Source organism: Cheilinus undulatus, linkage group 21 (genome assembly GCF_018320785.1).
Source record: "Cheilinus undulatus linkage group 21, ASM1832078v1, whole genome shotgun sequence".
NCBI lineage: Eukaryota > Metazoa > Chordata > Actinopteri > Labriformes > Labridae > Cheilinus > Cheilinus undulatus.
In genome coordinates this window covers 11,966,366-12,035,306 of record NC_054885.1, presented here as the reverse complement: position 1 = coordinate 12,035,306, position 68,941 = coordinate 11,966,366, and the positions used below count along the sequence as shown (strand labels likewise).

The following is a 68,941-nucleotide window of genomic DNA, read 5'->3' as shown; positions in this document are numbered from 1 at the left end:
CACTGCTGTTCTTTGTTCTTCTTTTAACAAAGAAATGTTGTCAAGCTCTGATAAAAACTACGCTTTAGCAGCATCCACGCTAAGCTCTTCTGCCATAATTGCACATGCCTCTTGCTGCTGCTTGTTTATGTCATGACTCTGCTGTGCCTGAAAGTACAGCCTCTCGTTGCTGATTGGTCCTGCCACTTTCTAACCGGGCATATGCATCTGCTTTGCAAGATTATGAATAAACAGGATTTTTTCATCTCCATTCTCTGGTTTGGAGATCTGAGAGAGAGATACATTGCCCTCAAGAAAGTTTTACATGCTCATGACAAAAACGTCCTGCACTCTGAAGAAATGTTATCTGCTTGCAAAATAGTTTGAAATTCTCACGCAAAGGTTTAAAATGCTTAGACCAAGTTTTACACGCGTATGCGAAAGTTTTACATGCTTTGGAGAAAGTTTCACGTGCTTGAACCTCACCTGTGCCGCCATCTGCTCACGAAGTGTGCCACAAATAACTCCCTTTAAAGGCAGTCTTTGCAATTCAACAGCACAAGCTAACATTTGTCTTCCCAGAAGCGCCATTCCATTTGGCACTGCTTGAGATACGTGCCAGGCTTTTCGTTTTTTCCAGCACCGGGTCACAGAGCAACTTCAGCACCATTTTCAAAAAGTTAACTTTGAGAACAGGAATTTTATCTAAAACTGCACATCCTTTGTAGCAAACCTAAACTTTTTAACTTTCTAATTTACTCATCTGCAGTAGAACCCAAAAAAATAGCAGACTACTGTTGAAATGACCACAGGAACACATAAAAACTTTATTTAATACCTTTTTGTTTGTTGGTTTTGACCAAATCTATAAGAAAATGATGAGGATTTAAAACGGAGTAACTTTGAGGATTACAAGAAATGAGACCATCATCTTCATGCAAAAATAAGTTATAATACACACAAAGCTGTACAGTATATTTAGCCACTTAAGACACAAACTTTTTTATCAATAAGTAACATTTATCAATAAGTACATTTTTTTGTGCAAGTACGTTACATTTTGTGTCAGTTTTCAGTGAAATTCTCAGATCCTCAGCTGTTGTCATCAAAATCTATGAGCCTTTGTTGCTAAACATTTTAATTGTGAAATGGCAATGGAGAAGTGTCTGAAACCGTTTTGTGTATTGTTAATGACTGATTTCTAACTAAACCACAATTTAAACTAAACAAGAAATTTCTGTTTATCAAGTGAAAATGTACACGTTTTTAAGGTCCCTGTAAATTGAAATCCAACATTTGTGTTGTAACACACTTGATATGTTGGAATAAAGTTCCTGTAAACATGTGAAAACAAGCCACAGTGGCCTATGGGTAATTAAAAAAAAGGGTTTGTGCCAGAAAACAGTAAATTAAATCCCCAACTCCTGCCTCTGCTCTGGCACAGAGCCAGGCATCTGCACTCTAATTAGAAGCATTTTTAAAAGTTAAGAGGAACGTATTTCTCATGAGTGGGCGTGGCTTCAGCTCATTTAACTGACACGCCCACAACATCCTGGAGCACTACCTCATTTTTCATGATTTTGAAGCTTAATTTCATAAACTTGGAGATATTTTTCATGGGTGAAATTTGGCCTGGCAGTTCATAACAGGGTGGCCTGTCACACAGCAAACCTAAAATACAGATTTTTTTAATCACTTAACAGGGACTTTAATTTGAAATCATGACATTTGTTGCTGATACCTGTTTCTATGTGATGCCACCACAAACATCAAATCAATATATTGAGAATGATATTAAGTCTTATGCATTTTAAAATATGTTTGGACTTTTAATATGAAATCCTGATTGAAAAATTATGTTTTTTTTAATAATTTTATATCAAGTATCAGTACATTGAATAAAAGTGAATCAGCCCATGTCTCCATACCATTTACACTGTTATCTAGTATGATTTTTTCCCACACAACAGGCTATTATAACTTTATAACCTCAAAAGTTCTCTGATTTGGTTCTTGTAAATGTACAACTTTATAAACTCAAAAATTCTTAATTAGGTGCATTATAAAAGAACTAAAATCCTGAAAAACTGACAGAATCTCTTTATTTCAATCCTTTTTTTTAGGTGACCCTTACATGTACTTACATAGCGAATTAATAAATACAGTTATAGTCTGGGTTTTTTTCTGGCATCATGTGACAGTCAAAAGTTTTTAAAAGGCTGGCATTTTCAACTTTGTGTAACGTTATTTTGTTTTATTCAGGATTTTGTAAAGTTGGGTCGTAATAGTGAGCTCTAATGTGTTTATTATCAGACCAAACGTTGCTGCACATGGTCATTTCTGCTGCTCCTGCACTCGCTCAACAGCTTTTACAATCAGGGACACACATAACTAAAGGGGGGGGGGGGGGGGGGGCAAAATTCCCACATATACAGGACAGATCAAAACACATGAAAGGGTTAGCAACAGCGCTAATGCAAGCCTCACAAACACAAACACATGAGGTCTCCAGCACTTTCATCTCTCGACCCTCCGCGTGATCCGAGAGTCCCTCTGCTGCTTGCCCTCTGTGTAGTTTGCCACAACTAATCTTGAATTCACTTTGTCTTATTACTCTGAGTTTGCACAATAGAGTCGCCGTGCACACGCCTGCTGGATAAAGCATAAACGCGCTCCAATTAGGTGCCAAATTCTGGGTTGTTTCCAAGCAACCTACATTAGGCTGTGACTGCTGCGAGGGAAACTGGGCTTCAAAGCTTCAAAGAAAGCTGTTTTGGATGTTTGAATGTGAGTGTGTTTTATAGTGTGTGTGGAGGGAATAAAGATAAGAGAGAGGATATAAGGAAACTTAAAGCAACGTACATTTTTATTTGATTTGATTTCATGACATCCTGTAGCATTTGAAAATTGATCAAAGCACCTTTGAACACAGCATGGCCTTTTCTTCTTCTAGTTGTTAGGAAGCTGACCATGAAGTGACCTCAGGTCTCGCTCTGAAAAATGTAAAAAGATGCTGATATATAAGGTGTCGCATTTCATAAAGCTGCACTGCAGTCAATTATTCCTTTTACTTTTCATTTGAGCCATGTTCATGTCAGCTCACATTATTCCTGTGCCCTTTGTTACGACTTGTCTTCCACTTATAATTAGAATCAGCTTCTTCATTTACTACACAATTCTTAAAGCACATTCAGCTGAGGCTTTTAAATGGTCTTTGTCAACACATCTCTATCCCAAGGTCTCAGATCAATGGATTAAAACTTGCCTGTGTGCTCTGTCCTCGACAAATGTTATCTTTAAAGCAGGTTTTCATTCAGTGGCGTTTCAGACAAGATTTTTCTTACCATCTACAAATCTAATTAAAGACAAAAACACAAAATGCACCATGTTTTTTTTTTACTGAGCAGCTTCACGGTGGGTCAAACAGCCCACTCAAGGCCTGCTGTATCGTTCCCAGACAAAAGTATTTAGGTTTGTGAAACATCAGATGTTCTGGCAAGTTGACGCAGTGTTTCTAAAACAAACACAAAGCCATTTCATAGGGCACATTCATGGGGGCTTTCAATCAAATCAACTCAACCAAGGCCATTTAAAAAGCACTATTTCTGTCTCCCACGACTCTGGTGTGTTTTTTGTTTGCATGTTTGAGCAAAAAGACCAAAATATAGCAACGGTTAGAGGCAGATTTGTGGTTTTAGCTTTTCTTTTTAGAAACGTAGCATCTGAGTAACACATTTGTTGACTGAAAAATCAGCATACATGTTAGCATTTTCCCAAAGCATCTTTGGTAATTTATATTTATCAGGACTTCCTGAAAAATTTCATTGATAAAGAAACAGCTTTAAAACACAGCTTTACCTCTTCATACATTCTCAGAAACTCTTTACATCTGACTATTTGAAAATGAATTGCTTAATGATACCAGTTTTCCATGTCAGACTATGAATTTAAATCAAAATGACAGTCATTAATTACAGCTCCAGTGGCATAATTCAAATCTAAATTGCAAGGACATCCTTTTCATAATTCATAATAAGGATAAATTGGATTTTTCACGCATTCTGATTTTTCGTAATTTATTCAGCATGGCTTCATCACTGTGTTTGTTTATTGTTTTCACACTTGTGACATTTAACAGTTGTTTACATGTAATGAAATAGTCTCAGAAGCCACACACACTACCAGGAGATTGCCGTAGGTTGGAAAAACATCAGAGTATTCTGCTGGGACCTGCTGCAACATACATAATACATTCTCTCTCAGAGCTAAGTCAGCTAATTAATAGAAACATCGTTGGCTAATTAGCAGTGTGTGAGAGAACCATTATACAACCCTCAGAGGGAAGAAGACACTCCACATCAGACAGGAGGGTTTAAAGCTAGCAGGAGATGGAATAGATGACGTGTTATGAGTTTGAAAAAAAGGAGGCGACAGGTTCAGTGAAAATAAAAAAAGACTAAGAGATGAATATTTCATTTAATCTGGGCTCCTTTTAGAAAGTGAATTCATTTCTCTACATGTTTATGTGTATGCACATCTGCCAACATTTAGAATTCAAAATAAGGGAGGTTTGGGACAGGGGTGTTTGATGGGCTAGGCCCATATGCTTGTTTGGGCCAGGAGAATCTTCCCCTGTCTGATTTTTGTTGTCCATGTGTTTCATACATCCACTAAAAGGCTGCATCCAAACAGCCACTAGGAAAGTAGTATTTAAACAACCAATGGGAGCACAGCTCTAAGACAGCCCACTGAAATGCCACATTTATACAGGCAATAGAAGAGCAGCAATCTTACAACCAACAGGAGTAGAGCTTACAGTCAAGTGGAGCTTTCATACAGCCAATAGAAAGACTGCCTTCATACAGCCAATAGGAGTGGAGGAGTGCATAGCTTGAGTTAAGTGACTTTAGTGGAATCAACTTTGACTATCACAAAGATACGCTGTTCCTAAGATTTTTCCTGTTAACTTCACTTGTATCAGCAGGCAGTCCAAGTTCAAGTGTCATGGCGGTTTCCCCCGATTAGAGACATCACTTTTACAGAGTAAAAGAGTGGTTTTCCTAAAAATCACCACGTCTTAAAAATGACCTTATATCATCATTTTTCCCAGTAAAACTTTTTTTGTTGAAAAAGAAATTCACTAGTAGTGGCAGAACACATAAGTTTTAGGGTAAAGATGGGCTCAAGCAATCAGGGACGAAGCTTTGACACTCTAGAATTGTGGGTAATGTAGTGCTAGTGCCCAAGATTGTGAATAAACCACATTTTTTTTTAAAAATGACATGGATAATATACAAATGTATGTCTTCTACACATTTATATATTTCCTTCTTCCCATTTTAAACTTCTTTTTTTGAAAATAAAACTGTTAAATTTGCTAGTAGTGGCAAAACGTGAAAGTTTTGTGGGTAAAGGGGGGATCAGCCAATCAGAACGTTGCTCCTGGATTGTACATAATGTAGTGCTGCTGCCAGAGGTCACAAGTAAACCATGTTTTTATCTAAATAATTTGGATAAGATATAGGGCTAGGCCCCCCAGAACCCAAGAAAGAAGAAAGAGTGACACACTGCCACCAAAACTCAACATAGATTTGAATGGTTTAACTGATAAACCCCTATAAAGGCAAATGCATGCTTTTCTTATCAAAAGACCTTTGTATAAACTACCTAATAACTGTTTTATTGTGGTTTTAGTTAAGATTTGCAAATCTAATTTTGGCAGCCTCAGAGCAGACAAAGCCTCATGCCCCCCTAAGATCTTTGGTGCCCCCCCAGGGGGTCCTGGACCCCAGGTTGGGAACCACTAGGCTGGGCAATTAACCGTAGATTAAATCGTCAATATGGCCTGCTGCAATTTTCAAATCGCAGAAGGTGCAATATCCTTTAACCTGAAATTTGTGACAAAATACCAGTTTTAAACTTTTTTGCAGCAGCAGCAGAGACATCATGCATTGCATATCATGCAATGCAATCTTTCTAGTGGCATATTTTTAGAATAGAGTACAAAAAAATCATATTTCTTTCATTTGTTTATGTTCTTGTTAAATATGAGAATTATATTAAAATCATCATTCCCTTTGAAACAACAGTCCATATCCAATTTGCTAAATGAGTCGAAACCATCAATATTAAATACTTTTTTCCAGAAGTTCAATCTAACATTTTGTTGGTTATAGAATGAATTTTTTGCTTGTTTTTGTTGGAAAATACACAAGATGAGTAACTTAAGAAATAATCTCATATTAAATTGCAAAATTGTGTAAAAAAATTGCAATTACATTATTTTCCCAAATTGTTCAGCCCTGATAAGATACAAGCATAAACCTTTTACATTACCATATAACATATATTTTAAATTCCAGGGTAGAAGCTAAAACTCTGAGGGTTTAGTAAGTTAGCTTTTCTTGATTGGTTAGCCCTAATACTAAATGCATTAATGCATTATTTCTGGATTGGTTACCTCTTACACTGACTGCATCACATCAGATAAATATCCTAGACTTGTCACTTTGTTGGGCAACATATTTGCATCAACCTTTGTAAAACTATCTGCAATAATTTTAATGTAAAACATCCGTTTAGTGGTAGTGATGAGGTTTTTCTTTCAGCTGGCTGGCCTTTACCACTGCCCCCCTTTCTGCTGTGTATCACTCCCAGTATCACCACCTTCATCGATCCAGGCAGGGTTAGATCATTTGGCAGCTACCTTTCTCTTGACTGTGGGTCACAAAGACACAGGTCACCTCGGCCACAACATCACGGTCCTCTTGGTTCTGTTTGCATTGCAGTAATCACATGATAACAAACACACACTCACAATCTCCCTGGGAAAGAAGAGAGTAGAAACTGTGAGTATCTGCCTCATTAACAGAAGAAGAAGAGACGGACAGACAAGGGGAAGGAGAAAGGTCTTTAGGGGAAAGAGATGTAAGTGATTCTTCCGGCCTGTTGGTCCACACAGGGAATTTGGGAGCGGCAAGTTGTTCAATAATGTATTGATTTTCTTCACGAGCTTTCTTTCTCTGAAGATTTCATGTTAATGATTATCAGACAGTTTTCTTCTTGACTTTCTCTCTGCCAGTCCATCTCAATTAGTCACTACAGTGTTAACTTTTGCATCCTGCTATTTACTCAAGATATTTACCCACAACGGCTCTAGAATAAATACAGAACCATTTATCACTTTGTTGGGCTATGCTAACAGTTGCTTTGTATCATTTTAGCTTCATTACACTGATGCTACCCCTAGCAGAAAGGTAGCAAGCTAGGCTATAGTGGCAACACAACAAACTAGCTTACTAGATCAGGGCTCATTTTTCTTCCCCTACAGAGACAATACTGTATCTTCTGAAAGTAGTGGTTGGTTAAATTGTTAGCATGCTAAATGAGACATACTTGCTAATTATGATGGAAGCATTGATTTAAACATGTTAGCATTTAGCTAAAGAAGCGGCTGTGACTACGTTTAGCCAAATGGAGCTGCTAGCATCACTGTAGGCCCTTCACCCAGTTGATACCATGCTGTCAGACTTTAGATCTTAATTAGAATGACTGTACTTACTTTGCAAAACTGCTCAAACTCTGCCAGGTAGCATGGGGATTGGGTGTGAACAGCCCTTTTCAAGTCCAGCCACAAATTCTCTAACGGATAGAGGTCCGGGCTTTGACTCGACCACTCCAGAGCATTGGCCTTGTTGTCTTTAATCAATTTCTGTGTAGCTATTGCTGTACGCTTTGGGTCATTGTCTCATTAGAAAAAAATCTCCCAAACCATGGTTTTCTTGCAGACTGAATTGTCCAGCGTGTCCTCCAGGATTTTCTGACATCTTGCCGCATTCATTTTACCCTCTACCGTTACAAGCCTTTCGGGGCTGGCTGCTGAGAAGCACCCCCACAGCATGATGCTGCCGCCACCCTGCTTCACAGTGGGGATGGTGTGTTTGTGGTAGTGTGCAGTGTTTGGTGTCCACCTATTTTGGTCTCATCAGACCAAAGAACTTTCTTCCACTTGACCAAGGAGTCTCCCACATGCCTTTTGGCAAACTCTAGTGGAGATAAATCTGAGTTTTCTTCAACAGTGGCTTTCTCGTTGACATTCTCCCATTAAGCTTTCACTGGGGAAGAACCCAGGCAACAGCTGTTGGATGCAGAGTCTCTCCCATATCAGCTGCTGAAGCTTGTAACTCCTTCAGAGTAGTCATGGGTGTCTTGGTGGCCTTTCTCACTAGTCTCCTTCTTTTATGGTCACTAAGTTTGTGAGGACGGCCTGATGTAGGCAGATTTGCACATGTGCCATATTCCTTCCATTTCCTGATGATGGATTAATTGAGTGAGAGTTTATTGAGAGTGTTCCTTTGTCTTCATGGTGTAATGGTAGCCAGGATTAATGATTAACTAGTGACTGGACTTCCAGTCACAGTTGTCTTTATACTACAATCACAGCGCTTAGATAATTGGTTCTTGACTGCTCAGTTTCTCCGCCTCAGTTGTCATTCTTCTTTATCCTAGTCTCTTTGTGGCTTAGCAGGTTTAAAACCAAAGCCTGTGCTGCATCATATGCATATGAGTATGTTTTTCTTTATTCTCAGGCTAACATTTAGATCCATATTGATTTGTTAAACATGCTGTACATCTTCAGATACTGTTTCATGTACATCAGAGCATTTCTTTATATTTCCTTCAGTTTGTGAGGCCTTTTTCACTAATTGGTCTACCTTTAAACAGCTGCCTCAGTGAGCAACCCAGTTTGGCTACTTCAAAGGCAACATTCGTATTCAGCTGGTGTTTTCATATTTTGTTCAGCCCTTCATGTGTGTTTAAGTGGAATGCAATGATAAGTAAGCATTTCATCATGATCACATCTGAAGGGCTGGCAGGCCTTCACGGTCTGTTTGGATTGAAACGTCTCTTTCTATCTCTTTGTTGTCTCCTCTAGCATGATAAGACTGAACCGGGGCCGATCCACTCGCTCCCTCTATCTGGTTCTGGCGTGCCTGTCCCTCGCTCTCCATCTCCTTCTGGCGTTTTTTTGTCTCTCTGTCCTTCAGACAGCCTGCGTCCTTCCCACCTCCTCCACATCCTCCATTACACAAACAGACACTCGGCCTATCTCCCACACCTCCTCTTCATCAGGTGCCTCTTCCTCTCACAAACTACCCACAGTACCCCAGAAAGAAGGGCATCACGAGGCTCCACACCCGAAAGACTCGTTCAATGACGTCAACGAGAAGAAGCTCATCTGGGCAGAAAAGCTGATCCGAAAGGGCAAAGGTCATTCTAAACTAGAGGCACTGTTCAAGCACCCGCTGTACAACCTGCCCCGCCCAGAGCTGCAAGAAGATGATTGGCTGCTAAGGGTGAAGACAAATGAACATGGAAAAGAGGAGGAGGAGGACATCATCAATAATGAAAGCGAGTGGTGAGTGAAACAGACAGAGAAAATACATTAATCATTTAAATGTCCAGTGGAAATACGTTAATGACGGTTTCTAGACTCATGTTCTTAATGGTACTGTGAAGTTTGAGAGGCAGTGGCCTGGTTTTTACACAATTTAATCTTTATCAACATTTTAAATGTGCAGGAATGAGCTTACTTTACAAATAAGATGTGTGGCCTCCAGTTTAACCATGCTAATGACAACCAACACTAAGATAAATTGGTCCCATTTGGTCCAGGCCAGGACAAGTGTAGCCTGGGGGCCAACTGCAGCTTGTCATTTATTTTTAATTGGCCTGTAGAAAAGTCTAAAAATAGAATGAGATATGGCCTGCATTAGAGCATGAAGCTTGTGCTTTTTCTTAGTTACTACTACTACTCCCACTTCTTAGTTTTGCCACTTGGCAGTGCTGCTGTGTTTATTCTGTAAACAAACATTTTGACAAGAAGAAGTTTTTGACGTGTTGTTTCATGACTAAACTGAGACAAACCATAGAAATGATAAACATACTCACAACCAAAATTATGACAGTATTTTAAATCATAATGTTCTGATGAATCAAAACAAAAAGGTTAATAGCACTATCTGCTCAGTCTCAACGTACAAATCATCAAGAACCAATACGGCAACAAAATTTGGCAGCCTTGTGCAGCTAGGACTTGTTTTGGGTCTGAATGTCCTACGACCAAGCATCCTCATATGAGGACATTATAATTTTTTGCAAAAGATTAGGTTCTTTTTTTTTTTTTTTGACTTTAACTCTGCTGCCACAACTGAAACAGTACTCTACTTCTGCGATGATACATTCATATTTTGCTGTACTTTCATAGAACTAACATTTGTCCCCCTTTGAACCCTTTGATTGCCAGTTTTTTTGCTATGATGTTTTTGATTTAAAAAAAAAACAGGAAAATGAATTATATTCAATACTTGCAAAGTATTTTTTACAATTTTTACAGCCTGGGATATTTCAATAATTAGCAGCAACATTGATTTTTTATCATTTGTTGTGCAATGTCACATACTCTTTCTCACTTCTGAGCACAAAAATGCACTTTTCATATGGTAGCTGTAAAATAATAATATACATCAATATGTTTTTCACTTTCATTGAGCTAATTTTTTCACCTCCAACTGGCCTAACTATTGATTTTAAATATGTTTTAATATAACCATTTGAATTCCAGTTTTTGTCATGATGCCATTATGTTTTTCAATGAAAAAAAAAAGAAAAATTCATTTTTTTTCCACATTTCAATGCAAGCATGTTTTGTGTTGAACTATTCTAGCCTTAACCTTGCAAAGCAGACAGATTTACCCATTGTTTCCTTGTTTCTCACTGACAAATCCATCTTGCAAAGCTCCCATCTGAACAGTTTGGGCCTGGTTAGAGAGTAACAGGACTAATCAGTGATGAGGGTCAGCAGAGCCGTGACGTAAGCGAGCAGCGACAAGAGGCCGGTGCAGTTATGGCAGAAGAGCTTAGCGTGGATGCTGCTAAAGCGCCAGTTTTATCAGAACTTGATGACATTTCTTTGTTAAAAGAAGAACAAAGAACAGTAGTGAGTTATTTTCTTTTCAAAAAACGACAAAAGTCGTGTACTGACATGTCTACAATCGCCATGGTTTGCCTTATGCAGTTATATATGGCGTTTACACTTCAGTAGCGGCTACGATGTCCTGTGTTTTGTTGCTCTGATTGGCAGACAGAACGTTCATCAAATCACCCTCCAAGTTTTTTTTTTTCAGAGGCTCTGCCCTTTCCCAAACACTGTATATGACGGGTTTTCCAGATGGACATTTGAAACACATCCATCTGGCGTGTCAGGTTATTACAGCCTGGGACATGTCGATGATTATGAACAACATTGATTTTATGCTTTCTTATTTTTTGAAAAAAATTACCAATTCCAAGGCAAAAATCTAGATTGACACCCAGATATTAATAATGGAATTATTAATTATTAAATGCATGGAGCTGGAAATAACAAGATCAAATAAAAGTACACAATATTGCCAAAATTCATGCCATATACATGAACACAGACAAAATTTAAAAAATATGAAGAATGAAAAGCACGTAAAAATGTGCAAAACTCCCCCAAAGGGTTAAAACTAATGAACCCTTAACTTAAAATCATGTCAAATAAATTTCTGCTCTTTACAACAAAAAACATGATTTCACACTAAGAAACACAAACAAAAAAAAAAAAAAAAAAAAAAAAAAAACTATAAACCTATAAAACATAAAACTATGGTGTTCTCCAGTAGGGATGCTGCTTTTAATCCCACTTTATTCTCAAGCAAAGGTTCTACGTTTTTTGATCCTGAGTGAGCTCTGGTTCCTGGGCATGGGTCTCTGGTCTGAAACAGCACCCTCCAAGTATCTCTTTGCCTTCTATTTTTAACCTACACCATCTCTCCTGCAGGGAGAGCGCCAGTCAGGAGGAAGGCTATGAGAAAGTCAATTGGACGAGCGACGTGGAAACCCACCCTCCTTGGCTCAGGTTCCACCTGGGCATCTCTCGCTGGGAGCTATACGACAGGAAGAATCCCAACCTGGCCCAGCTGACACACTACCTGGCAACACAGCGTATCCTCGGTGCTGGTAGGCCAATGAGGGGGGACCGAAGGCAGGACCAAAAGCTGAATGAAAAGGCCTCGGGAGGAACAAGGGAGTCAGAGAGGAGAAATGCTCCCAATGAATCTCTATTAGTTTTAATCTATTTTAGTGAAATGAGATGGATTTCCCTTCATGTTTGGCACCCCTCTCCCTGTATTTACTGTTGTGCTCTGTGCTATGTTGTCTCATTGGGTTCAAGGCCACACAGATAATCCCAGATCATAACACTGCTCAATAAATTCTAATAAGACTTAAAACTAATATCAAATATATAACACACCCAAATATCTAATCTGAATTGTCCTTGTAGTGCTAAGGCTTAAATCTTGTATGATCATCTGTCTTCAACACATTTAAGAAGCCACAAACTTGCTGCTTTTCATTCAAGCTCTAATCTCTTTATACAAACAAGCTGCTCTGTGAGAGAGCCAGAGGCAACACGCAGTGTTCACTCAAGTTTTCACTCAGTGAGTACAGTAAACTGTGCCACAGTTCAGAGTGAGAACAGGCAAGATTACAGTTCAGACTGGCATCTATGGATATCAGGATTAAATCTATCTTAAAGGTAATAGCTACATGGGAATTCAACTTTTTATGCATTGTTGTGTCTAAAATCCCACATTCATTCCCTAGGTTCTATTCCCTGTTTAGTTATGAACAATAAAGTGCACTCATTGGCACAAAACAAGCTTATTTGGCTACAATTATGTTATCAACAGTGTACAATTAAAACATACAGAGTTAAAAGCTGGGGATCAAAAATATTGGTACAATTTTACTGATTGTAAAAACTTTAATCAAAGTATTTACACCCAAAATCAAAATCAATCAATACAAGTTCTGTCAGATTTTAGCAAAGTATTGATGTATCATAAAATCCAGAACATAATTTGCAGTTTGTTTTTGAAATCTCCGAAAAGGGGAAAAAGTTTTTAACTGGACCTAAATTGAATTTAAATTTTGCTTGCCAATTTTATTTTTCTTATTTTATTCAACTTTATGCATAAATACGTCTGGCAGTTTTATCCATGAAATAACCACACTGGAAACATAACAGACTTAGAAAAACATCATAAATGAAACAGAGGACAAGGCCAGTGGTCTAATCTGGGATTAAGTTATGTGTAAACGTGTTTTAGCTGAAGTTACATGAACAGTGGTTTGCTTGAGCTTCGTTACCGTTAGCTAATGCAAAACATAACCATGCTAGCGATGTAATTAAGGTTACTTTACTCCCCCTCCCTCTTTCCCTAACCCTAATCTTTAGGGCTCGTGTGCCTAACCCTAACTACTTTGGGGTGTCCTTAGTTTGAGGTGTGTTAAATTAAAATTCATCCCTCTCAGTAAATTATTGATTTTAATTTGACATTCTGGTCTTGGCTTGGGTTACGTACGTCACTTCCTGTTTGTCCATCCACCCAGTGGATATATGAAACAGTCTGGCCAGTCAGGTAAACCAGTTAAAGGATGGCTTTCATTGTGACACTTTCAAAGTGCTTGCTTACTTGTGGATTTATTTTAGATGTCTAAAGTACTACAACAAAGATGATGGCCTAGTTCTGCTCTTTTGGTAGAGTATCCCTGGGCTTTAAACTTAGAACTATTGATTGACTGACTGATTGATATAGCATCTAATCCTTTGAAGCTTCTGTCATTTGTTAAGACTGCAGATTAAACTGAGTTTATGAGGCTGTAGACAATGGATTATGTTGGATTTGTAGCCAACTTGAATAAACAACAGCCAAGCATGAAAAGTATAATGTAATATGAGATCATAGCAGCGACAGATGTGTTATATAAAGGATAACAGATAATCTTATGTCTTAAATCTGACGCTCACATTATTTTTGTGGCCGTGTCCTCTCACACAAACTTTTAAAATCCTTTCAGTCCCACACCACAAGTAAACACACTGGCATGAGCACACTGTCACAGCATCAACACATGCTCGTTTTATGTTTGCTCATCTCAGACACAGACATTGTGTTCAGCACATCACCAGATGAATAATACATTCAGATTTGTGTTGCAGATTAAACACTTTTCCTAGCGACAGGCTGATTTGCTTTTGATGGTTTCATCCTTTGTTCACATTTAACAGTGCAGTGTAAATACCTTTGGAACATTTTATTTCCTGATTGCTTTCTAATCACTGTTACAAACAGGTGTTATAAATAAATATGAGGATTTATATCTTCTGAATTATTTACCGGACAGCCAGAGCAGTCTGTTCCTCTGAATGTCTGGGAACTGAACGTTTATGGAGGAACAAATGCTTTGATTCCCAGTTGTCTGGAGTGTGGGTGAGTTGGCTGGTGCTATTATGGACAAAATAATGTGTCTCAGTGTCCAAGTAACAGATTTCAGGGGTGTGAAAAAGCATTAAAATTGCAAACATGCTCATGATACACTGAGTTCTTTTTGCATGGAGTGCTTCAGGAGCAAAAAGGCTGCCAAATATTCAAAATAAATATATTCAGGGGTGCAAAACTGATTCTTAGGTTTTTAAATAAGCAATGCATATATAGGGGTTGACTGCGTGGGAGGAGTGGGGGGATAAAACTGCTTTTAATAATGTTTCTATAATCCAATTTTAATAAATATTTTATCTATGCTTCGTTGCAGTGCTGTTCCAAATGGAAGATCCATTTGCAGGGCTTTAAAATTATCCAGTGGGCCACCAAATGGTGAAACACTTGTACTACAGACTGTTATTATACTGCACTGGAATGACAACTGCAGATACATCTGTGGCTGATGACTTTCACATGATGGCTCGTGCTAATAATACTGATATGAACTAACGCTTTATTTCATGTGTGTTTCAGTTCAGAAGACAGGAGGCACACAGCTCAAACTGCTCATATCATTCCCAAACTATGGACAAGCTCTGCTCAAACCCATGAAGTAAGACCCCTCTGTCTGGCAGACACCGAACACTGCACATCACCACAAACACACCATTCCCACTGTGAAGCACCAGGGTGGCAGCATCATGCAGTGGGGATGCTTCTCGGCAGCTGACCCTGGAAGGCTTCAAAGGCTAGATTGTAAAAGACTGCTGCAAATTAACGATAAATTGTGGACAACAATCTGACTTGCAGAGGTTATATATTTATGCAGTCATTTATTTTACATTATTTTTTATTTAACTCACATTACTTTAAAAAATGTGTTTTCATATAGACATCAAAATGTGTTTTTGTGATTTTTCTTGGTCAAATGAAAGCCCAACTATATGGACCATGATTGATTTATGCAATCAGTTAATCAGTTTAGTTAATACAGAATGCTTTAATTTGTAATGATTTTATATCCTGAAAAGGTATCCTGTGATATCATATAGTTTGGTCTCTTTATGTAACCTTACACAATGTGGTTTTCTCATTTTATATAGACAAGCCAGAGATGCAGAGACCAATGTCAACCTTTTCTACTTCTCAGACTTTGAAAGACACAATGCAGAGATTGCTGCCTTTCACCTTGACAGGTAGGCTAAAGTGCAAGATGTCCTCTTGGGTAGACAGATTACTGACCGTATTTACACAGCAGCCTTCAAGGTGGGAAGCTCAAATCCTATCATAATCATACTGCTGTGTTCCAGGCTGAAGGCAGTATTAAGGAAATCTGACTTTTTCCTACACTTTATTGCCTATTGATTGCTCAAAAGTGAAAAAAAAGGTGTGATGACCACTCTCTAGTTAGCATTAGCCAGTCAGTCGTCACCATCATAACAAAAAAGGCATCCACTCAAAGCTACGGTATTGTTAGCTCATAAAATATTTAAATGTACACCCTTTGTAATATCATTATATTGAATGGTAACATTAGCTATTTGCTAAAAGTAGCCAAGGGATATCAAATGTCATTTTAGCACAAGAAAGGTCCCATAGACTGATGAAAATTTGACATGTACCATGACTTATGAGGTATAGAATATACGATGTCAAAACAGTAGGCTATGTAAACTCATCACCTGTAGTTAAAGGAAGATGGTCGCCATATGAATGAGGTGAACTCTGTCATAGAAAATCATGGATAAATTGTTGAGACAGTGAGTATAAACTCCACGATGTGAATGAAATAGCTGTAACTTGAAATAGTTAGCTCAAAGTCAAATCTAAAATGTAGCAGCAGTTAGCTTAATGTGGGTTACTTGGTTTGAGGTCATAGTTTAACATTTGAAATAGTCAGCTAAAAGTCCTTGAGTGTAGCAGGAGTTAGCTTCGTGTGGGTTATTTGATTTGAAGTAATAGATAAATAGTTGAAATAGTTAGCTAGAAGTTATTAAGTGTAGCAGCAGTTAGCCTAATGTGGATACCTTGGTTTGAAGTCATAGTTTAACATTTGAAATGGTTAGCTAAAAGTCATTTATAAAGTGTAGCAGCAGTTAGCTTCATGTGCTTATTTGGTTTGAAGTAAGTGATAAATAGTTGAACTTGTTAGGTAAAAGTCATTTATAAAGTGTAACAGTAGTTATCTTAAAGTCATGGGTTACTTAAAAGTCAAAGATAAATGGTTAAAAATAGCTTTCTAAAGCAGGAGTTGAAGTAATGAATTGCCATTTAACTGAAGGTGATTAAAAGAATAAAAGCAAAGTGTTGATTGATAAGATAAGAGGGCTGGTGTTTGATCTTTCTACTTGTTTCTTTGATGCTCTGACTGTTTGTTTTCACCTTTAAAGTCCCTTCTTTCTTCTCTGCACCTGAACCAGAGTGCTCGGCTTTAACAGGATCCCTCCAGTGGTTGGTCGACTCATTAACGTCACCTCAGAGATCAGAGAGATCACCACTGACCACAAGCTGTCCAGAACATTCTTCACTTCCCCTGGTATACTCAAAGAAAGCTGATTTCACCAAAACGCTTTCAGAAAATGTAGTGTAGTGATACACTATATTGCCAAAAGTATTCACTCACCCCTCCAAATAATTGAAATCAGGTGTTCCAATCACTTCCATGGCCACAGGTGTATAAAAACAAGCACATAGGCATGCAGACTGTTTCTACATATATTTTTGAAAGAATGGGTCACTCTCAGGAGCTTTGTAAATTCCAGCGTGGTACTGTGATAGGATGCCACCTGTGCAACAAGTCCAGTCGTGAAATTTCCTTGCTCCTAAATATTCCACAGTCAACTGTCAGTTGTATTATAACAAAGTGGAAGCGATTGGGAATGACAGCAACTCAGCCACGAAGTGGTAGGCCACGTAAAATGATGGAGCGAAGTCAGCGGATGCTGAGGCGCATAGTGCGCAGAGCTCACTAACTTTCTACAGAGTCAATCACTACAGACCTCCAAACTTCATGTGGCCTTCAGATTAGCTCAAGAACACCTTTGGTATGAATTAGAGCAGAGACTGAGAGCCAGGCCCTCTCGTCCAACATCAGTGTGTGACCTGACAAATGCGTTTCTGGATGAATGGTCAAAAATTCCCATAAACACACTCCTATGCCTTGTGGAAAGCCTTCACAGAAGAGTTGAAGCTGTTCTATCTGCAAAAGGTGAAACGACGTCGTATTAAACCCTATGGATTAAGAATGGGATGTCACTTAAGTTCATCAAGGCAGGTGAGCGAATACTTTTGGCAATATAGTGTATCTTCTGATTGAAGAATCAGTCTCTTGATTATAGCGCTTCTTTTGGACAGAGGTTATAATACCAAGTTGGCATTAAATTAACTGCATTATTCTATTTTAAACCCTATTTAGCAGTTTGACATTTATTGTGTAGATATTAATGATAATTTCTTATGAAAGTTAGTCATGGAGTTCCACATGGTTCAGTTCCTGGACCAATGTTTTTTACTTTTATATGCTTCCTTTGGGTCATATCATTAATAGTAGCTTAATTTTCAATGCTATTCAGATGATACTCTCTTATACAAATAAACCCTGACTAAACCAATCAGTTATCCAGATTCGTAGTATATCTTAAGGGCATGCTACAGTTATTATTAAAATAATACTCATATAATCATGATTCTAGTGGTTCTTGCTTTTCCCTTTCTGGATGGCTGTCCACAGATAACGTGGGTATTACTTTAGAATCCTCTCTGATTAAAGGATATCTTTTTGCAGCTTTTGCCAAGTACTTGTTTTTCAGAGGGTTATTAATGTGTTTCTGTAAATAATATCACTGATTTTAGAGTGTAGGTCCATCCCATATGTAAAATGTAGTGATATAATTTTAGTCCAGGGCTGGTTTTCTATAAATTTAAACTAACAGCAGTGTACAGACTTACTTAACGTGTTTCTCTGACTTCCTCCAGCTGGAAACATTTGCTTCTACGGCCAGTGTGAGTACTACTGTTCAACGGAGCACCCCATCTGTGGTCAGCCACATGCACTGGAGGTTTCCCTCGCTGCCATGCTACCTGATCTCGCCTTAGCACCTCGCAGGTCCTGGAGGTCACCTTGGAGACGCTCCTACAGCCGCACCAAGTTAGCAAAGTAGGCAAAATATCCCTCACTCCTTGATATTTTTCTCTAACATTAATATTTGCATTAAAAGTCACATCAGTGCTCATTTTTATAGTGTAAGTATCAGTAATGAACCAGTGGACTTGTAGACAAGTTAGTTTATATGTTTACTTTTGCACAAAAAATGGATCCATCTTTGTTGGCTTTAAAAGTATTATTTTTAGCATTTTCATTTTTTCCTTGGTAGTATTAAACTGAAGTGTGTTTATCTTGGTGTGTTATTTTGAGTCTTTACTGGCCCCTAGTGGTATGGATGAAGAACTGCAGTACAAATTACATTTAAAGCTGATCCCACACTTTACAACGTCACTGCAGTATTTCTTTTAAGCACAGGTTTTTGCAGTTTAGTTAAATTGGAGTCTCTATGGATGCCTTTCTATCACAACTCAGACATAGGACTCTGGAGACTGAGATGAAACAAGAGGATCACCAGTAAGTTTCACCACCAGCTACAAAAGGTGACTGGTAAAATTTTACACTGCAAAGTAGTAGCAAAACATCCTGGGATTGTTGTGTTGACCACGAATAGCACTTTTCCACAGCTTTTCACCCCCATTATGTGAATTTTATCCATAAAATGAAACAGTAATTTTCTGTTCACCTTTGAGAGTGCAGTTTTTTGGGAATGGTTGGGCAACAGGATGAACAGGCAGTGACCGGAAAATTGTGGTCCATCAAGAGTAAGCAGCACAAAACATGAATGAGATACAGCAACAGAACAGCAGCTTCCAATAGCACTTCCTGATTCCTTATGAAGCAGCCTTTCACAATAATATCCATCCTTCAGCGACAATGAAAAACATGTTTTTGGCAGTGGGTTGTTGTCAGGTTTTGTTTAGGCTGAGCACTTGAGTATCACTCTCTCAGCATCAGTAGGAGAGGCCATCTGACTTGGGCCCACACCCTCTTTTGATTGCTCCAGTGACATGGAGAGGGATTTTCTCTGAAAAAACATACAAGTTTGAACACATAAGTTTTATTCTCTCGGTATCAAGAGACAGCTGATGCGTGTTACGCCCTCCATTGCTCTGGTTCAATCAGAGAGGGGTAGGTTCAGCCATGCGTAAAAAACCAAGTGGGGTAAAACTGTGGCATTTCCGAGTACTGTTTTTTCTAGCATAAAAATCACACAAAACTTCATAAAAGAACTTCATACCAACAGTCAAATATGGTGGTGGTATAGTGTGATGGTCTGGGATGAATTCTACTCTCTAACAGAAAACTCTGAAGGAGAATATCCGGCCATCAGTCTGTGACCTCAACCTGAAGCCAGATGGGTTTTGCAGCAGGGCGATGACCTGAAACACACCAGGAAGTCCATCCCTGGATAGCTTAAAATAAGTCAAAGTTCAGACTTAAATCTGATGAATATAGCAGCAAAGAAAAGTGGGCCAAAATTCCTCCAGTGTTGTGAAAGTCATCGACAGTTATTGCAAACTCTTGCTTGCACTTGTTGCAACCAGTTATTAGGTTTAGGAGGCAATTACTTTTTCACATAGGGCCAGGAAGGTTTGGATGGCTTTTTACCCTCTTAATAAATAAAATCGCCATTCAAAACCAATAACACAGTTGTTATAATGAACACTAGTTGTAATGAATCGTATCTGACACTCTTCTTTTGTTGTTTCCAGGTGGGAGAAAGACCCGGACTACTGTGACACAGTAAAACAGACACCTCCTTACAGCCATGGCACCAGACTGGTGGATCTCATAGACATGGCCATACTGGACTTCCTCATGAGTCAGTCTTTCTTTGGTTCATTTAAATGCAGATTAAGCTGCCTTAAAGGCCTTGTTTCCTGTATAGGAATGAGTCACAGATGATAGATTTTCACCAACCTATTGCATTATGTTTGTGTGCTTCATATTTAATTGTCTCTTATTCAAAGGCAACATGGACAGACATCACTATGAGACATTTGAGAAATTTGGCAATGAGACTTTTCTGCTACACTTGGATAATGGACGAGCGTGAGTACTATGACTAATGTTGTCATCATTTTGTTATTGAAGTGACAGCTTACTTGTACCATTATGCAGCAGCCTTACCAGCCTCACATCTAGTAAGTTTTGGCTATTATAGTAACTTCTATGCTTGCTTTGTGACATAAAACTGTCATGGTATTGTTTTCCAGGTTTGGGCGTCACTCTCAGGATGAGCCGTCTATTCTGGCTCCTTTGAAACAGTGTTGCAGGTAAAAACAAAAGCCTTGACCCCAAATCAATTCAAGATGTGTTGAATGTTTTTTTTTTTCAGATTGGGTCAGATGTTATTCGGAAAGTTCTTAGTGCATGTAATTCACTGACTCTCTGCACCTGCACTTGTAGGATCCGTCACTCCACCCTCCTCCGCTTGCGTCTGTTGTCCTTCCAAGGCTTCCGTCTGAGTGAAATCATGCGCGAGTCTCTGCTCCAGGATCCTCTAGCTGGCGTGGCCCCGCTCCTCTCTGAAGAACACCTCTCTGCTCTGGATCGCCGCCTTGCTGCCATCCTGCAGGTGGTGCAGACGTGTCAGAAGCAGCACACAGATGTTATTTACCACGACTTGGAAGGAAATGAACATGAATACAATCCCGGCCTGACTGAGGAAGGAAAATAAATTATGTATGTCCCATAAATGTGTGTTGAAATCATTTTGTTTCATGAAAGATAATAATAAATGAATTATTAAAGCTGTTTTGACTTTCTAGGGAGTGCATGGCTAGAATCCTCAGATACATTTATGACAATGTGTAATAAATACACTAACATTTAAAAGCAATTAATCTATAGTAGCATCAGTCTGAATATAAGGGTGCAACAAGCTTTATGATATAAAGGAGGAGGCTGGGGTGGAGGAGGTTAAGCTTGGCTAGCAGCAGCAGTGTGTTGCATCAGCATTAATGCAAGCAGGGATTAGTGAGAAATACGTCACATTTAAACACACTGTGTTGAGAGAAAGAGTTGTGATTGGCCGTGGGAGCTGGGAGGTGATGACTGGGATCAGCTGGCTGTCAGATGATCATGGCTGGGCGTATGACTATCATGTCCTGCATGAACTAAGTTTCATTAAAAAATCATACTATGCAATTCAAGCTAGAGTCAAGCTCAATACATGTCAACATATGTGTGTTGCTATGCAGCCAACGTCTAGCATCTCTTTTCTCCGGGCTTTTTCACCCCTAAAAAGCTAGAGACAGCTTTTTGGCCCTTAGGGCATCTACAGGATGGTCAAGGGCCAACTCTGCTACCTACCCCAACAATAACCTAGGCCAGTGGTTCCCAAAGAGGGGGTCCTGGACCCCCAGGGGGCGTGAGACTGTGAAAAGGGGTCATGGGATGCTTTCCATAAAACAAAGAGAAACTTTATTGGATTTAAAATCATAAATTTTATCTATTATTTTAAAAAAGAATGTTATATTGAGTTCAAATCAAAATAAAAACATAGTTATTAAGTGATACTTGGGCTTAAATACAAGTAAAAGTTATAAAAAATACTGAAAATGCTTTGTGTACATGATGCTTTGTGCAATATTGCTCACTTTATCCCCTCAAGGGAGGACGGGGTTCCCCGATCTCTGATGCAAATTTGTGGGGATCATGAGCTAAAAAGTTTGCCCTAGGACATGCTTGCTCACCACATCCACCCCTCCCTCCGCCTTAAAGGTGTAGACTTTATTTTCAACAGATTATTTTCCCATTCCCCTGGTAAAATGCAAGGACATCCAGCCTACAACCAGGATTGCTTCAATCCTCCTTCCTACCACATCTTACCTACCACATCTACACCTTACTTCTGCTTCAGTTTAACTCAAACATGCATAAAAGTTCTTGACATTACAGAATATATTTGTTAAGATCTTTGCTTTTTGTAAGGCTGCTGCTCTAAGTGCCTTGACTTCTGGGGACAAATTAATTGAACTGAACCTGATATTATGTCATTGTCTGTTGGTGTATAGAACAAAATGGCTGTTAGCTTTATTCGTGTATTTTCTAATAAACTGTTGATTCTTGTGTGATACCTAATTGACTAAAACTGTCAGATAAGATTTCTCCTACATAGTGGCATTTGCATAAACAGTTGCCATGATTAATTTTACCCTAGTAGACATGAAAGAACTCAAAAAGTGAAGTCTACACATCAAAGGGATAAAATATAAAGTCTTTACATCAAAGAGGTCTAAAAAAATCAGTGTTCACATCAAAGAAGTTACAACATGAAGAGGAAAGAAAGCTGAAAGTGTTTCGCCTATTTCTTCGTGGTATTTGGCGCCATCTGTCGCCACTAAACAGCGCTGCACCCAGAAGACATTTAGAAGTAAAATTAGTTTCACTTTCCAAACGTCACAGGGAGTGGAAAGGAAGGAGGAATGAGGAAACATTTGTGGACAGGCCTCATCCTGGTTGCGTTAGATGTCGAGATTTCTGAATCTGCTACCTTCTCTTTGATTTGGTTTCTGACGCAGTACCGTAAAACTTTTAAGTCACACTTTTTTCGCGTTAAAATAGCTGAGAAAGTTTGTTTTATTACTCAGAGTGAAAAACTATAGCGGTGGTGGAAGCCTAGAAGCACATGATGTAATGCTTTAGTTAAATTCTAACCAAAAGTGAGTATTTATGCAGTTTTGAACCACCAGGACCCGCTATTTTTGGTGCAGGAGAAGGATTCACAGCTACACTGGCGGACATAATAATGGACCCCCTGGACTTCCTGGAGCCAAAGGATCTGCTGCCGTTTTTTCACTGTAAGAAGACAGAAATGTCCTGTGTTGAGAACCCACATACCTTCATAAACCAGCTCAGGGACCATAACTTGATCCCAGAGGACAGATATAAGGTAAGGCCCTGAAGCTGAAGCAGTGTGCAGTGCTGTTCCAGCTTCCTAATTAATGAATCGCGCGCTTGAGTAAGCGCGGGAAGTGCGTGAGCGACCAGTGGTATTCAGGACAGGTCAGATTTCATAACAGGCCAATATGTTTTGTTTACCATCGTAACTTAGCTATTATAAGCAGTTCAGCAATAATTTAAACCAGAAATCAGTCAGGTCTCCAGGATTTACCTCATTCTACAAGGAGACTTGTTAAATTGGAGCCAGGTTTGCACAAACCCCTAACAAGGCTCCAGGGAAAACGCCCCCCGACCCGAAATTTGTGGTAAACTTAAAGATTGAAAAAAATCAGCGTTTGAAATGAGTTTATTAAGTGTCTCAAAATGACTTCAACAACTAATTTTCCTTACTAATATTTACAATAAAATCCAGTGGTTTTGGCACCCTTGAACACTCTTTCTCTGTCCACCATTATAAAAACAGACTGCTCTAACAGACTTGTTGAATTTACTTGAAAATAAGGATGCACAGTATTGAATTTTTGTCTGTATCTGATATGCCAGAATTTATTAATTAATGTTAAAATGTAGTTTAAAGTTTTAAGATGAACAAATTAACACATTTCGAAAGAGACTTCTTTCAATACATATTTAAAGCAGATATAGGCAGATATCTGTTGGAAATATTGGCTCATAAATTTCATATTTGCTGATATAGATAACTCACATCCCGAAGCTAATATCTGATGATACCGATGTTATTATATCATGCAAAACCTAATTGAAAATTAACCATTCAATAGATAGGCTACGGTCTCATTTTTGCAAAAGAATAGCTTGCAACAAGTCATGCAAGTAACTAAAAATATTTATTATAAGCTTTATGATAAATTTATCCCTTTATTCATTTCATCAATTTTATGTGGAGAAAATAATCACAGATAAACGTCATAATCCTGTTTCTAGTTGTTTTGTTTAGCTTCTATTGTTACTTTTCGACAAAACTAAGATACATTTTTAACAGAAATGGTATACAGTAAGCTCAGAAGAGTTAGAGTTAAACTGTTCAGAGAGTGAAGATTTCATCTATTCAAATTGCTCGTCTATTTTATATTGCTAAACAATTCTCATACTCACAACTGTCGGCCTTATTTCAACCAAGTAACATATTTTTTTTCATCATCATGCAATGATAAGTTAACAAAGTCAAACCATTTACTTTAAACTTTTTTTTAAATTTTTTTTATTGGGGTTATCTCATTGTGACAAACAAGGTATTACGAAAATAATGAACAGTCTGACAAATGCATTAATTCCTTACAGGTGCAAAATTTACTTTAATTAATTTACTTTAAACTTGATCAGTCAGTTTTAATGTTTTGACAATCACTATAAGTTCTCCAAATCAAAATAAACTTGTGTCATCAGCAAACAATGCTTATTCTAATACAGCAGCTCTAAATTTGATGTCTTTGCAGATATTTTCAAAGGGCAAAATGCATTGTTTCTGACATACAGTATTGTTCAGCTTACTACAGACATTAATAAGTAAATATTTGATAGTAATTCCTGGTCAATCTTCCCATCTCTGTGTGTTTGCAGAAGTTGATTCGCATGAAGAGCAAAGACAAAATGAAGACAAACATCTATGAACTTCTGGACTGGTTGGAGAGAGAGCGATCGAAACACATTACTGTTTTCTGGAAGTGTGTTTTTAAGGAGACCATCATGAACCAGTATCCCATTTTCAGACTGTTGCGCAACAGCCTCATAGATGGTAAGAATCCTTTTGTTTCCTCTTATAAGGGGCCTTAAAAGTTACCAAGTTTGCCTTGTTTTTATTCTTTGTTTGCTTTAAAGTTGCAGCTAAAGTTGCTGCAATTCGTTGCACACACCTACATACGCCATAAATATACAACAGGAGTAACACTGATGATAAATGATATTAAGATTGAAAAAAATGTCAGAAGTTAAATCATGATTTTTAACAGTTAAACTACCAATTAAAATTCAAAATCATGAGTTTCAAAGGTCAAATAAATGCATTTTGGATCGAAAAGGTCAATATTTGGGATTAAAAGTTATATTTAGGAGTTGAAAAAGTCGAGGTATGAGAAAAAAAATCTAAATTAAGAGTTTAGAAGGTGAAAATATGAGATAAAACCCCAAATCAACAGTTTTGAAATTCAAAATCATGAGTTTTTAATGTCAAAATATGAGGTAAAATTAATATTACTGAGTTCTAAAGGTCCAAAGATGAGATAAAAATTTAAGATTTTTAAATCAAAAAGGTTAATATTCGGAAATAATATTCAAAGTTAGGAGTTGAAATTGTCAAAATGTAAGACAAAATTCAAATTCATGAGTTTGAAACACCAAAATATGACTTGAAAATTAACATTCTAAATCTAAACGGTCAAAATATGGGATAGAATTCAAAATCATGATTTGATAAGGTCAAAATATGGTATAAAAAGTCAAAGCCAAAAACTTTAAGTTATAATTGTGAAATGCAAATTAGAAAATATGAAATGAAAACACAAATTTCTTATCTCACATTCCTGACTTTTTATCAAATTATTTGAATTCTTTCTAATTCTTATGACATAACAAGGATATTTTTAATGTTTAAGGTTAAGTATACATTGTTATACTGGAGGAAATGTGCAGACCTCATACTAGTGGGCCAGTTATAATAAAAATATGATCTGGTGGGCTGGGTTTAACTGTGCCACAGGCCGGATTTGGCCCCCGGGCCTTGAGTTTGACAACCCTGTGCTAGGCCATCTGGAGAAATAATTTTATAGATTACTGGTAAAATAAAATGCCGTACCAATGGCTACATAGCCACAAAACTAGATAAGTAGCCTACTTTAGCTACGTTAACTATTACCTCCATTTGCTTCATAGCCCTATTTTTTATATGTAGCTTATGCAGCTAATGAAGCTGCGTAAGTTATACTTGCTGCGTTACAATGTTTACATGGAGGACAAGCTTTATTCCTGTTTGCTGACCCTTTACTTATTAAAGGTTTTGTAATCAGGTTTTGTAAGTCAGTTTAGACTTTTTTAAAAATTAATATACATGGTAGATTTAACTGACAAGTAGTGCCAGTGCTTGCAGTGTCTTGTTTAGTTGATTAAGTTGTGTACAGTACATCTCCAGAAAAGTGGTTAGCCTGCCAGCATATAAGTCTTAGCTACTAGCTTAAAGTTAACAGTTCAAAATGATAACTGAAGAAAAAACAACAACCTTAAATTGTTATCCTAAAGTTGTTCATTTGAAAATAAACTAGTTTATAAGCAGTAAAAGCTACAAGTAATGGATTAATAATGACTAGACTGGTTGGATGTGGTTGGATTGGCACCATGCTAAGTGTGAAGCTGAACATAAACAAACTAGCTGAAGGGGTGAATAAAACAACAAAATTGAAAGGAATTGTTCAGAAAACAAGAACTGTTATTTTGAAATTTGTGTTTGTTGTGACTCGATGTCTCTGATGGCCTTGAACATTTATTTAATTGCAGGATCTTTCCGTTCTTGCATTCAACTGCCAGAGAAAATAGAAGAAGATCCAAGTGAAGGTAAAAGGAAGGAGCTTTCAGAAGATGAGGAAGAAGAGGAGACACCTGCAAGTTCATTAAAAAAGAAGAAAAAGCTTAGAAATATTGTGCGTGAGGATGATGAGGAGTCTGTTTCATCATCTGTGCCAACACTAGGTCAGAGGAAAAAATCCAAGAAATTATTATTCTGTAAGTCGCATTTTACTGATGCTTCTGCAAATGACAGTATCATACAGGAAGTCTGAGTGTAGACGTTTTTTTTTTTTTCAGCCTCTCCACTCAAAAAAGGAGAGAAAGGGGAAATTTGGAGCTGGCCCATCTATAAGTACCAGCTGCCAGTGACCTGTGGACAGAAGGAGGGCATGCTGAACAGACAGAGACTGGCTAAAGGTGGGTGGTCAGGTAGAGCTTAGAGACATGGCCTGAAATCTATACCGCGGCATTGCTTTTTGGTCTGGTTAATCGTATTATATCGCAGTGATAAAAAAATTAAGAGTTAATGTAAATAATGTAAATAAAATATCAACTATGGACTTTTATTGTGAAGAACTGGTCAGAAATATTTCTCATTGAGTTAACTTGGCTTTAGCAGAGATACTGGCAAGTGTATGGAGCTACGGTGTTTACAGCTGCTTCTCTGACCTTGTTTAACGCCACAGTCTGCTTCCCTTAATCATCATGGGCTTAAAACAAGCAGATCATGAGTTAAAACACAACTTTAAACAGTTCTTTAAGCATTTACAGTCAAACCAAGGTGCTCGGTTGCAGCACACAGCTTGTGTGGAAAAAAAGCCTTCGTTGGCCATCCCTGAAGTGGTTGACTTGATCCCTTTTCCTCTTTGTCTCAGGGGAAAAGTGCATAGCAGTGGGCAAAGAGTGGTTCACTCCAGCTCAGTTCGAGAAGTTTGCAGGGAAGGAGAGCAGTAAGAACTGGAAATTAAGCATTCGATGTAAAAATGTATCGCTAGGAAAACTTATACAGGTCAGTTGACAGTTATTTAAATCATTGTTGAATTGAAACATGGATGCATTGCATATTGAAATACACCTTTTTTTCTGTTTTTTGTGCAGGATGGTCACCTGAAATCAGCTAATTTTCGAGTCAGGGGTAAAAAGGTGCGATCAAAAAGACATGCATGCAGTCTGACTTCTTTTGTTTTAAGCGATTCTAATCTAACCTGATTGCTTTGTTTTATTCCGGCTAGACCAAGAAATCGCTGTTTCCATCTGAGGATTTAACTACAGGTTTGTTGATAAAAAAAAAAACAATTTATCTATCTGTATACATCCTCTTAAAGTATTCACCCCCTTGGATGTTTTAAACTTTTATTGATTTTATAAATCAGTCATGATCAATATAATTTGGCTATTTTGGCAAAAAAAAAGTACAAAAAGGCCTCATTAATGTAAAAGGAAAAACAGATATCTAGAAAGTAATTTTATTTGAATAGCCCTTCTCAAGTCAAGTTACCAATTATTTATTGGATTGAGGTCTGGGCTTTAACTCGGCCACTCATAGTTCTCTTGCAGACTGAATACGATTGTCCTCCAGGATTCTCCTATATTAATTTACGCTCTACCTTTACAAGCCTACCAGGGCCAGCTGCTGAGAAGCATCCCTAAAGCGTGATGCTGCGGCCATCATGCTTCATGGTGGGGTTTATGTGTTTGTGGTGATGCAGTGTTTGGTGTCCACAAAATAGGGATGGGTACTAAATTCTGTACTTTTATAGGTACCAACAGAATTCTGTTGGTACTTCCGAGTACCACTTCACATAAAATCAAACGATACCATGTTTCTGTACCTAAATGCATCCTTGTAACTGCAAGAGAATGGAAGAGTAGTCCGTTTTCCATGCTGGATGCAAAAGCAGCATTGAATGGACAAGAGTAATGACGTCGGCAGCAGCTCACTGAATCAACAAAACAAGCATGGCAGATAGGAAGCAGCCGAAGGTTGGCTCCACTTTTTAAAATACGATGCAGGTTACGCTGCCATATTTGTGACACGAGGTTCAAGGTTTACCACGGAAATACTTCTAATCTGAGGAAGCAGTGTGATGATTGATGAATCAGATCAACTCCTGCTGTTTCCTCATTGCATCCCCAAAACTTTTCTTCCACTTGACCACAGAGTCTCTCTCATGCATTTTGGCAAACTCTAGACTCTAGCAGATTTAATGAGTTTTTTTCAACATTTGCTTTCTCTTTATCACAGTCACTCGAGAGGACGGCCTGATCCAGGCAGATTTCCACATGTACCATATTCCTACCATTTCTTGGTGATGGATTTAACTGTCTTTACCTTGGAATGTTTTTTTGGTATCTGTACTTATACGTTTCAAGTACCTTTTCTCTGAGTTGCCTAAAGTGTTCTTTTGTATTTATGGTTTAATGGTGGCCAGGAATACTGATCAACCAGTGACTGGACCTTCCAGACACAGGGGGCTTTATACTACAGCCACTTGAGACACATTCACTGCATTCAGGTGATCCCCATTTCACTAATTGTGAGACTTCAAGCACCAATTGGCTGGACCTGTTGAATAAGCTAAGTCACTTTAAAGGGGGTGAATATTTATGCAGTCACTTATTTTACCTTAAATATTTTCATTTTTTAATTGACATTAATAAAGGTTTTTTTTTTTTTGACAAGAGCCAAATCATATAGACCATGATTGATTTATAAAATCATTAGAGTGTAAAACATCTAAGAGGGTAAATACTTTTTATAGGTACTGCATGGTTATCCTCCAGTATCTCTTTCCATACATATCCTTCTCTATGGTCTCATCTTTTCTGAATAATTTAACTTAAAATTGCTGATTTCTTACCTTTTTCCTCAGTGTCTGAAGGAGAAAAAGAGGATGAAGATGACGACGAGGATGAAGATGACGACGAGGATGAAGATGAGGATGAAGAGCAGGATGAAGAGCAGCCTTCATCAAGCAGAAAAGGAAATTTCACAGGTGCTGATTTCTACACTAAAAAATCTAAAAATAATCACTTAAGATTTGTACTGTGCATTGTGGCAAAGGCAGTGTAGTGACATGCATGTGTCTTTTACAGAAGAAGACGATGAAGACAACGAGGAGCAGGCAGAGCAGCAGCTTGATGTTAACATTGACACCGGCAAGAAGGTGTTCAAAGTTACATGTGAGGATAAAGCTGCGACCTTCCATTTGAAACGCTTTGCAGCAGGTAACTTCAGTTCGTCCTTCTCTGCAGAAAAGCTAAATAAAGACACCTGCACATCCTATTTTAGAGCTGTGAGCTTATGTTTTTGGCCAAATTTGACTTTCTAAAGCTCCCTGTGACAACGTGTCTCCATTACACAGTGAAATAAAACAAACAGCTTTCCAAGCATCCTAGTTTTATTTTAGATATTTATATTATTTTACTTAGCGCACAGAAACAAAGTTGTTTGACAAAAGTAACAACTACCTCCTCTAAATTTTGTCGTTCCACTAGGGAATCGTGGGAAAAGTATTCGGACAGAGACGAGCTGGATGACCCCGGTGGAGTTTTCGAGCTGGGCTTCATCTCAGACAGATCCCTCCTGGAGGAAAGACATCATGTGGGAAGGAAAACCACTTGGTGTCCTCATACAGGTAACCACAGTCTGGGTGGTATCATGAGGTGTTTGTTATCAAAGTTCAGTTATTGTCTAATCGGAATCACCCTGTTGTGGAAACATAGCCTATGCCTTTTCATGAATTGTTTCACAGCTTTAAAGATCCCAGAGACAACTGAAAACAACGCTTCTTGTCAAACCTAAAAAGAGTCCATCTATGAAATGAATCAAAGTAACCTTCCCATGTGTGTTTTCAGGCAAAAGGCTTGATAATGCACACTCTACTGTGTTCCTGCAGACTGTGCAAACCAGATCCTGAGGAAATGGTAAGGTCCCGGATCAGCACTTTTGTCTGCTGCACCTATTTTTTCTGTATGGACAGACTGCCATTACTGCTGCAACAATTATCTTTAGTAAACAGTCACATGTTCAACCTCACAGGAGAGTCAGAAGAACGATGATGAGTGTTGCATCTGTAAAACTGAAGACGAAGAAAAGTTGGTGGTGTGTGATCTGTGCCCACGCTCTTTCCATCAGAGATGTCACCTGCCTCATGTAGACGACGCCATTTTAGGGTAAGCTTTTAAAAACAATTGGAGATGACCAAGACACATGAAGAATGGCTGTCTTTAACTGGAAACGTTTTTTTTTTCTTTGTTTAGATTTATTTATATTTATATTTAGGTCATTGTTTGGCTTGAGTGTTCATGCAGGGCTGTGAAGCTTTTATCAGTGCACAGATGGAATGGAAAAGGAAACTAAGAAACCGAGAGACATTGCTGTCTCTCTCTTCTGCTTTCTGTCTACAGCATACACTAACGCTAACCTGGGCATCTTTTCTAAAGAGACTTAATAAAACGTATTCGCCAACTGTTTAATTAAATGGTTAGCGAGGATGGAGGCTGTGACGGAGGGCTGAGTGGAGAATTGTTATCACTGAGCGACAACTCTAAAAAAGCAAAACAGATCTCAGACACTTTCAGACTGCTGCAGGTGAGACACCACATCCGTAAGAATAGAAATATATGAAAAAACTTAGAGTGGAATTAAACTTCCAGTAAGGGTTAAGGTAAGGGTAAGGATACCTATTGTTAAAAATCAAACACCTGACCTGCAAAGGAAAATGTTTAAAAAAAGCCGAGTAAACTGTATACATAGAATAAACCTGTCCTGAAGCAAGCTTCAGCTAAGGATAAAGCTAGTGAAGCTACTTTAGCTACGTAGCTGTGTTAGATTATGCTACATTTGCTAAAGCTATATACGTTTTAGAAGCAGTAATGTGAACAGTTAGCTTTAGCTAAAGATAGCATAGCTACATTGGCTTAAATATTAATATTAATTACATAGCGATCGAAGCTATGTTAGCTTTAACCTAAACAGGCTATACATAACTTAATCCCTGATTAGACATTGGACCTTTTTCAGTTTTATTTATGAAATGTTACTTAGTCTGTAATAGTTGCAATATGGTTATTTAATTAATCTAACTGCCAGACTTTGCCTGTGAATAAAGTTGAATGAAAAAAAAAAACAAAAAACGTTGTACCAGCAACTTATGTCCCTTCCTACTGACAGATATGCCGTCTCACCATAGTGATCCACAAGAGTCTGAGATCTGCAGTCTGCTGCCAGAGCCCTCTCTAAAAGAGTGTAGTCAAACTTCCTCTGTTTGTTGTTCTCAACTCTGGGTTTACACCAACAGACTGGTGCTTCTTTTAGTTGACGATTTGATGAAGGTAATCATGTTTCATTTTTTGACTTTGTATGAGCTCCTCTCCGACCAGACGTTAGCTTTGCCACCACATGGGGGATAAAATAATGACAGAAAAGACTATGGATTAAATATTTCATAGAGAAAAACCTAATCAACTTCCAGCTGCTTTTCTGAGAAGGGATCAGTGAGAGATGCATCTGCAGCCCATCAAAACACAAAGGAAAGTTTTATATCCTACCTTTAAGGCATTTGTGAGATGGGTTGCAGGACCAAAGTGTTGAAGTGTAAACATGGAACGATAGCTATTGGATTAGGCAATTTTGCAAGAATAGTTTATTTACACCTCCAATAGATTGCCCCCAAATACAGGGTTGGTGGTACATTTTTATTTCTCTTAAAGTATCAAAGCAGATATAAACTAGTGCTGTCAAATGATCAAGATCAGCTGACTATACAGTAGCCCTCATCAGGTGACGGCCCACTGATTCGCGCTAGGCAGGCTATTGTTAAATCACACTCACGCTGCCATATTCAAGCTGCTTTAGCCTGGCTAAGCTTTGCTGCTTTTTGCAGCCCTCCTCCACCCCACCTCCTCCTTTATTCTGCTTCTGACTTAATGGATGTCATTCTGTGGTCACTGATGCCTGCTCTGCTCTGGGTGTTTTTTGCTGCTTCTCTTCCTGCCTCAGGCTCTCCTTTAGGCAGAGCAAAGGCTAAAACGTGTGCTGTTCCTGCTTGATGCTTTCCACGTAGGCTCGCGAAAAGGCAGGGGATCCCAGAACAGCCGCACCACCAAATATAAATAACGACAATAAGTGCAAATTTATAACTGCTAATAAAGAAAGATATTTATGACTGCAAATCATGTGGGATTCTTGGCTGGGATTCTGACTAAGCATTATTTATTTCTATGACAGTAAGATTAATATTAGTAAGTTTGTGCCAATAAAGCAAAACTGAATTGAAATCGACAGTAAGATTAATTCATTGGCTTGTATTCTAATCATGATTAGTAATCATTGTGCCCCATATTTGCTTATGTCTGTGTGAGCAGGGACAGTAAACCCTGGAAGTGCACATTCTGTGTATTCGCTATCACTCGGGAGTGGATGAACTGGGAAGAGGTGGAAAGGGAAGCAGCCATGTCCCGACCGATATCACAACACCTGATGGTAGGCAGAATCTGATTCTTTCTAACTTAAACATCTTTTATCCTTGTTTTTTTCCCAACTCGCCATCATTCTTCCTTCTTCTGCATAAACAGGGATGTCAGTATCTCCTCCTGTGTCTGTGCAGCGCTGATGAGGAGCAGACATTTGCTACAAACCCAAGTAGATATGTACGTCTTTATTCTTTGTTTTTTTTCTGCCTTCCTATCAAAACTGGTAAAATGTTTAATTTATATCAAACAAGCTGCAAATTAACCACACCATCTTTTTTTTTCTGCAGGGTAGAATTGATGCAATTTGAACATGAAGGGGAAGATTTGTAACACTGCACTTTTTTTGCTCTTCTACCCTCAGCTGAAAGACTACACCACTGTGGTTAAAACTCCAATGTGGCTTGAAAAAGTAGCAGACAAGCTCCAGGAAAAACTCTACCGGACTGTCGGAGACTTTGTGTCCGACATTCAGCTCATTTTCGCTAATTGTGCCTCCTACAACCGAGTAAGAAAGAGTGTCATTGCTGGTTTAATCAACACTGAAATATCAAAAGAGTAATAGTTTTGCAAACACTGACGAGGACTTTTATATTCTCTTGCAGGACAATGAGGAGTTCCTGGCCATGGGAAACAGACTGAAGGAGTTATTTGAAGAAGAATTGAAGAAAGTGTTTAATATCCGGGAAGAAAATAGTAACATAAACAGTGGTTAGTTTGTAATATCAATTACTGGAAGAAAAAGGGGATTTCTATGAGTTTGAGTCAATTTACTTATTTATTTTTCTTAAAATATCTTCAAGATGAAATTCTCATAATGCGATAAGGTACAGGACTAGATTTGGTATAGACTGGACAAAAAAAACGTATGAAGTTTAAAATAACAATTTAGAATTTGTCCTCTATTTGGGGGTTTAGCGTCCCAAAATGTACTCTGTGAAACTGGATCAAGGTTATGTAAACCAAAATGTAGGACTTTTCAGGACGTTTTATTCAAATGTTAAAGAGCTAGGATTTCCTCAAGTTTAGTTCTATTTGTAGATTAAATCTGCTGCAAGTAACCAATAGAGTGTAAAGCAGGCTAAAGAAATTATAAAGCTTCATGTGGATCTCCACAAGGTGGCAGTGTGAGTAAGAAAGTCAGGCACAGTGTTAAAATGGCCAGCTTATGCAGCCCCAGCTTTAGTGATGAGAGCGATGAGAACAGCAACAGCATTCATCCTCACAGTAGTACCTCTGTGTCCTAAACAGATGGTCAGAACGGGCTACCCATGCCTCCCATGGAGCTACTTTACCTGTAGACCCAACACCAGTGATTCATTCAGGAACACTGTCATCGCATATTTAACCATTTTATTGCAAAATGGATGTACAGTTTTACTTCGCAGAGAAGGCTCTGCTCAAAAGATGTTCCCTGGGTTAGTCAAGCAGCATGCTTTGACTTTCTAGGAGCCCATGACTAGAAACCCCCACGTGGATAGGTACATTTATGACAGTGCATATTGAATACAGTAAAATGAGTTCAAGAGCAATTAATCTGCAGTAGCATGAATCTGAATATTAGGGTGCAACAAGCTTTTACGCTATAAAGGAGGTGGCTGGGGTGGAGGAGGTTAAGCTTTGCCAGCAGCAGCGTTAGTCAGCATTAATGCAAGCAGGGATTAGTGACAAGTATTTAAATACTTAATACTTACTTCGCTAAAGGTGCAACAAAACAGTGTCGTAGGAGCAAGCAAATACTAAAAAGCTCACCAAGCACCCCAGTGACAAAAACACAGGCTTCTCCGAGGATTGAAAAACATGACAGGTTAGCATATGAGCTAGCTGGCTAACCTGCTAGAAGAATGATGATGGGCTGCTAAGTTATGTTCTAGCTGAGAGTGGGAGTATGTTAGCACCAAAACGACAAATGTGTAACACCTAAGTTTTTTGATGTCTTGTTTTTGCTCTTTTTAAGACAACTGAATAGTGAAACAGCTTACTATATGGCTACTGACATGTTTTATGTCCCTACAGAGGCTCTGAAGTGAGCCATTAAACAGTCCATTTAGGAAATAAAAGGCACAAGTCATCAGTGCCCAGAGTGAACAAATACCCCAGATAAATATAAAAATAAGATATGATTTGGATTTGCAGAATCAATTTAATTGTATTTTATTCCAGAGTGCTGATGATTTATTATTCTCTGTTAACAAATATCCGCATTAAAGTGCAGATAATTTTATTGAACACTTAAACTTGAGCCACAGAAATGCTCAGTGCTGTTCCAAAAGCCAATCAGTGTTTAGATTCCCTCACTACCTGAGATTACCAAGAAGTTCCCATCATCATTGTCTATCAGATGATGATTTCAGGTGTTCTATAACTGCTTTGGCATAACTCATTGGGGTGCGTGGCCACCTAAAGATGGCAGCTGGCTCTGTGTGCTCTGAGGTAGCTTAAAATAGTCTACTCAGTGGCTATTCAGTTTAAAGCAATGCTTCTCAACTGGTGGGTTGGGACCCAAAGTGGGTTGAGGAGTAGTTTCCAGTGGGTCACAGATGTGTGTCTGGAAAAAAAAATGGTGGCAAAAGACTATGAAGAACATGCAACCATACCATTTGTTTAACTGTTTTATTGTGATGGGTACATTTAAATCTATTTTCAATATTTCAGCTCATTCATCTCTTTTTTGCATTAAAAGACCCTTTCCAATGTTAATGATCTAATTTCTAAAGATCTCTGGAAAATTGGCTAAAATTTAGATGTTATCATCCTGTCATAAATTATGTTCCATCCAAGATCTTAATTGAAACATTTTTATTTACTTAATGTGCTTTGTTGAAAATTTGTCATCAAAGATATTGGTGAGTCCTGAGGCTTGACCAGTTGAGGACCTCTGATTTAAAGGTTTATAGCTTAAACACTATTACATGTTCATTTTCATGTTTAAACGGAATCTTATTGTAGTTTTAAGTTGGGTGGTTATTCATTACTCTTGCTATGTTGCTCAGATTATGACAATGCTGCAACATTTGATATATTGCAAGAAAATCATGTATCAGCACATCACAATGTCTCATGAACTACAGCAGAAGAAATGCAACGGAGAGGTTGTAACAGGGTGAAACCACTGTTTATCATGCAGATATGAATGTCATATGAAAATAGGGATACTTCGTCTACCTTGGAAGGTGGTATTGACCGTCTCAAATCTGGGCGGTAGAACTTTTGTACAGGAAGGATTTTTATGGTACATCTTTTTTTGCCGTTTTGTATTGTATAGTTTTCTATATACAGTATGATTAATTTTCATTAACTTTCTATATTAGGTGTGCAATATTTTATTTTGTGGAGCAAACAGCAATCTAATTGCATTTGCAAAGAGCTACAGGCTTTTTTCTACTCAAAGTACTATTTCAATTTTTTTATCAACAGTGAATTTAACAAAACTGTTCAGAATTGGGGTTTAATTTAATGTTTTTTGGCTCCATAAAATAAGAATGAAGCAGTAAGAGGTTATGCTCAAAAGCTTTGAGAAGTACTGCTACTCATGTATGAAGAAAAGTTGTAGTCTAAGCAATCTTTGGCATTAAAAGGAGCCACGCTAAGTCATATAATGATTTATGTTGCTAAAGAAAGAAGTCAAGGCTACATCAGCTGTTCTGAATATTCTCTGTGTTAAGACGAGTTATGTATTTTTTATTTTTTATTTTTTTACCTTTTTGGAAGTATTTTCATGTTTTTAATTGGGGAGATCAGGTTTAAGACTTAATGTTAGTTCATTTTTGTTGTGTTTTTCATGACTTTAAGGTTTATTTGGCACACTTTTTGTTTGTCCTACTTGGGTTCAACTACTCTGAGGATAATAAACATCTTTTTTTGCACTGAAGCAGTGTTTCTGGCCTTTTTTCAGAGTGGAATGACATGGATGCAATAAAAATTTCCTGCTGCAAAACAATCAGAGTACAAAGAAGTTACTTCAACCTTTGGAAAAAGGCAGATTAAAGTGAGCATGTGCTCTTTGGCTATTCTTTTTACGGGGCTTGCCTTACCCATCATGCTTCATCAATAAAGGAAACTCTAGTTCTGGGTTGCCATTTTAAAAAACAAAACTGACTTTGTTACCATGGGAAAAGGAGCTGCTGATTTTGTAGGTTAAATGTCTCCCATTATATCGAACCAATCAGGCCCTTTCTGTAACCTTTTATAAGACTTTGTGCATCCAGTCTCTTAGATTCACTGTTTTTTCATATGTCTCTTGTGTGATGTGATGGGGTAAACTGATATGATGCTGTATCTATGGTCGGTCAGTCATGTTGGACCCTTATTTGATGATGCAGTGTTATGATGGTAAACCCTACTGTATTTTGAGCTGTTATTGATATGTATTCCAGCTCTATTCAGTCTTAGGCTTATCATCATCATAGCTCCTCTTCAGATTTGTTCCTGACTTTTTTAAAACAATTAAAGGGTGATAAACTTTAGTACCTTAGTGACCTTGTTGTCATGTTTCTTGAGTCCATATTTGATATTTCTTGATGTTTTGTGGTGACCTTTCTCACTCATAAATACAACCCTTTAATGCTGTATTTATTATGAGCTATTTATAGTACTATAGGAATGTAAGTTCTACACTTCATGACATCTGCTGTCACTGATTTGTGTTTTTATGTTGTGGCAACCTTGGTCACATGATTTTGTCACATGATGCTCCTTTTGTAATTACATGAGTAAACATGAGTTTTTTTATCTGCTCATTATGTCCTGATGAAGACTCATTGGAGTCGAAACACGTCGATAATCCTGTTTGGTAAAGGATTTTTACTAAATTGGAGTGCCTAGGATTCTCAGTTCTGACTGCCATGTAACACTATGGACTGTTTTTGATAAGTTAACGGGCAAGTCATCGCTCCCTTTTTTATATACCAGTCAGGCACTAATTTAAAAATAAATGTTTTTATGGACCAAGTTGTATCATTACAAATTTTCTTCCTTTGAAGTAACTAATAATTTTTAGGCCAGTCCCAGGGATCCTGGGCTGTAATGTACACAAAATAAAGTACACCAGAGAATAAGGCAGAACAAAACTGAGACAACCTTAAGGGAAAAATACTAAAATAATTGCAGAGATTGGTTAAATGCAGTAAAAACTGACAGAAAAAGGGGTGAAAGGCAAAAAAAGCGTAAAAGGTGTAAAAATTGGATACAGAGAGAAAAGGGCTGCAAAAAGTGGGCGGAAAATTGGGGAATGGGTAAAAACAAAAAGTGACAAAAATGTGAAACAAGTGGCAAAATTAGGTTACAGAAATGCAATAAGCTGGTAAAAAAAATGGTTAAAAAGCAGCAAAGATGAGTTTAGAGTTAAAGTGTGGCAAATTGGGTTGCAAGCAGCATTAATTGATATGTTGCAAAAACTGAAAGAAAAATGGTGAAAAGAGGTTAAAAAGTGGAAAAGATGGGTTAAAGAGGCAAAAATGGGTTGCAAAAAATGGGTTCAAAGCAGCATGAATGGGTTTAATGTGGCAAGAACTGGTATTAAAAATGGTGAAAAGGGGTTTAAAAGTGGCAAAAATGGGTTACGGAAATGCAATAAACTGGGGGAAAAATTGGGTGGAAAAAGTGGTGAAAGGTTAAAAAGCAGCAAAGATGAGTTAAGAGTCAAAGTGTGGCAAATTGGGTTACAAGCAGCATAAATGGATATGTAGCAAAAACTGGCAGAACAACGGTGAAAAGAGGTTAAAAAGTGGAAAAGATGGGTTAAAGAGGCAAAAATGGGTTGCAAAAATGGGTTCAAAGCAGCATGAATGGGTTTAATGTGGCAAAAACTGGTATTTAAAATGGTGAAAAGGGGTTTAAAAGTGGCAAAAATGGGTTACGGAAATGCAATAAACTGGGGGAAAAATTGGGTGGAAAAAGTGGTGAAAGGTTAAAAAGCAGCAGAGATGAGTTAAGAGTCAAAGTGTGGCAAATTGGGTTACAAGCAGCATAAATGGATATGTAGCAAAAACTGGCAGAACAACGGTGAAAAGAGGTTAAAAAGTGGAAAAGATGGGTTAAAGAGGCAAAAATGGGTTGCAAAAATGGGTTCAAAGCAGCATGAATGGGTTTAATGTGGCAAAAACTGGTATTTAAAATGGTGAAAAGGGGTTTAAAAGTGGCAAAAATGGGTTACGGAAATGCAATAAACTGGGGGAAAAATTGGGTGGAAAAAGTGGTGAAAGGTTAAAAAGCAGCAGAGATGAGTTAAGAGTCAAAGTGTGGCAAATTGGGTTACAAGCAGCATAAATGGATATGTAGCAAAAACTGGCAGAACAACGGTGAAAAGAGGTTAAAAAGTGGAAAAGATGGGTTAAAGAGGCAAAAAATAAGTTGCAAGAATGGGTATAAAAGATGGAAAAATGGGTTAACAGAAGCCAAAATGGGTTACAAAAATGAAAAAAGATGAAAACATTTGTGAAAAGGGGTTAAAAACGGCAAAAATCAGGTAAAGTGGCAAAATTGTGTTACAGAAATATAAAAAAAAAAAGCAGGTCAGAAATGGGTGGAAAAATAATGAAAAGAGGTAAAGAAGTTAAAAAGCAAAACTGGGTTAAAAGGGGCAAAAAGAAGTTGCATAATTGGCCAGATGAATCAGTAAAAAGGAGGTTAGAAGTGGACAAAATTGGTAAAACTGACAATTTCAACATCAGAACTTAACAAAAGCTTGACTTGATAACGTCAATAAATCACAACTGGGGGATGGGGCATTCACTTCTTTTTCATGGGCAGGCCATATAATATATGTGGTCATAAAAATGGCACACAATTTATTATAATAAGCCTGTGAAAGTTGCTTGTTTATTTGGTTACAAAAAGTTCCAAAATTAGCAGGGCAGGAAGGGTTACTTTGAAGGGCTAAAGTCCCCTGTAGCCCCCCTACCGCCGCCTTTGTGAACGTGTGTCGTTAACTGACGTCACCGTCACAGTTGCCAGCAGCTAATCTGTGCTGCGAGCTGCGCAGCCGCCCTGCGCATCCGTCAGTTGTTGGGGGACAGCGCAGCCATTTCTCTGCCCCTCATGCTAAAACATACAAGGGGGCGACGCTATCACCAGCACGCGCAAGACAATCCAGACCTCTGGGAGTCATGGCTCTCGCTGCAAACGCCGAGGCTGAACTCTACATCGCCGTTTGATCACCAAACTTTCTCCCTCAATCCAACGCCTGCGCAGACAAAACACCCCCTCTCTGCCCTCGGTTCAGCCTATGTTTGTCTGCTTGTTGTGAGCGATGGAGGGAAACCTGCAGGGAGGCAGCAGCGACGTCGCTGCAATGCATGTGAAGACCGAGGCTGTCGATGAGAACACATCTGCGCTGGGTTTGGGCAGCCAGGAGTCGCCTGCGCCCTGCGGAGGTACCGCATGCAGAGGAGGAGGAGGAGGAGGAGGAGGAGTGGATCAGACTGCAGAGGAGCTGGCTGACACGGAGCTGCATGCAGCCACGACAACTACCCCCGTGCTGCTGTGTGAGTGCAGACAGGAGCTCATTAGTAATGCTTAACATGGCTGCATCTGTGGATTAAGGGATTTATTGTAAGGGCAGAGCTGCATATGTTTGGTGCTATTTGTGGGTACATTTTTTCCTACATATTATGATTGCTCTCTATGAATTCTGCCACATATATTAATGCACATTCAGTAATATACATACAGATAATCCTTAATCACTCTGTTCAGATACCACCATGTAATATTAATCCAATGAGTTTTTTGCTCGATTTTCTAAACTTCTAAATCTAGTTAGATTTTCTATGTCTTGAATATTTTCATTCTATTTTTCCTTTGATTATGTCACCAGATGTGGCATCTGTAATACATTTTATCATATGTATGTATAAGACCATCCATCTATTATCTCCCTACCCCTTTTTTGAAAAAATCCCAGCTGTCTCTGGGTACATACACCCTGGACAGATCACCAGCCAATCACAGTTGTCACACATGGAGACAAAAAAACAACCATCTTAGTATTCAGTCATAGAAATTTACAGTCACCTGTCGACCTAAAGGGCAACCCACAATCATCACTTTTTCAATCTCTTATCATTAGATCCCGTGAGCACAGACCGCTTCTTCACCACAGCAGGAGATGGGAAAACGTACCTGAAGATAGCTCCAGGTGAGTTCATCTTCATCAAACTTTGGTTGTCTGATCGTCTAAATTGAATAATTACATTATGCCCTGTATGAACAGGTGCACAATAACGATTGACTGAATAAGAGGTAATGAACTTGCACAAGTTTTTTTTTCTTTTTTCTGGCAAACATCTGAGTTTCAACATAACATTTTAACTGGATACACCAAAAAGGGGGTGTCAGGAATCAACTGTATGGGATATTTTTCACATCCACACCTGTGGTGATGAAATTAGGCACCACATACATCACTTGCATTCAGCTCAGCCAGTCATTAAGTTCAAACACTGTTGCTCAGTTTAAACCTGTAGAGGACAGTTGCTATGCACATTTCTCACGCTAAATGTAGAAATTAAATACTTTGTGCTCAGATCTTAATATTTGTACCCTAAAGTCAATCATGGTCATTGCTTTTTTTAAAAAAAAATGCCTCTTTAATGTTGAAGTGAAAACAGATTTCTACAAAGCAATGTCAGTTAAATAAAATGTGTAGTGTAATATAAGTGACTGCATAAATATTCACCCCCTTTAAGCCAGTATTAAAGGGGGTGAATATTGGACTGAGGTCTGGTCCTTGACTCAGCCACTTGGGCTGGCTGCCAAGAAGCATCCCAACAGCTTGATGCTTCCACCACCATGCTTCACAGTGGGGATGATGTGTTTGTGGTGATGTGCAGTGTTTGCCGTCTTGTCTGATGGCCTCAAAGCTCCATTTTGGTCTCATCAGACCAAAGAACTTTCTTCCACTTGACCATGTAGTCACTCACATGCCTTTTAGTGAACTCCAGTCCAGATTTAGTTTTCTTCAACGTTGACTTTCTCTTTGCCACTCTTCCATAACGCTTCGACTGGGGGGGGACCTGGAAGACAGTTGTTGTTTGCAGAGTCTCTCCCATCTCAGGTGCTGCAGCTTGTAACTCCTTCAGAGTAGTCGTACATGTCTTGGTGGCCTCTCTCACTAGTCTCACATCTTGCACGGCCGCTCAGTTTGTGAGGACAGCCTGATCTAGGCAGATTTACACATGTGCTTTCCATTTCTTGATGATGGATTTAACTGAACTCCAAGGGATGTCCAGTACCTTGGACATTTATTTGTATCCATCCACTGACTTATACTTTTCAACAACCTTTTCTCCGAGTTGCCTGGAGTGTTCCTTTGTTTTCATGGTGTAATGGTAGCCAGGAATACTGATTAACCAGTGACTGAACCTTCAAGACACAGGTGTCATTATACTACAATCACTTGAGACACATTCACTGCACTCAGGTGATCCCCATTTCACTAATTGTGAGGCTACTAACACCAGTTGGCTGGACCTCTGTTGAATTAGGTCAGTCACTTTAAAGGGGGTGAAGATTTTTCAGTCACTTATTTTACCTGACATATTTTTGTTTAATTGATTTTTTTTTTTTAGGTCAAAAAGCCAAATATTGACCATGACTGATTATAAGTGCAATGAATACTTTTATAGACCTGTACATCAGGAAATAGTGGTCCAGCAGTTTCATTACTCTTTTGTATACCTATGATTTAGTAGAATTCATCAGCATTTAAAATGACCTGACATTTCCCCTCCTCTTTAAGCCTCAGTGATGCCTCCTGCTCCGTCAGAGAAGACGCTCCCCTCCGGCTCTGATTTCTCCTCCAAAGCCGTTTTGTGCCTGATCGAGGCCGTTGGCCGCCGCTGGGGCCTGTATGAAACCCGGGAACGCTCTCAGCTCTTTCAGAGTGTCCAGGAGGAGATGGCGTCTAAGGGGCACGTGCTCCCTGTGGAAAAGATCCGCCGCAAGTGGAACAACCTGATCGTCACGTACAAGAGAGTCAAGGACCGCAGCCGTGAGACGGGGCACGCTAAGACTTCCTGGGAGTTCTTTGATGTAAGTGTAACCATAAAAATTGTTCTTTCTTGCACTTTTTTACAGACAAGAAAATCTTACAAATGTCATGATTTGAAAATAACACCAACCCCTGTTATGATTTAAGTTATTTTTTGTTAAATTGACTTAACTCCTAACCCAAAAACATTTCAGGAGTTCTTACCCAGACACCAGTAGATGATATACCCTTGATTCTATAAGGATATCTTAAAGTGAAATATTTCAAGACTTTTGTTAAAATTTTGATTATTATGGCTTACAGCTCATAAAAATCTATCTTAAAATATTAGAATATCCCATAACACCAATCCAAAAAAGGATTTATGATACAGAAATGTTGACCTTCTGGAAAATTAAATTCATTTATGCCTTCAGTACTTGGCCGGGGCTCTTTTCTTTTTTTTTTTTTTTTTTTTTTTTATTTACTTTTTATTGTTGTTTTTGAGAAACATAACACAAATACAAACAATAATAAAACAAAACAATAATAAAACAAAACAGCAGGGGGAGGATCCATCTCTCAAGTAACATTTAGATCACACAAATGACAACATGAACATATAACTAAATTAGTTCCCTCGTTTGCAATAAAATTTGAAGATATGCCCCCCATAGGGGGCATATTGTTGCTATACAAAATCAGGCCTTACGGTTAAAACGTAGGCGATCCATTTTGACCAGATTTCAGCAAAGATATCAATTTTACATCCCATTTTAAATGTGATTCTTTCCATAACGTATATACTGTAAACAACATCAATCCAGTCATTTAAAATAGGTATGTCTCTTTTCAGCCATTTTCTGGTCAGAGCCTTCTTGCTTGCTTCTAACAATAGTCTCAATAAACATTTGTCTCTGTTTGCACATTTAAGTTCTTCTAAGACGTTGAGGTACATGGTTTTAAAGTTAAAGCAGATTTTAAAGCTAAAAACTGCCTCCAGGACACCATGGACACATCTCCAAAATGGAGCCACAGAGGGGCAATCCCAAAAGATGTGAAAATGGTTTGCTATAGTACTTCCACAGGACCTCCAGCAAGTATGCCGGGGCTCTTTTCGCTCAAATTACTACATCTATGCAAAGCATGGAGCCGATCAGTCTGTGGCACTGTTGGGTGTTATGAAGCCCACGTTGCCTTGATAGCAGCCTTTATTGTATTGTATTGTACTGTATTGTTGATTGTGGTGTCTCTCACCTTCCTCTTGACATTTCTCCAGAGATTCTCTACGGGGTTCAGGTCAAACACAATCAAACACAGCAATACCATGGTCAGCATGGAAGCATGAAGTGCTCTAAAAGCTCCTAGTAGACGGCTGACAGCGCTGACTCTGGACTTGATAAATCACTGCAGATGCCATGGCACCTCAAACCATCACTGAATGTGGAAACTAAAAACACTAGACTTCAAGCATCTTGGATTCTGTGCCTCTTTGAGCTTCCTCCAGACTCTACATCCAAATTAAATTTAAAATTTACTTTGATCTCAAGACAGGACTTTGGACCACCGAGCAACAGCCCAGACCTCTTTGCTCCTTAGCCCAGGTGAGAGGCTTATAACGTCTGTGGTCCGGGATTGGTTTGATAAGCCATAACCATCAGGACTAAAACAAAAAAAAGTCTTGAAATGTTTCACTTTGCATTAGGGGCTGCGTAGACTAGTCAGCTGGTTGACTTGTCACCTTTACTGATGTGTGATGACCCGCTTTGCTTGGAGTTGACTAGTTACTTATCACAAGATTAGGCATCTACAATGCCTAATGTGTAGCTCTTTTTATTTATTTATACAACGAATTTGACACTGTAGATCACACATGCTTTATCACGTTGACATGTTTAACCAAGCAGCGCCAAGGTTTGCCAACAATCTAATCTGCATTGTGTGCAGATGGCTGGATCCGCCTGTTCTTTTCTGGAGGTCCTAACGGTGTGCCTCAAGGTTCAGTCTTAGGACCTATTTTATTCTGCATTTGTTTCAACAATCTGTTAGATTACTTGTAAAATGCCTTGTATTATTTTTATGCAGGAGACACTATTATTTTTTGTTGATCATCAATTTTGCAGACTTGAGTTTTTAGTCTGCTGTTAATGCTGTTCAGTCTTGTCTGCAGAGACTTCACTTGGTCTTAAATGCTGAAAACCAAACTCATGGTATTTTCTAATACAAGTGAATTACCAGGGAACATCCCATCAATTTTAACTACACAAGGTTGACCTATTGAGATAGTCTCAAAACTATGAATATCTGTTTTCTTAGTGGTCATGAGCAATGCTAGGTTTTAGAGGGCTTTTTTAGACATACTTAGGTCCAAATGGGTTAAATAAAGGCTAAATAAACATAATGTAAAAAAACTGACACCAAGGAAGGTAAGGCATGTAATAAGCAAATGCAGAAATCTAGTGACATAGCATCAGTTTTTTTCTATAAATGCTATGCTATGCTGTTATATACCATATTGCATAAAAACATGTTTGTAGGCTGCCTGTCGACTCAGTTTTTGTCACAACAGTCAACTTTAAAAATTATCGTCATGCAACCTCTACTTTGTATAACACGAATCTAGAATTTATAACATTTTGACTTTTTGAAGTAAATCACAAGACAAAAAAATAACTTTTACGTAATAGTCTACTTTTTCTAGATGCATCTGCATATGTTGTTACTGTAAAAAGAGGTACAAATGGCCAGTGATCATTCATAAGGTATTGGTAGTGCTTTTAATACGATCAGAGAAATGCCAGACTCTATCATTAAGGTTGGATGTGGTACACAAGAGTCTCTGATCAGAACTATTACAGTCTGTAATGAAATAACAGGCCTCATAATACGGTGTTTAAACCAATCACACTTGATAACCCACAAGGCTGTGTCTGAATCTTTACATAGCTGTTTTTCTGCAATACCAGATCAATGTTTGCCGTCATCCTTCGTTATTATAGAAGATACAGCTGTTGTGTTTTGTAGCTTAGTTGAGGAAATTCAACCTGAGTTAATAGCTGCAGCACTCAGAGTTTTGAATGTTTGTGTTTGTGTGAATGGCTGTTCTCAGTCCTTAAAAATCAGACTATAATTGCCTGACCTTGGTCTCTTTTTTTCCTTTCCAGTTGATGGACGCCACACTCTCTGACACAGTTGGAACTCAGATCATCAACAACAAAAGACTCAAAGGTGGGAACACTGTCCCCACGCTGCCTTCTCCTTTGGCAAAGATAGCTGCAAAGCCAAAGGCTCCACCGCCCACCTCCACAGTCCGCCCTAACGGGGACTTTGCTTCAAGCGACAGTGTGGATCAGGGAGTCATCAGCAGTCAGATGATCAGTAGCACTGCTGCTGTTTCTTCAGCTACCACAGCGACTATTAGCCCAATACAAGCTCCAGAGCTTAAGCCCCTGATCGTCCTCAACAGTGACATCGTTACTACAAGTATTCACCCAGCATCCATTGTGCCATCTCCATCTTTTATCTCCGCGCCTTGTTTTACAGAAACGGCTTCTACTTCCCCTTCTCTTGGCTCCAGTAGCAACACGGACCTCCACACATCGCACTACGCAGGCCGTAAAGCTCCATCATTCCCATCAGGTGTCATCCCCTTTCGCCTTAGCAATGCACCAGTTGGCAGCAATCAGAGTCTCCTAAGCTTCTCCTCCTCTTTCCCCCCTAGTGTTTCCTCCTCTCTCCCCACCTCCTTATCTGCAGCAGCACTGTCGGGATCAGAAAGTCAGAACCAGAAAGGAAACCAGGAGCAGTCAGGAACTGTGGCATTCCAGGAGATCCTGAAGAGACAGGAGGAGCACGCCTATCTGGATCGAGTGGGTCGGCGCAGGGTGGAGGCCAGAGAGAAGAGGCGTGAGAGGAGGGAGGTGAGGATGGCAGAGTCTCTCGGTAGGATAGCCACAGCCCTGGAGCTGCTCTCCTCCAAACAGGACACGGTCATTGCACTCCTTCAAAGACTGGCTGATCGCAAGTGATCGGCTGTGAGAGTCAGGAGATTGTGACATCTCTAAACTACTGTCCCGTTGTAAAACAGCCTGGAAAAAAGGCTTCCTCTAAACTCACTGTAAATAATCACTGATTAATCATATGAGCTGGCTTTTTTTTAAAGATATGAAGTGGGATGTTTATGTCACATTTTAGTGCATTGAACTTTGCGACACTAAGTTCCAATAAAACTTTATCCATGTACTCAAGGTTTTGTCTGATTGGTAGAGGTAAATGGTTATTAAATTCAACATCCAAACGTCAGCTTTCTATGTTAAAGTGCATGTATTTGAATACAATGTCAGTACAGTTCCTTTGATGTAATATTCAGGCATCTAAATACTTTTGTCCACATAGTTTATGTCACCATAGTAAGCAGGGGCAGGATGAACCATTGCAGCAAACAGTGAAGCCATTCTTTGCAAGTCCATTTCTGCCTCTTAAAAAAAGAGGAAGGAAAGACAAGGGGTAAGAATTTAAAAGCCTCTAAAAAATACTATTTCAAAATTATGACATAAAGATTAAAAAACATGAGCAAAGAAAGACATACTTAAAAAATGAAAAGTCAAAATCAAAAGATTAAAAAAAATCATTACTATGAATTTTTGGATAAAAGCCACAAATATGTGGTAAAATATAAAAATTATAAAAAGTCAAACTTATAAGACAAAAGTAATACATTTGAAGAAAAAAATGTGGTCATTTGATGTCTAACCTCAAAATTGTGACATTTTTACTGATGCATTATGACTTACTATGTCAGTTATGATTGTTTACAGAGTAGCACAAAGATAGGACTTCTCTCTCATAATTATCTTTTTACTACTTTATTTGACTTAGTATCTCAGGATTTTGACTGTCATAATTTAGACTTTTGATGGTATAAATATAACTTTTTATCTGGTAATGTCTTCTTATCTCAGAATATAACTGTCATAATTTAGACTTTTAATGGTATAAATATAACTTTTTATCTCAGGTATATAACTTGTTATCTCAAAGTTATGCCTTCTAAATAGTAGTTGTGACTTTTTATGTCATAGTTTTCACCTTTTATCTCCAATTCTGTGACAAAAAAATGGGACTCAAAGTTTGGCTTATCACTGCATATGCTGCCAAAACGTGCAGCAACCTTTTATTTTTTTCTTTAACACACTTAAAGGTTAATAAAGGCTTATGTTGCACCATTTAGATGAATTCTCCAGGACACTTTTTGCAACTTTTATTAACAAAACCCAAAGTTCAGCACAAGCTACTGCTGTAGCTACAGCTCTCCTTTACAGAATCACTTTCTCTGTTTCCATCTCTTAAAGGGGCTGTGTCCTTTTTCAGAAAGGGAAGGCAGAAACAATTTTTCCTTCACAAAATATAAATATCACAGTAATGCTATTTTTAACTGACTTTAGCTGAAATATCTTTAACTAAATGTATTTCAAATATGAAGATTAAGATTATTTTAACTTAACACACTAGTATAAGGGTAAACGAGAAATTATATATTCGCTTTTACAATGCCTATCAGTTCATATTTTTGTGCTGTTGTCCACCCTAAGACCCACACTGGATCCACTTGACTTCTTTGAAATCAGTTACATCTATTGGTCGCTAGATGGCGCTGTTCAACAATTAAAGTTTGGTACACTTGGATTAGTGTCGAGAAGTGCCTTCTCTTCACATTTTGCCCTTATAGTGTTCATAAACAGAGTATCAGGGTCTGGTCAAAAGTTCCATATATGCATTTCCCTTCACTAAGTTGGCAAGATGTAGTATGAATTTATTCAAACAAATACAATTTTAGGATAAATATATATTACCTGTATGTACATTTTGTTCCTGGACAGCTTGTTTGAACTTGCTGACCGAGAGGCAAGTGTAAACCAAAAAAAAAAAAACAGTCTTTTACTTTCGGTTTGAAGAGCAGCACAACGAGGGGAAGCTGCAGAACAAGAACACTTCTGTCGCACTCAGTCGAAGAATACTTTTACACTTTTACGCATAAAGTGATTTTAGCAGGCTTCTTTAGTTATCAGACAATAGTTCAACCTTTGCCATGGAAGACTTGCCCATCCCACACCAGGAGGATCTGGAGAGAGGTAAGTATGAAAACTGTTCGGCCTACTGCTTAAATCTTTGAGTCTGTCTGTCTGGTTTAGATTCCTTCATATTGTTTAGAATTAGCTGAGCCTTTAACCAGCTTTTGTTTAATCAGTGACTGCCTCCATGACAGGAGTTTTAAATATACGTGTTTTATAGGCAGCTCAGCAGCAGCAGGGTTGGGGCAGGAAATAAAGGAAACAGAGCACACTGTTAGCTCATGTTGGCCTTCAAAGTCAGACAAAACTCTGAAGTCGGAGAAATGGCACGAGAGTTTTGTTAAAGTTATAGGCCGCTCCTAGGAACCCTGTTGTTAGGTTTAAGATGGTTATAAAATTCATTAGTCTTAATGTGTTTTCAGTGACGCGAACGTCATCAACAACCAATGGGAGCCAGTGTTGTGCATTATCGTTTTAACTTTTCAAAGCATAGGAGCTCTGCCTAAAGCCGCTGAATCTCCTCTCATAGCTCTAGAGATACTGACACCTGTCTAACAGAGCTGCTGCAGTCAGCTCTCTCAACGCTGCTAGTTGTTTTCTGTCAATTTATGCCAGGCTGATTTTACAAGTACTGTAAACCTCCATTGGAGTTTTCAAAGCAAAAGCCCCAACAGTGTGTTTCTGTGCTGTGACAACCCGCGTTTTCATACTGTACTTTTATCTGAAATGTGTACTTTTATTCTGAAGTGTATCCGGGATAGTTCTTCGGTTGTTGCAGTAACTTGCAGAATCTCTTCGGTTTCTCACTTTTCTTCTGTTTCTGCTCTGTGTAAATGATTTTAAAATATCATTTTGGTTTTTTTTTCTGTGACAAACTATCTTTAGATGTGAGAGGATGTCAAATTGTCGCCAGTCGTTTAAGGTCTTTAAAAAGTTTGAGCAAAGTGCAGTTGTTCCCAACCTTTTCACCTCAGCCCCCCATTATTACAATATGACCTCTAAAACTAGTGAGGATATGTTAATTTGAGAGAAAATAAAATCGAAATGTTCAAGTTTAAGAAATCTAAAATAATAATAAAAAAAAGTTGAACTTCATAAAGTCGCAGATTTACGTGTACCAAAACTTTGAATTTTTAACATTACAAAGTTGAAAATAGCCAAATGTGTGGAGGAAAATCGGACCAGATGAAGCTGTTTTCCTTGCATGTCTGAGAGTTGAGACCTTAATGAAATGAAATTTTTTCCTTGGACTGTTTAATAAGGAAATACTTTTTAATAAGGAAATACTTTTCCTTGTGATTTTAGCCTAGAATTATCACATCATCATTATTATCTGGACAAAGAAGAGACATTTCTTTAAACTAGGGTAACCCACAACTGCTTTCAGTTTGGTTTTGTATAAATTTTTGACTTTACAATGTAAAAACATGTCTGACTTTTGATTTGATTTTGATATAAAGTCAAAATTTTTGCAGACTTGAGTTTGTTTCAGTTACAGTCATAAAATTATACGACCCTTACCCTAGTTTACAGAAATGTCTCTTCTTTGTCCAGATAATAAAGACGATGTGATCATTCTGGGCTAAAATCACAAGTATTTTCTTATTAAACGGTCCAAGTAACAAGTATCATTTTATTAAGGAATCAACTCTAAGTGTGAAATTTTGACTTTATTATATCAAAATATATGATTTTTGAAACTTGGAAATTTTAAGTTTTTTTTAACATAAATGTATGACTTTTTAAACCTGGAATTCTGAGTTTGGATTTTGTAAATATAAACATTATTTTCTCAAATCAATTTTTCTCAATATTTTTTTTCTTAAGAAAACAACAGACTATCTTTCATGTTTTATCTTTTAGGTTGGCCCTAATACACTTTCATACATCGTTTTTCTAATCATAGTATTAAAGAATATTTAATTATAGAGTGTAGTGTAAAGGAAGCGTTATAAGCAGTTAGCAAAGACGTTTTTCTAAGTTAATAACATCGTTATAGGCTTTGTGTTTGTGAAACTAAAACATTTACCAGAAAAAAAAAACAATATGCTATAACACACAAGTTTACCCAAAAGTCTTCCATTAAAGGTTTCTTATGATAATTGATATAGGTCAGGAAACATTTTAATTAAAAACTGACTGTTTTTACTTTTAAAATGGGGAAAATACATAGAAATAAAAAACAGTGGTGCGAGAGCGGCTATGATTAGCCACATTCTGTAAACCATCTTCACACTGGTTATCTACTGCTGCTATCACACTGTGGCAAATAAATAGTGCCCAGTATTTCTGTTTTCTGAGCATTTCTTCGACTAGCAGACCAAACATACTTATAAACTATTTAATCTAAGGTGAAATTGTTTGCTGAGGAACTTCACGAAAGCAGTATTTTGTTAAGTAAAGTGTTTCTTACCTTTTGATTTCACAGAGCCCCTGAGGATTATGCTTCTCGGAAAGAGTGGGGCCGGCAAGAGCTCAAGTGGGAACACCATCCTTGGAAGAGTTGAGTTTAAATCAGACATGAGGGTAGTGAGAGTCACTAAACACTGCGAGAAAGGTGAAGGGGTGGTGAAAGATGTGCCTATAGATGAGAACGTTAAAGAAGATGTTCCTGTCGTTGTCATCGACACACCCGGCTTTTTTGAGCTTAAACGTAAGGACCAAATCGTTCGAGACATACTCAAGCGTGTCAAACTCACAGAGCCAGGACCTCACGCCTTCGTGTTTGTAGTCCCTGTTGGACGGATGACCCAGGAAGATCAAGACACCCAGATGCTGATCGAGTCAAAGTTTGGCCCAAAAGTTTGGGACTACACCATTGTGCTGTTCACCCATGGTGATCGCTTGGAAGGAAAAACAATCAACACTGTGGTTTCTGAGAGTGACGAGGCCTTCCGCGACTTCATACGCAAATGTAGTGGCGGCTTCCACGTCTTCAACAACAAAGACGAACAAGACCAGACTCAGGTGACGAAGCTCATAGAGAAGATCCAGACCATGGTGGCCCTGAATGGAAACAAGTATTACAGCACAAACATGTATCCTGAAGAGGAGAGGAAGATCAGGGAAAGGCAGGAGAGCATCCTGGCAGAGAGAGATGCTGAGATCAGGCGTGAGGAGAGACGGCTGGAGGAGCAACACAGGGAGAATGAGCTGGAGGAAAGAAAGTGTAGGCTGTGGATGAGAGAAGAAGAAGAAGCAAGGAAGGCTGCAGAAAAGGAGACTCAGAAGAAACATTTAGAGAAGAAGATTCTGATAGTTATAGTATCCATAATACTGGTGATAATTGCAGTGTTAATGGGCAGTAGCCCCCCACAAGAAGTGTCAACCCCCAGAGCTAAGCAATGACGCTGAATGTGGAACTGCCTAAACCTGATGTTTCTTAAGTGGCCACTGAACACAACAGTCACTTCATTAGGCACGTTGTTAGAAATAGCTTAAGCCCATCTGATAAAAAACAAACAAAAAACAATGCTGTTCAGTATTTCACAGATAAGTGGGAAAATGTCCCCAGTGTCAACTGTCTTCTTGACGCTCACAGACTTCTCAGTGAAAATAGTTTAACTTTTGGAGGACTACAGCCCTCATCAGTGTCATTCCTCACTTTCTGACCAATTAAAATCAGGGGGGCGAGACTAATGAACTCAGTCTTCTTAACAACAATGCTAGAAGAGAAGTTAATTGTACTTATCTCTTCAAGGCTGCAAACTCCTAGTATAAACATGTTAAACTTGATAAGATTCCTTTACATTGATTTTATGTCTTCTTGGTAAAAAATGTGTTAAAAAACAGAGAAATTAAAAGCAGACCTAACTGTCACTGTTGAGGAAATTAGAAGTGCCTTTTGCCAAGTTTCATCTGCAAATCACAGATCTCATATGCCCCATCTTACAGACTTACACAGTAGGATGTCACATCTGTATGCATCTGTACATTTAAAAACTAATCAACTTAATTCATAAACAAATTCTGGCAGTCACATTCATCAAATAACAATGCTGTAGACATCGCAGTCTAAGCAGAATTTCATCAATAAAACAGTACAGGTCAGAGGTCTAACCTGGGATTAAATTATGTAAAGGCCTAGTAGGTATGCAATTAGATGTCCACTGTTGCTTTGTTAGCTTTAGCTAAAGCTAATGTAGCTACATAGTTGATGTTACTAGGTAAGTCAATGTAGCAACTTTTAACTTAAGCACTGTGAGTTTTTGCAGATGAAGCCAATACTGTCATAGCTAAGTTACCTATGTAGGCTACATAGCTAACCTACATAGGTAACTACATTGTTTTTTGCTTTGTTAGCTTCAGCTTAAGCTAACATAGCTACATAGTTAATGTTACTAGGTAAGACAATGTAGCTACTTAAACTTAAGCAATGCGAGCTTAAAAAATGTAGCCAATGCTAATGTAGCAGAGTTAGCGAACAAATCTATCCTCCATAAGTAACAACATTGTGGCTTGCTTTTGCTTTGTTAGCTTTAGTTAAAGCTAAAGTGGCTACATAGTTAATGTCACTAGATAAGCCAATGTAGCTACTTACACTTAAAGGGATACTTCAACATTTTGGTAAATTCGCCCATTGCCATAATTCCTATAGTCTTAGTAATAGGTTTGTTACCTTTAGTTGTCGGTGCAAGCTATTTTTGGATCGGCGCTGCCGAGTTTGGACCTGCTGTGCCAACTCAATGTAAGCAGACGGTATTCCGGCTTTCCCTCATCAAACTAATCAAATACACAATCCAACAACTCCAAAACGCTCTCGTGGACAAGTTGTGACCTGTACATTCACCACGCTGAAGTTGAAGTATCCCTTTAAGCAATGTGAGCTTTAGCAAATGAAGTCGATGCCAATGTAGCAAAGTTACCTATGTAGGTTACAGAACTATCCTACATAGGTAATACTGGGAAAAAAAACAGTGGTCTTCAGGCCCTTGGTATCCCAGCAGCACAACCAGGGGCTTGTGGTAACTCTACTACCGGCTCAGACAGTACCCTTGGCCGTGCTCACTTGCCACATCCACCCCTTATTCCACCCTAAAGGTGTGGACTTTGTTATTTTTCTACAGATTATTTTCCCATGCCCCTGGCAATATGCAAGAAATTCAGATCACAATCAGGGTTGTGTCAGTTCACCTTCCTGCCCAATGGTGCCCTCAGGCAGCTCACTTGCCACATCTATGCCTCACTTCAGCCTCAAAAATGCCTTAAAAATCTGCACAGTACTGTATATGTTTTTGTTGAGCTATTACATTGCGCTAAGTATTTGCAGCAATTTCTAAAGTCAGAAAAATTCTTCATTTTTATAGTTGTAATAGGACGTGCCCTGTTCTGGTGGCTGTTACCTACCTTGACAGACATGGTTTGTGTGAATAGTATAGACTGCTACATAACAAAGTGGGAACAGCTAGTGGAAATGGTCTTTCTGTTGCTGTATCTCAATCATATTTTTGCTGTTACTTGGGATAGACCACCCATCCCTCAATCCCTGTAACGTTGTGGCCCCACAAGGCATTTTTAGGTCTGGTAGAGACCAGACGCCCTATTAGTACTCCCACCTCTACTCTATTCAAGAAAATCCATATTTGCTAAACCATAAACCACCGGTTTGATTTCATAGATGAAATGCACATATGAGGGAGAAAAGCGGTTAAAAGTGCCAATCCTTGAATGTTTTTTGAGTAGCTCACAGTGCAAACAAGAAAGGCAGTTTTAACAGCTTTTCTCCTTCTGTAAGGGAAATTTAACAATGAAACAAAATATTCAGTAAATATGTTTTTTTTTTTTTTAAAGATTTATTTTTGGCCTTTTTTGCCTTTATTAGATAGGAAAGTGGATAGAATTGGAAACGGGGAGAAGAGCGGGGAGAGACATGCAGGAAATAGTGCCATGGGCCGGATTTGAACCCGGGTCGCCTGCGTATATGGCGTGTGCCTTAACCACTTGACGCGCCAGTAAATATGTTTTGAGGAGAGTTGGACACAGCTGTGCTGCATCTTTTGTTATTGTTTTGATCGAGAGCCTCCTGGTGGTGGAATTTACATATTGTGCATTTATTTTATTTTATTTTTTTTATATGTGTATCACCTCCTGCTTTATCAGTGGAGATTCAGGCAAGCATGGCTGTACTCATTAAACTCATAAGTGTGACCTCAGTGGTAAAGCCTACTCTGACTTTGATAGATAGTTGCACTGAAGTTTGGGTCTGTTTCAGAAAGCTTTCTTTAACAGCATCTAACAGGCGGTATTCACCTCCTTAGTTGCCTCTCTGTAAACTCTGCTGTAATAATTTTGATATTGGTTGTAATTTGTAGAATAATTAAGTCTATGAGTTGCTGATCAGGATGTGGAAAAGATCAGACACTGTTAATACCTGGGTTGTGATTTTATACCCTGAAAGCATGGTTTGGTTCAATCTTGGTAAACAGGACCTCCATACCTGACCTGGTTTTCTTGGACTTCAAGCAACTGTAATGTCTTGTGTTTCACTAACCTAAGTTAATTTACTCTCAGTCAATTTACTTATATTTAATTTTGGTTATGGTTTATAAAAGAGAATTGTTTGAAGCTGTTCAGAGATGGGAAAGTTAATTAAAAGTGTAACAAGAAAAATAGTAGATTGGCCTGTACAATAACTGTTAGTGGACTTAATAAAGAGACGCGATTACAACAGTGTGTTTGTGCTGCTTTTTTTGGCCACTGTTTGCTAGAACAGTAGCCAGAATATGACATTGTTTTTTTTTTATGATTTGGAAAAGGGAAAGCGTTGGTATGCCATGCCAAGTTATAACAACAACTTTACTCACTTTAACAAGAGGTTACTCTGTATAGAAAAGGGTAGAGCTGGTCAATTAAGCACGTTTAATTTCAATTACAACTTTAAGCTTCCCAAAATCATGAAAACAAGATAATTGTGATTAAATGATTACAGTGCCACATAATAGTATGCTTGTTTTGTCCATAGGTTTATACATGCATTCAGCGTATATTGTGATAATCTGGGTATGAAAGAAAATCTTTCTTTTTATTCATTTTATTTTAATCATTGTGGTTTTCATTGATATTTTGTACTGATCTTAGGTGTGCTTTGTGCAAAAATGGTTGAAAATACCTGTGCTTGAAATAGGATGAGGCATAATTTCCAAATAATTGACAGCAAATCTGTTAACAGTTGTATGGTTTATGTTTTTTTTTTTTTTCTTTGTTCTCAGTTATTTCACTTACTGCTCTTTATTGTTATCTTTAGTCATGGTCATTATTCTGCATGTCTATGCCTTTATGACCATCATAATTAAGATTCTTAATATTATGAATAAAAAAACAGAATTTAGACTTTTAATGGTATAAATGTGACTTTTTATCCAAGAACTATGACTGTCATAATTTAGACTTTTAATGGTATAAATATGACTTTATATCTGATAATTTTGAATTTTTATCTCAGGATTGTAACTTATCTAAAAGTGATGTCTTTTAACTAATAGTTATACTTTTTATGTCATAGTTTTGACCTTTCATCTCCAATTCTGTAACTAAAAAAAAACAAAACAAAACAGGACTCAAAGTTAGGCTAATGGATGCATATGCTGCCAAAACATGCATCCACCTGTTTTTTTTTTCTTTTACACACGTTAAGTTTAGACTTTAAACTGTGTACATCTCTTAAAGGGGCAGTGTCTTTTTCTTAAAGGGAAGGCAGAAGCATTTTTCCTTCACAGACAAAATATAAATATCACAGTAATGCTATTTTCAACAGTCTTTAGCTGAAATATTTTTGAACTAAATGTATTTCTAATATGAATTTACTCTTTTCTAGACAAGACTATTTTAACTTAACCTCATAAAAGAGCTAACAAGAAATTATGTATTAGCTTTTACAGTGCGTTACACTTAGTTCATATTTGATACTGTTGTCCAGTCTTAGACCCACACTGGAGCCACTTCTTTATAATCAGTTAGGCCTACATCTATTGGTCGCTAGATGTCGCTGTTCAACAATTAAAGTTTGATACACTTGGATGAGTGTCGAGAAGTGCCTTCTCTTTACATTTTGTCCTTAATTTTCACTGTACATGTGATGGTAGTGTTCATGAACAGAGGATCAGAGTCTGTTCAGAAATTTCCATATATGCATCATTTCCCTTCACTAAGTTGGCAATATGTAGTATGAATTTATTCAAACAAAAATTATTTTAGGATGCATATATTAATATTGAGAGCATTGTTTTAACTTGTGTAACCTGTCTGAGAGAGAGGCTGTGTTTGTTTCGGACTCCCTGAGTCTTTCACTTTCAGTTGGAAGAGCAGCACAAAGAGGAGAAGCTGGTCAGAACAAGAACACTTCTGTCACTCAGTCGAAGAATACTTTTACATTTTTACACATAAAGTGTTTTTAGCAGGCTGCTTTAGCTATCAGACTATAGTTCAACCTTTGCCATGGAAGACTTACCCATCCCACACCAGGGGGATCTGGAGAGAAGTATGAAAACTGTTCGGCCTACTGCTTAAATCTTTGAGTCCGTATTTCTGGTATAAGTTTATTATTTATAAATTATTCAGAGGCCTTTACACATAGATCCGGCGACTCGAATAAACGGCATGAAAATGCGAGTAATTCAGAGGCGAATTTTGTAGCTTGTTTCTATGCACATCAGGAGCGACACGATTTTGCAGATAAATTTAGCACATTCTAAAAACATTAGCTTTGCGACAATCTGCAGTGTGTTTATTCCTGTCCTTTGATGGACAGTGATATGTATGGGAGCGGATGATAAAAGGAGGTTTCTCTCTCTCTCTCTCTCTCTCTCTCTCTCTCTCCTCGTTCGTAATTTTACCCACAGTGAGGGGGTCAGTGCCGCCAGCCAGAGGAAGGACCGACTTTATATTCATTCTATGTTAAATACTATTAATAACAATAATGAGGGCACAGCTGAGACTCGCTGTGAGAGTTAACTCCCTCCACAGCGCACAGATTGGAGGGAGTTAACTGTGTAACAGACTGGTCAGAGGAGTCATTTCACTGAGACGATTGATGCGGAGCATTTATAAGTCGTATGTCTGAGGTCAGAGGAGACTGTGATATTAAATGTTTTATAGGAATAAAGTCCTGTTAGTTTAGGAAAAAAAAACCTCAAGCTTCCACGTCACAAAGTCACAAATTTACATGTACCAAAACTTTGAATTTTTGATATTACAAAGTTGAAAATAGCCAAATGTGGGGAAGAAAATCGGACCAAATGAAGCTGTTTTTCTTGTATGTCTTACAGTTGATACCTTAATAAAATGATACTTCTTACTGGGACTGTTTAATAAGGAAATACTTGTGATTTTAGCCCAGAATCATCACATTATCATTATTATTTGGCAGGCAGAGACATTTCTGTAAACCGGGGTAACCCACAACTGCTTTCAGTTTGGTTTCATATACATTTTTGACTTTACAATGTTAAAAAAAAATGTCTGACTTTAAAAATGTGAAATTTTGACTTTGTAATATCAAAATATATGACTTTTGAAACTTGGAAGTTTTAGGTTTTTTTCCACAATAATATATGACTTTTTAAACCCTGGAATTATGAGTTTGGATCTTGTAAATATAAAACATTATTTTCTCAAATTTATTGTTCTTAATTTTTTCTTAAAAAACACAGATTATCTTTAATTTTTTCTCGTTTAGGGTGGCCTTAATATGCTTTCATACATGTTTTTAATCATGGTATTTAATAATATTTGTACTTCTAATTATGACAAGGTTAGAGCCCTGCACCCCCCCCCAGAGATCTTTGCACCTCCCTAAAGGGTGTCCAGACCCCAGGTTGGGAGCCAATGCACTTGAGGCTTAACCTGACACGTCAGATGGATGTGTGAACACCTCCATCTGGGAAAGCTTCAATAGGAAACGTTTGAGAAAAGGCAAAGGCTTTGAAAAAAACTTGAAGTATGATTGGGTGAACGTTCTGTCTGTCACATCTCTACAGGCCAATAAGAGCAACAAAACGTGATGTAGCAGCTATCAAGCTGCGCGTGCGCAGCTACAAGGAATAACGCGAAACATGGCGACTATAGTCATGTAAGTACTCGACTTTTGCTGTTTTGAAAAGAAAACAACTCACTGCTGTTCTTTGTTCTTCTTTTAACAAAGAATTGTTGTCAAGTTCTGATAAAACTGGTGCTTTAACAGCATCCATGCTAAGCTCTTCCGCCATAACTGTACCCCCTCTTGCTGCTGCTTGCTTACGTCACTCTGCCGTGCCTGAAAGCACTGTCCCTCGTCGCCGATTGGTCCTGTCACTTTCTAACCGGGCCCAAACGGTTCAGACGGGAGCTTAACAAGATCGATTCGCCAGTGAAAAATGAAACGGTAAATGGGCATATCCATCTGCTTTGCAAGGTTACTAGAGTCTAGTGTAAAGGAAGCATTTTGGGCTGTTAGCAAAGACGTTTTTCTCTCTAACATTGTTTTAAGTTTTGTGTATGTGAGACTAAAACATCTACCAGAAAAAAACAATATGCCATAACACACAAGTTTACTTAAAAGTCTTCCATTAAAGGTTTCTTATGTTAATTGATTATAGGTCCGGAAAAATATTAATTTAAAAAGACTGTTTTTGCTTTTAAAATAGGAAATATTACAAGTCATTTATTTTTCATTGTCAAAGAATATCCAAATTACTGCAAGCCACCATCCTCACTTTCTTGCTTCACATGCAAATAAACACAAGGCCTGAGTCACCCTCATTAACCTCTAAATTATTACAGACTGTTAAGCAGGTCTGACAGGAAAGCAAGTTTTAAAGAGAAGTTGATGACTAAGAGTTGACCTGACACGTAACCAAGCAGAAACTGTGTGGTTGAAAAATGAAGCCGGGAGAGGTGGAAGAAAACTGCAGTTCCTGGAATTTAGCCTGGTTAAAAAACATGTTTTATGATTTGGCTCTCAGGACACAAGTTATGCATGATTATGGGCATGTCAAGAGGTTTTCTTCCAAAAAGTACTAAACCGTGCTATTTCCAGGGGGTGCCATCAGTGTTATCCATTCACTGTTGTTTACATCAGATGAAAAAGCATTATGGCAGGGAGGTAGTACTAAGTAGTAACAGCACAATTTAGGATCATTTTGATCAAGAAAACAGGGATAAAGTTGTATGTAGGCTATGACAGGTTATATTCCCATCTAAGTGAAGTATTTGTGGAGATATTCTGCACAGGAATGTTAACAAGCAGAGAAATAAAAAACAGTGGTGCTAGAGCAGCTATGATTAGCCACATTCTGTAAACCATCTTCACACTGGTTATCTACTGCTGCTGTTACACTGTGGCAAATAGATAGTGCCCAGTTTTTTCAGTTTTCTGGGCGTTTTTCTGACTAGCAGACCAAACATACTTATATAGTTGTTTAATCTGAGGTGAAATTATTTGCCGAGGAACTTCACTAAAGCAGTATTTTGTTAAGTAAAGTGTTTCTGATGTTTGATTTCACAGAGCCCCTGAGGATTATGCTTCTCGGAAAGAGTGGGGCCGGCAAAAGCTCAAGTGGGAACACCATCCTTGGAAGAGTTGAGTTTAAATCAGACATGAGGGTAGTGAGAGCCACTCAACACTGTAAGAAAAGCGAGGGGATGGTGAAAGATGTGCCTGTAGATGAGAATGCTAAAGAAGATGTTCCTGTCATTGTCATCGACACACCCGGCTTTTTTGAGCCTGATCGTAAGGATCAAATCGTTCGAGACATACTCAAGCGTGTCAAACTCACAGAGCCAGGACCTCACGCCTTCGTGTTTGTAGTCCCTGTTGGACGGATGACCCAGGAAGATCAAGACACCCAGACGCTGATCGAGTCAAAGTTTGGCCCAAAAGTTTGGGATCACACCATTGTGCTGTTCACCCATGGTGATCGCTTGAAAGGAAAAACAATCAACTCTGTGGTTTCTGAGAGCGACGAGGCCTTCCGCGACTTCATACGCAAGTGTAGCGGCGGCTTCCACGTCTTCAACAACAAAGACGAACAAGACCAGACTCAGGTGACGAAGCTCATAGAGAAGATCCAGACCATGGTGGCCCTGAATGGAAACAACTATTACAGCACAAAAATGTATCCTGAAGAGGAGAGGAAGATCAGGGAAAAGCAGGAGAGCATCCTGACAGAGAGAGATGCTGAGATCAGGCATGAGGAGAGACGGCTGGAGGAGCAACACAGGGAGAATGAGCTGGAGGAGGGGAAGTATGGGCTGTGGATGAGAGAAGAAGAAGAAGCAAGGAAGGCTGCGGAAAAGGAGACTCAGAAGAAACATGTCAAGCAGAAGATTGTGAAAGTAATAGCAGTAGCAGGCCTACCCATAATAGTGGTGGTAACTGCAATGTTACTGCGCCGTTACCGCCACAGCTAAGCAACGAACCTGAATGTGGAACTGCCTGAACCTGCTGTTTCTTAAGTGGCCACTGAACGTCTGCTTTAACAGTCACTTCGTTAGGCACGTTGTTAGAAATAGCTTAAGCACATCTAATATTAAAAAAAGTGCAGTTCAGTGCTCCACAGCTAAGTGGAAAAATGTCCCCAGTGTCAACTGTCTTCTTGACGCTCACAGACTTCTCAGTGAATATAGTTAAACTTTTGGAGGACTACAGCCCTCATCAGTGTCAGTTCCCCCTCTTGCAGACCACTACTGTGGGATGCTGCCTCTGTCTAGACAGAAGTGACAGATGTTTAATTAATTAACTTTTTTCATGTACATCTGGCAGTTACCTCCATGAAACAACACATGGTAAACATCACACACTGAGCAACACTTCATCATTAACACAGAAAAAATGTCAGATTTTGAACCCTTTGACCTTTTTAAAAAACTTATTTTAGAGGTAGTTATGCAAAGTTGTTCACCTAAGCTTTGTTAGCTTTGGCTGTTAGCTTTGTGCTAGTTATGTAGCTTCGATAGCTTTAGCCTTAGCAATGCTAGCTATGATAGTGTTCTAATGGAGGACTCTTTTTTTTCAAATATTGAAATTTTATTTTGAAATTTTTTGTTAGTGTGTATTTCTGTATCGACTGATGCAGCGTCTCACAGTAGTGCTCTACAGACTATCAGACAGCCAGACTATCTTGTTTCATTTAAGCAATTAAAAACAGGTTGCTGTGTGGTTGCTTGCTTTTCCTGACCTGATTGTTTTCTTTGTTCAAGCATTGATTCATTTGTGGTGCTATGCATGAGAGTCAGGATTGTTGTTAGCTTTTCCCATTAACTATAATGGCAGCCTCTTGTGTTGTGTAGATTAAATACTTAAAGGTAAAATATGTAGGATATTTGCACTACAATGCTCAAATTTATTAGAACATGACTTCTGCTATGTTATATGCAGCAATGTGCGTAGGTTTTAGACATGTTGCACTCAGGATTCACCTACTTGTGTTGCTCAGCAGCCAAGGTCAAGCTCGATAACATCCCTTTTGTCTGGGCCTGTTCACACCTTGGAATACACCTAGAGACCGCCAGCAGTTTTCAGTCCCTTGGGACCTCAACGGCATGACTAGGACCAGGACTTTGTTATTTTTCAATAGATTATTTTCCCATGCCCCTGGCAATATGCAAGAACATCCAGAGTATGACCAGGATTGTGTCAGTCCTCTTTTCTGCCCAATGATGCCCTCGTGCCACGTATATGCCTCACTTCAGCCTCAAAATTAGGCCCCAAAATACCTTAAAAATCTGCACAGTACTGCATATGTTTTTGTTGAGCTCTTACATTGTGCTAAGTATTTGCAGCCGTTTCTAAAGTTAGAGAAATTCTTCATTTTTATAGTTGTAATAGGACATGCCCTGTTCTGGTGGTTGTTATCTACCTTGATAGACATGATTTGTTTGTTTAAATAGTATAGACTGCTACATAACAAAGTGAGAACAGCTGTCTTTCTGAAACTGTCTTTCTGTTGCTGTATCTCAATCACATTTTTGCTGTTACTTGAGATCGACCACGTTTTTTCTCTTCTGTCAGTTGTTAGCAGGGGTGTCAAGTTACTAAGTACAAATACTTCGTTACCTTACTTTAGTAGAAATTTTGGGTATCTATACTTTACTGGAGTAATTATTTTTCAGCCAACTCTTTAATTCTACTCCTTACATTTTCAAGCAATTATCTGTACTTTCTACTCCTTACATTTTAAAAATAGCCTCGTTACTCCTATTTCATTTCACCTCTTTTTTATTCTGGCTTGGCATCGTTCAAAAAAAAAAACACAAATAAAGAACCCAAAAACCTATCCAGATAAATCGCGTCATCCGGATAGAGTGAATTTGATTGTGGTTGGATGAGAAGTTTAAACATAATATCATTCCGACACCCGCATCACAGGGAGTTCACCCATCGCTCAATCCTTGTAACGTTGTGGCCCTACAAGGCATTTTTAAGTCTAGTAGAGACCAGACGCCCTATTAGTACTCCCACCTCTACTCTATTCAAGAAAATCCATATTTGCTAAACCATAAACCACCGGTTTGGTTTCGTAGATGAAATGCACATATGAGGGAGAAAAGCGGTTGAAAGTGCCAATCCTTGAATGTTTTTTGAGTAGCTCACAGTGCAAACAAGAAAGGCAGTTTTAACAGCTTTTCTCCCTCTATAAGGAAAATTTAACAATGAAATTAAATATTTAGTAAATATGCTTAAGGAGAGTTGGACAGAGCTGTGCTGCAGCTTTTGTTATTGTTTTGATCGAGAGCCTCCTGGTGGTGGAATTCACATATTGTGCCTTTATTCATTTTGTGTGTGTGTCCCACTGCTGCTCTATCAGTGGAGATTCAGGCAAGCATGGCTGTACTCATTAAACTCATAAGTGTGACCTCAGTGGTAAAGACTACTCTGACTTTGATAGATAGCTGCACTGAAGTTTGGGTCTATTTCAGAAAGCTTTCTTTAACAACATCTAACAGGTGGTATTCACCTCCTTAGTTGCCTCTCTGTAAACTCTGCTGTAATAATTTTGGTATTGGTTGTAATTTGTAGAAAAATTAAGTCTATGAGTTGCTGATCAGGATGTGGAAAAGATCGGACACTGTTAATACCTGGGTTGTGATTTCATACCCCGAAAGCATGGTTTGGATAAGGGTTACTCTCATAGTCAGTTTACTTCTATTTAATTTTGTTTCTGGTTTATAAAAGAGAATTGTTTGAAGCTTTTCAGACATCGAAAAGTTAATTTAAAGTGTAACAAGAAAAAAAGTAGATTGACCTGTACAATGACTGTCAATTGATGTAATAAAGAGACATGATTAGAACAATGTGTTTTACTGCATTTTTTGCCAGTGTTTGCTAGAACAGTAGCCAGAATATAACATTGTTTTTTAAATGATGTGGAAAGGGGAAAGCGTTGCTGTGCCATGGAAACTGGTACAACCATAAGTTATAACAGCAACTTCACTCACCTTAACAAAGAGGCTTTTCTGTATAGCTAACGGTAGATCTGGTCAATTAAGCTCGTTTAATTTCAATTACAAATTTTAGCTCCCCACAATCATGAAAATAAGATAATCGTGATAAATTGATCATAGTGCTGCATACTGGTATGCTTGTTTTGTCCATAGGTTTATATACATGCATTAAATGTATATTGTGATAATCTGGACATGAAAAAATATTTCTATTTATTTTAATCAGTATGGTTTTGATCTTTAGTGTGCTTTGTGTAAAAAAGTGTGCCAGGATAAGGCATGATTCCCAAATATTTAACAGCAAATCTGTGAACACTTCGCTGCATGTCTTATGCAGCGGAGGAAGATGAGAGACACCAGACCCAACAATGCAGATGACCTGAAGGCTGCTATCAAAGCAACCTGGGCTTCCATTACACCTGAGCAGTGCCACAGGCTGATTGCCTCCATGCCACGCCGCATTGATGCAGTAATTCATGCAAAAGGAGGCCCAACCAAGTACTGAGTGCATAGAAATGAACATACTTTTCAGAAGCCGACATTTCTGCTTAAAATATCCTTTTTTATTGATCTTATGTAATATTCTAATTTTCTGAGACACTGAATTTTGGGTTTTCATGATCTGTAAGCCATAATCATCAACATTTAAAGAAATAAAGGCTTGAAATATTTCACTCTATGTGTAATGAGTCAATATATGAGTTTCACTTTTTTAAAAGGGGGGACAAAAAATGTTGAACTTTTTCATGATATTTCTAATTTTTTGAGATGTACCTGGTTATACTGTCCCAGACAAATAAGCTGATAAATAATTAAATAATATATAAGACTTGGAGACTTCATCCAACTTATTTATGTCATGTAGTGTATATATTCGACATAGGATATGCTGCTCACATCTCTGAATTATTTCTTTATGTAGAAATAATGGAAATGGCAAAATATCTTTCATTTTCCAGTTTTCTTTCTTATAATTATTAACCAATGTTCCTGTAACACAACCTGAACTTTGCATTCCCATTGACATTTCAGTACACACAGCACTTAGAAGGAAAATATGTCAGTTAGTTATTATCATTCTACAGCTTGAATGCTTTTTCTAATTATCAAAAATTAATCAGCCATCCTGTATTACAACCTGAACTTTGCATATAGAATTTGTCATACAGCAGAACAGAAGAGAATATTAGTGGACTTATAGAAGCCAGTGATTCTCAGGACCCACAACCAACTCCTTAACAAGCAAAGGTGACCCACATTTCTGATATCTTTTTACAACCAGATTAGTTTAACAAAACATCGAGCTGTTTGGACCTCAGATACTACAGAACATGACTAACAAAGACTGAAAATTATCCCAAAGATCATAGAAGATGAAAATTAATGGGACAAGATGGATAATTTTTTTTAATAAGTCTCTGGAGGTTTTTAAAAAATCCTGTGTTTCCACTAAAAAAATTAAAAAAAAATATTCCTGGAAACCTCCTGGAAAGACTATGTGAAAAGTCCTAAGACTTACTGTTGATAGTATTTCATTTTGGTTAGTGTTTGTTTAGTAATTTCAGTTTTCCTTTAGTTTAGCTGGGTGATTGGGTAACATAGGCAGGTAGAGGACCAGCATGCACCAGGGTGGCTTAAAGTTATACATTTTATTTATTTATTTATTTTTAACCAGAGTGAGAGAAGTAGCATGAGCCATGATTTTTCTTGTTCTTTTGTTTTCTCGCCTGCTTTTTGGAAAATAAATCTTTCAGATTCAGATCTTTTGAATGGACATGGACGTTCAAAGTTCAAAATATGCTTTAATGGCATGAATGGTTAAAACCTTTGTTGCCAAAGCAGGGTACATAAACAAAACAAAACAAATAATAATAATGACAATTACAATAACAAAACTGATAATAATAAAATATTTACAAAAGAAAAAAAAACAAAACAAAACACAAAGTTACTGACTATTATAAAACTAGGTTTCCAGTCTTTATGTCTACCTGTTTCAATTTCTAATTTATGGTCGCTGAGTCTGTACATTGTTAAAATTGTCCTTTGTTTGAGGTTTCTCACATGCACAAGATAACCAGGTAAAGAGTACTCTCTTCTCAGTAGACAATAACATTCTAATTTATTGTAGGATTTAATTTCATTTTGCCAATATTTAATGTATATATATATAAAATATTTAATGGACGTATTATGCCTGCGTATCTAATTTTAAATACCAGGGTGTATCAGTGGTCGTTTGATTATGTCTGATATAAGTTAGGTTTATTTCTTTCGCTTATTCATTCTTTTCAAAGTCCCGAAGAATACAAACCAAAATTTTCAGGAAAATTCCCACAGAACTCCCAAAAACTGAGGGGGGAAATTACTTAAAATTTCCTAAAAATGTACAAAGAAATTCACACTGAAAATTTCGAGTAACTGAGAAAAAAAATCTGTCCAACAATTATTTCCAGGAGCATATATGTGACATTTGTGGAAACAGCTTCGTAACCCATTTTTGGGTCCTGACCCACCAGTTGAGAACCACTGATATAGGCAAATTATTCCTTATACATGAGAATTTTTGCAAAAGAAAATAATGTATTGACTTCATAAAAACTGCATATAGCATATTTATATTCTTTTTGCTACATATTGGTGAATGTGCGTCATTCATAGCAGCCAACCATGCCTGATAATATCATTAGTCATTCTTTCAGAGGTAAAATAGACAAAGTTATATTTGCTAAAATAAAACGCTCGGCATTAATTCTAACCCTAACCAGTGGAATTTAGATGCTAAACCTAACCCCAGGAAGCTAATCAATTAAAACACACACATACCCCAATGAGCTCCAAGCTGAGGTTTCTGATTTTTCTGAATGCCAACCTGTACTGAAGACATTTATACTGTTTGCTTGAGTTTGGTTCTGGTTCTGTTCTGCAGATTTGTTTGCAGTTTTTTTTGTTAATTTGTGCAATAAAAAAGTTTGATGAAGATATTAAACAAAAGCAAGAGTGGTTTTGTAACAGAATAAATGCACAATATTAGGCTATTATAAGGCTTCTTATAAAAACGCTGAATGCAAAAAGGGTTTTCAACACACTAACCATTATTTTTTGCGAAGTTAAGGTAAAATACAGGGCTACAAAAGATCCTAAATTAAGAGCCGTTCGGGAGTCAAAAGAGTCGACTCTTCTTGGGAGTCGAGCCAAAACAGCCGACTCTCTGAAAAGAGCTGAACTTCCCATCACTACTCCACTGTTTGCATCATAACATCTTACTCTATTATTCTGGCCGTATGGTCAAATAGCCATGCTTAGTTTTACGGCAGCGCTCTCTTGTGATGGCTTTGCGACACAAACTCCTCCGGTTCTCGAGAAAGATTATTTTTTCACCTTTTTTTCTCGAGAAAGAGGATGGACCTCACGAGACTTGGAGGATGTTGTCATTTTGGGGGAGTGGCGGCATTTCAAAATTAAGTTTCGTTTCCTTCGACCCGCCGTTGAGGTTGGACCCTGTGAAGGTAAATAACTTAACATGGGTGTATAATTATGTGTTTCATTCAAATTATTTCCTTTATATATATATATATATATATATATATATATATATATATATATATAGGACACGTGGATATAAATTTGCCGAAGCTATAACTTCCTGACGAGTGAGGAATATTTTAGGTCACTGTTTGAGCTACTGCGTACGGAGAATTTTAGTATAGCCTACCCACTGTGGAATGAAGATACCCACCACTAAACCGCCACTTGTTTAAAGTGTTTTAACGTAGTTATTCATCTACTGTAGCCCTGGTTGTAACCCTGAAATGAATGGAAACGAACTAAATACCATCACCTTTTCCATTTGAATGCAGGTTATTCACCCTGTAGTCTCGCGCCCGTTTAAAGATACAACCATCAGGAACTGCACCAGAAAGCACCAGAAAATAAAATGTCTGGGCAAATATTTCAGAAAAGAATGTGAGAAGATTCTACCCTGTTAGTGGAAAATGTTGATAATGCGCATATTCACTAATAATCAGCTTTTGTTAGTCCTTTTGTGTCCCCTTGCTCGGTGTTTCCCCATTGAATAGTAATTACACAAAATTAATGGGTAAAATATGTCTTTTAACACCCCCCCCCCCAAAAAAGAAAAACTTCT

At 38.1% G+C, this 68,941-nt stretch overlaps 5 protein-coding genes across 7 annotated transcripts in view; all 5 read left to right on the top strand.

Moving 5' to 3' along the window:
- The first annotated feature begins 8,915 nt into the window (after nucleotides 1–8,915).
- Nucleotides 8,916–21,118, top strand: LOC121529568 (extracellular serine/threonine protein kinase FAM20C-like). Its single transcript, XM_041817506.1, has 10 exons — nucleotides 8,916–9,397; nucleotides 11,846–12,024; nucleotides 14,868–14,946; nucleotides 15,437–15,529; nucleotides 16,754–16,869; nucleotides 18,309–18,489; nucleotides 20,151–20,260; nucleotides 20,409–20,490; nucleotides 20,655–20,714; nucleotides 20,848–21,118. The coding sequence occupies exons 1-10, from the start codon at nucleotides 8,916–8,918 to the stop codon at nucleotides 21,116–21,118; spliced, it is 1,653 nt and encodes a 550-aa protein (XP_041673440.1).
- Nucleotides 21,119–22,861: 1,743 nt separating this feature from the next.
- On the top strand, nucleotides 22,862–37,207 carry LOC121503403 (sp110 nuclear body protein-like). Of its 2 annotated transcripts, none has more exons than XM_041777801.1 (16): nucleotides 22,862–23,335; nucleotides 24,928–25,102; nucleotides 26,854–27,045; nucleotides 27,160–27,279; nucleotides 27,738–27,871; nucleotides 27,961–28,005; nucleotides 28,095–28,134; nucleotides 29,736–29,858; nucleotides 29,959–30,090; nucleotides 30,361–30,500; nucleotides 30,721–30,789; nucleotides 30,905–31,038; nucleotides 33,232–33,349; nucleotides 33,442–33,516; nucleotides 33,701–33,844; nucleotides 33,942–37,207. In XM_041777801.1, the coding sequence occupies exons 1-16, from the start codon at nucleotides 23,192–23,194 to the stop codon at nucleotides 34,050–34,052; spliced, it is 1,896 nt and encodes a 631-aa protein (XP_041633735.1). In that variant the 5' UTR covers nucleotides 22,862–23,191; the 3' UTR covers nucleotides 34,053–37,207. The 2 variants fall into 2 exon arrangements, with proteins under 2 accessions (XP_041633735.1, XP_041633734.1); XM_041777800.1 differs by having other exon boundaries at nucleotides 26,854–27,078.
- A 3,132-nt stretch (nucleotides 37,208–40,339) lies between these two features.
- On the top strand, nucleotides 40,340–47,548 carry LOC121503470. The gene is made up of 4 exons (XM_041777895.1): nucleotides 40,340–40,820; nucleotides 41,405–41,473; nucleotides 43,076–43,368; nucleotides 46,471–47,548. The coding sequence occupies exons 1-4, from the start codon at nucleotides 40,586–40,588 to the stop codon at nucleotides 47,332–47,334; spliced, it is 1,461 nt and encodes a 486-aa protein (XP_041633829.1). The 5' UTR covers nucleotides 40,340–40,585; the 3' UTR covers nucleotides 47,335–47,548.
- Nucleotides 47,549–48,953: 1,405 nt separating this feature from the next.
- LOC121529566 (GTPase IMAP family member 9-like) lies at nucleotides 48,954–63,456 on the top strand. The gene is made up of 4 exons (XM_041817504.1): nucleotides 48,954–48,961; nucleotides 49,402–49,437; nucleotides 51,806–51,879; nucleotides 60,857–63,456. Exons 1-4 carry the CDS (start codon nucleotides 48,954–48,956, stop codon nucleotides 61,759–61,761), a joined length of 1,023 nt encoding a protein of 340 aa, XP_041673438.1. The 3' UTR covers nucleotides 61,762–63,456.
- A 4,635-nt stretch (nucleotides 63,457–68,091) lies between these two features.
- The window catches only part of LOC121503868, a 7,128-nt gene continuing 6,278 nt past the window's right edge, over nucleotides 68,092–68,941 (top strand). For both annotated transcript variants that reach the window (XM_041778440.1, XM_041778441.1), the window contains exon 1: nucleotides 68,092–68,303. In XM_041778440.1, the coding sequence (XP_041634374.1) occupies nucleotides 68,124–68,303 (180 nt within the window). In that variant the 5' untranslated portion in view covers nucleotides 68,092–68,123. The remainder of the gene's footprint in view (nucleotides 68,304–68,941) is intronic.

What these genes read in the sequence shown, in the direction of transcription:
- LOC121529568 (XM_041817506.1), top strand. Translation starts at nt 8,916, where the DNA reads ATGATAAGACTGAACCGGGGCCGATCCACTCGCTCCCTCTATCTGGTT. An exon ending in ACAGCGTATCCTCGGTGCTG is followed by an intron (nt 12,025 to 14,867) that starts GTAGGCCAATGA and finishes TGTGTGTTTCAG; the next exon opens with TTCAGAAGACAGGAGGCACA. An exon ending in AACATTCTTCACTTCCCCTG is followed by an intron (nt 16,870 to 18,308) that starts GTATACTCAAAG and finishes GACTTCCTCCAG; the next exon opens with CTGGAAACATTTGCTTCTAC.
- LOC121503403 (XM_041777800.1), top strand. Translation starts at nt 23,192, where the DNA reads ATGGACCCCCTGGACTTCCTGGAGCCAAAGGATCTGCTGCCGTTTTTT. An exon ending in ATCCAAGAAATTATTATTCT is followed by an intron (nt 27,079 to 27,159) that starts GTAAGTCGCATT and finishes TTTTTTTTTCAG; the next exon opens with CCTCTCCACTCAAAAAAGGA. An exon ending in CACTTGGTGTCCTCATACAG is followed by an intron (nt 30,501 to 30,720) that starts GTAACCACAGTC and finishes GTGTGTTTTCAG; the next exon opens with GCAAAAGGCTTGATAATGCA.
- LOC121503470 (XM_041777895.1), top strand. Translation starts at nt 40,586, where the DNA reads ATGGAGGGAAACCTGCAGGGAGGCAGCAGCGACGTCGCTGCAATGCAT. An exon ending in AACTACCCCCGTGCTGCTGT is followed by an intron (nt 40,821 to 41,404) that starts GTGAGTGCAGAC and finishes TCTTATCATTAG; the next exon opens with ATCCCGTGAGCACAGACCGC. An exon ending in CTTCCTGGGAGTTCTTTGAT is followed by an intron (nt 43,369 to 46,470) that starts GTAAGTGTAACC and finishes TTTCCTTTCCAG; the next exon opens with TTGATGGACGCCACACTCTC.
- LOC121529566 (XM_041817504.1), top strand. An exon ending in CCAGGAGGATCTGGAGAGAG is followed by an intron (nt 49,438 to 51,805) that starts GTAAGTATGAAA and finishes TTGATTTCACAG; the next exon opens with AGCCCCTGAGGATTATGCTT. An exon ending in GGAACACCATCCTTGGAAGA is followed by an intron (nt 51,880 to 60,856) that starts GTTGAGTTTAAA and finishes TTGATTTCACAG; the next exon opens with AGCCCCTGAGGATTATGCTT.